This window comes from Equus quagga, chromosome 1 (genome assembly GCF_021613505.1).
Source record: "Equus quagga isolate Etosha38 chromosome 1, UCLA_HA_Equagga_1.0, whole genome shotgun sequence".
Taxonomy (NCBI): domain Eukaryota; kingdom Metazoa; phylum Chordata; class Mammalia; order Perissodactyla; family Equidae; genus Equus; species Equus quagga.
Window position 1 is genome coordinate 68644308 of NC_060267.1, and position 72089 is coordinate 68716396.

A 72089-nucleotide genomic window follows, 5' to 3' on the forward strand; every position below is an offset into this window, starting at 1 on the left:
TAGCACTAAGTTGTTTAATTACAATTTCTCTTCAGCTTTGTTCTTTACACCTTTATATATTGCCTGAGGATTAATGAGTAAGTGATGACAATCAAAAGCAGGGACATCAATGTGAACAATGTCGTGGCCACAAGCATGATGAGCTCATTACCTGAGATGTCAGCACAAGCCAATTTCATGACAGCCAGAATTTCACAGGAGAAATTATTGATGGCTTTATTCCTGCAGAAGGTCAACTGTACCACAAATGCAGTTTGTACTGCAGAGTTGACAACTCCTATGATCCAGAACCCAGCTGCCATAGGCACATAGGAATCCTTGCTCATGATGACAGGGTATCTCAGCGGGGTGCAGATAGCCACATATCGGTCAACGGCCATCATGCCCAGGAGCACACACTCTGTTGTCCCCATGGCCAAGCCGAGGAACATCTGCACTACACAGCCAGAGAATCAGATGGTCTTTCTTTCCAAGATATTAGCTCAGGGCCAATCTACCTCATGAAAAAAGAGAAAGATTGGCACCAGATGTTAGCTCAGGGCCAACTTCCCCACAAAAAAAAAAGAAAAGAAACAAATCCTAGAAAAGACTAGTATGATTTTTATCCCTATAGTTTTACTTTTTCCGGAACATTATATAAATGGAATCATATGAGCCATTTGTGTCTGGCTTCTTTCGCTTAGCATAAAGTCTCTGAGATTCATCCAAGTTGTTACTGCTGAGTAATATTCCATTGTATGGATATGCTACAGTTTGTTTGTCTATTCACCTCTTGAAAGACATTTGGGTTCTTTCCAGTTTTTGGCAATTATGAGTAGAGCTGTTATAAATATCTAGGCCCAGATTTTCGTGTGAATATAAGGTTTCATTTTTCTAGGGTAGATATCCAGGAGTGGCAGAATGGATGATATGAGACATGAATATTTAAGTTTAAAGAAACTGCCAAACAGTTATCCAGAGTGGCTGTACATTTCTGCATTTCAACCAGAAATGTATGAAAGTTCTAGCTGCTTCTTATCTTGATCAACACTTGGTATTATCAGTATATATTTTTTACCCATTCTAATAGGTATGTAGTGATATTTCACCATGATTTTAATTTGCATTTCCCCAATGACTATAGTTTGGGTGTTTTTTGTTTTATAGTCTTTTTGCTGAGGAAGATTCGCCCAGAGCTAACATCTGTGCCAATCTTCCTCTATTTTGTATGTGGGTCGCCACCACAGCATGGTCACTGACAAGGGGTAGAGATCCATGCTTGGGAACCAAACCCAGGCCACCAAAGCAGAGGGCACAGAACTTAACCACTAGACCACAGGGCTGGCCAGGTTTGGGGTTTTTTGACATCGTTCTACTCTCTTTAGTGAAGCATCATTCATGTCTTTTGTCCATTTTTAACTGGGTTGTTTGTTTTCTTATTGTTGAGTTTTGAGAGCCCTTTATATATTCTGGCTATGAATTACTTATAAGATGTATGATTTGCATATGTTGTTTATAAGTGTGTGACTTGTCTTCGCATTATCTTAATATAAACAGCTTTAATTGACATTTTAACTGGTTGCTGCTTAAGTCCAATTGAAGGGGACACACAGAAAGAGTAAGACCAAAAGACATCTTTCAACAGGGCAGTTCTTTGACACTTCTCAGCTTGGGTGATTCCTCAGGGAAATAGCCACTGTCATCACACAGGGAGCAGACAGAGTAGGTTTTGCATTCAAAGATGTTGCCACATAAAGTCTCAGGCCATTCCTTTTAACTTTTCCTCAGAAACAGCTCCTCTCTCTCAACACACACACATTTCCAGTAATATCCTTGTTCACAGACACAGAATCCATTGAAAGTGCTCTAAGTCATTCACAAAACAAACAGGCACTTAACATGTAGACCATTTCTCCTTATACATGAAACTTGGTGCAAATTTTACATCTGAATTGAATCCTTTGGACCTATCTCAGCCAGCTTCTAACTATCTATGTCTGCCTTTGGCCATTATTAGGGTACTTATTTTTGATTACTATCTTGCCTTTGCCTTTATTTTAATCCACACCACTTTTTATACTTTGGGATACTTTTATACACTAAAGAACCGGTAGCCTATCAGTTCCACCTCCTCAGATGTTTGATTGTGTCACTGCAGCTTTTATTTCTGGTAAATGAATAGCCCTGTGAAGTCTTTAGTCTGTCTTGACATATGTTTAAAAGAAATGAATCTAGTCTATTTTGATCCTGCTGGGAAAAGTGTCCTCATCTCAGTAATCCTCTGTGATTCTCACTTGCACACCCCCATGTATTTCTTTCTCTGTAATCCTTCCTTCCTGCATGTTTGCTACACAAGTTCCTCCGTCCTACTAATTCTGGACAGCTTCCTGACAGGAGGGAAAAGGGTCTCCTTCTCTGAGAGCATGGTGCAAATATTTCTTTCCTTTGCCATGGGGGCCACAGAGTGAGTGCTTCTGGGCACGATGGCACTTGACCGCTATGCTGCCATCTGCTGCCCACTGAGATACCCTGCCATAATGAGGAAAGGTGCCTACGTGCCCATGGCAGCTGCATCCTCGGTTGCTGGGCTTGTTGACTCAGTGATGCCAACATCTTTTGCAATACAATTATCATTCTGTGCTAACAATGTCATTAACCACTTTTTCTGTGAAATTCAGGCTATTCTAAAACTGGCCTGTGCTGAAATTGCAATCAATGTCAACAGTATGGCAGGGTGAAATATATTCTTATGGTTATTCCATTGCTATTAATTTCCATCTCTTACACTATTATTGTTGACACTATTCTGAAGATCCCTTCCACTGAAGGAAAACGTAAAGCCTTCTCCACCTGCTCAGCACACCTGACAGTGGTGATTATATTCTATGGAACCATCTTCTTCCTATAGGCAAAGCCCAAGTCTAAAAGCTCTGTTGGTCCAGATAACCAAGACATCATTGAGGCTCTCATCTCCCTCTTCTATGAAGTGATGATTCCCATGCTCAATCCTATCCTCTATAGTCTGAGGAACAAGGATGTGAAGACTGCTGTGAAGATCATGCTGGGTAGGAAAATCTCTGAGGGAACCCAAATACTGATTTTCACTACGTGACTCAGTATAACAAAGTTGCAGCAGACACAAACTCCAAATGGAGAAAATCACCATGTGAAAAAAAATTCACCACCTGTCACCCAAAACTATATACAGGAATATTTTGGTTGCAGTTATTACTATTAGTTTTTTTCTAACTGCAAAAATAAAGCATGCTTATGGTTTTAAAAAATACTATTATGGAAATGTAAAAAGTTGAAAATCTCTTAGGAAGTCCCAGCAAAAAATAATCACTCTTAAACCTTTAAGAAATAAAAAAGGCAAAAGTTGTTCTAAAAAGCACTTTGTAACCTAAAATAAGTACATTATTAATTAATTATTGCAAGCAATTATTAATCAGCACATGACATATTGTATATTCGTTATTAATTTGTTCATTTATTTACTGTGTATGTCCACCACACGTATAAGCTCTCTGAGAGTAGGAACTTCTCTGTAATTACCCTAAAACCTCCCAAAGATCTAGAATATAACATGACACATAGTAGATGCTCAATAACTATTTTTTGAATAAATAAGAGAACTATAGCATTATAAAAATAGAAATGTATATTTGACATATCTGAGGGGATAAAGGTTACTCAAAAAGAAATTTGATTCTGTATAATATTTTCTAAATAAACTAGATTGGCATTTTATCATATGAACTCCTTAATAAAGTATTACATTTTCTTTTTTATGTGATGTGTATTATATTGTTGAGGAAATGGTTTTATTCACCAGCTGCCATAACTTTTCTGGATTTGGTACATAATGAAACAAAGACAACTGAAAAATCCCCTAGTAATGCACCTGAAGTTTTAACCTAAATAAATAAATAAAGCTGACATAGTAGCAGAGAACTCCTTATGGACTTCAATATCTGGTAGGAATGAAGACTTCCTTCCTTCTCTTCATTGGACCATACATCTCCTAATCAGTAGGAGAACTAGAAAGAACTGGTAACTGACAAAAATTGCAATAAGAGGATAAGAAGTGGCAAAAGAGAGAGTCAAGTTGTTCAGTGAACCTGTTACCGAACCTGAAGTGAGTTCGCTCACCCGTTGCGCAGCAAGCCAATTTCTGACACCGGGTGTGGTGGAAGAAAGTAGGAACTTTATTTTTGCACAGCGCTGAGCAAGGAGAGAGGGCAGCTAACGCTCAAATCCCAAACTCCCCGAAAAGCTAAAAGGAAGGGTTTTTATTTGGGGTTTTAGGTAGGGGAGGGGGAGCGTACGGCCTTGCTGGTCGGAGCTTTCCCACCAGCCTCTCTTTGGCCTTGAGACACTTGAAGAGAGGAGGGAGCTCATGACCTTGCTGGTCAGCAGCTTTCCCACCAGCCCGTATCTCTTTGCGGGAGGAAATAGTCCAGGTGCTTGTCCTTGACGGTGTCTGTCTCCATGGAGGATAGTAGATTCTGGAGTAAGCAGGGAATGAGTGTTTTAGTTTTAACCTCATATACACTGGGTTTAATGTGGGGAAACTGATATCAGGGTCGATATCAAACCGAGGAGCTACAAGGTTTTGGCCATTGGGGGCTAAGACAAATATGGTGCAAAACTGACCTAATCTCCATTGTCTAAAGAGTGCAGCTTTGTCAATGTGAAGTATGGAGGCCCTATTTCCATCGAAGGAAGTGAGTTAGATACATCAATAGAGGAAAGTATTCTTTTTTTCTAGCCCTTTGAGGAGTCTAGGATATTTAAAACACAGAACACAAATCTAAAGAAAAAGACTATAGCTACTTCCAAATTGTAAAAGTAAGCCCATAATATCTTCCTTTCTTGTTAAGACGTAATTAGGGTTTATTCATAAGATTAAATAAGTTAATTCATGCATAGTGCTAAATAGCGCCTAGAAAATCCTAAATGTCTAGTAAACATTAGCTGGGTTTTTTAAACTAATAGCATTGGGTGCACTTTAATAGGTCATAATGCTTAGAGTAACCACAAGATTTTCATCCTTACTTTTTATGGAGAATTTTGATGCTATCAAAATATTGTCTCTCAGCTTCAAATCCACTTTCCTATGCTCTGATGTATGAGTCGGGATTGGGACACTGAAAACCATATTTCTGCTTTCCTAGCAGGCTTCTGTTAAACTCATCCAAAAGAGTTGGCAGAGAGAGAAAGGAAGGTTGGAGGAAGATAGGGGACTTGAGCCTCCCTATTTGCTTCTTGTTCCCGTCAGCATCACCCCAGCTATGATTCTTCACCATGACAAGGCCAGCTCCTTAGCTGCTTCCAGTATTGGTTTCAGTTTTTGCGTCTTCTTTTCTGTAACCCAGAACCAGTAGCCTACCAATGCCACCTCCTCAGAGGTTTGAATCTGTCACTCAGCTTTTACTTCTTGTAAATGAATAGCCATGTCAAATCTTTACTCTGTTTTGAGGTATCTTGAAAAGCAATGGAATATGCAATTCTCTGCTTGAGAAATTTGGCGACTCAGATGGAGCATGAGCACTAGCTTTGGTCAGACTATCATTTCCATACACAACTAAATAACAGGAGGTCCTGGGAAAGACATTTGTGTTTCTTCTGCAGCTGCTTTCTCGTGTCTAAAATGTAGATTATGAAAATCTCTTTGGTATACTCTAAAATAATAACCATATGATCCTATGAAAGGAAAACATTGAGTAGCTTACCAAACACTGAAATACATGTGAGAAGGGACAAACGTAGGACCTTGAGAGAAAGAAACATGAGTATACCTCTTTCCTTTCACCCATGTATATGTAGCACCCACCTAATTTCTCTACTGGCACATACTATGCTATTTCTATAAATTTGTTGAATTGATGTATAAGTAAGTAAATAATGAATGAAAACAATTTTCAGGAGGCTACAAATAGTTTACAAAATGATTTATCAAGATGAAATTATTGGAGCCTCATGGTAACTCTTCAAGGAGCTAATATTTCCCCAAATTTACAAACAGAAAATCTAGTTTCAGAAAACTAGAAATACCTGAAATCACAACCAGGTTGTGGGAACTCTTTGATTTGAATAAAACCATTAACAAATTTAACAACCCAACTATTATGGAGCACACATTCTTCTAAACCACACATGGAACATGTACAAACATTGATATTTTGTTAGACTAAAAGAAAAAATAAGCAAATCTCAAACAAATTATATTAAACAGTCCGTATTATCTCAGTTAAATTAAAAATAATTAATTTATTAAAAAGCCCCATAATCTATGATAACTAAATTGCACTTCTAAATGACTAATGAGTAGCAGTGATATTCAAAATATTTAACAGCTTCTATGGCAAGTGCTGCAATAAAAGTATGACTACCTGCCATATGCTATCAATGTGGCCATAGTAATACATGCCAGCTAAGTTTCAGTTTTACTTATAGATCAGAGGAAAAATTACAACCAAAAAATTAAAACTAGACCTGAGCTTGTACTCATTGGTATATCTGTACTTGTTGTTCACAGCTTAGTGTCCATTCTGATTGGGTGGTAGCTGTGTCATAGTCTTTGCAAAATATTTTCAATAGAAACCCTGATAAGAAATGAAATATAATTGAATACTGCAAGTTAAAATTTACTGGATACAGGAAAATCAGTTTTTTGAGGGAAATGCTCATACTTCAATTCTGTGGGAAACTTGGCTTCATAGGAAGAAAGAAGGAAAGAAACAAAAAGAAAAGGAAGATAAGAATAACGAACTATCTAGAGAATTTTAATGCAAAGTCAATACACAAAGCATTGTGCTATATATTCATATCTAATTATTTCTTACTAAATCTTACTAATAGTCTTAAAAGGTATATCTCTGTGCTCTCAATGTGTAGATGAAGAGACTAAGACACATAGAAGTTAAGATCATACAGGTTCTAAGTAAGAAATCTAGTTTTCAAACCGTAGTTTTTTCTATAAAGTTATTATTTTCTCTACTGCTTCCTAGTCAGGAGGGAAATATCCTGAAGTCCAGTTCCATCTGAATCAGGAAAATTAATCTACAAATATTAGAGGGAAAGAAAGTTAAGATGCCTCTTGGATTTAACCTCAGTATTTCTCCAGAGTTGTTAATTGGATACAAGGGGAATTCAGGGGACTATGATGATCAAATCCTTGGTGATTGTGGCAAAGGCCATGAATAAGAGTGGATAATACTTTGATTTTTGTCATGAGCCCAGTATTGCGTCATCCTCCCTAGAAATTCATTGATATCCCTATGCTTACAGATAACAGATAATCACTGGGAACCGAGTGTTTTAACCAACTGGAAAATTGCTGATTAAACCCAAGGTCATGGGTTTTCAATCTGATGTCCTTTAGCAAAGATGGATTTTTAGGTTGTGAGAATTTTTAGTTTATCGAGGGAAGTGGGGAAACATTACTGGTTAGGAGACTGAATGTGAGGTCAAACTATTTAGAATGGAATCACACCTCCACATCTAGTCTACTAATCTATAGCCTGTGCAAGGAATTCAACTTCTCTGAACCCCACTTTCTCATCTGTTGGGAGGACTAAACGTGCCAGTTCGTTCATCCACATTTTACAGCACTTCTCTCACTCTAGAGAAAGAGTCTGCATTTGAAAAACCAAGGTGCCTGAGGAATAGGGAGAATTCAACAATAACCAGGTTTGCTTGTGGTGATGGTGGATCACCAGGTTGATGGCATCTAGCCAGTATATGGACATGAAAATTTAAACACTAATTATGGACATTCCATTTGATGCTGTAGATGATATTATTTTTGATGCAAATACTATAGATAAGCTCTTTGCAGTATCTGAGAAAAACAGCGCAACCATCACTAACTGCATCCCAATTTTCAGGGAAGAAAGAAGTGGAACCACTAAAAGGAGAGACAAGTAGTTACCCAAAAGGTACAAAAAGAGGCATGACTATGTAGACTCATCAGGATCACAAAAGGGAGAACCTCAAGAAGCCTAAAAGGGAATAGCCCAACTTCAATAAAGGAAATTTGAGACATGGGCCTTGGCAATATGAGAGAGATTAATGTGAAGAAGAGGGAAGATGACCCAGTTGGTTCAGGAATGGCTCCTGTAGGACAGACTGGAGAGCCACCAGGGGTAAATCCAAAGTTGTCATAGGATCAGTAGGACCCTAAATAAAGAAAAAAGAGAAACAATTTTACTGAGCCCAGATAGTAAATTCTCATGGCTATCTCTGAACATTTACACTGAGCAGGGAACTACATCTCAGAGGACATCATTAAAAGTTGACTGACCTACTTCTCTCTGATATTAAGGTACAAATAGGTTACATAAGGATGGGATCCCATGTGCCACAGACCAAAGTCAAGCTTGTTAAAGTAAACTTGTAACTTTTTAGCAACAACATTCTTTCCTCCACAAGATTTCTAGGGGGGGGATCTGGAGCTCTTCTTGGGAGATTCATTTCTCTTCCTTGGTTACAACTAAAAGGAAATAAAAGAGTATATGAGATCACCATGTGGAAAATTCTAAGAGCAGAATCATTTGATTCTGTGGAGAGAAAGCTTTCCTCTATGCACTGCCATCACCCATCATTCATAAAATGCAATCAGACGGGGTAATGAAGACATATTCTAGTGAAAACATTGAGTAGAGAGTCAGAGGTGATAAACTGGTGGGAAAGGGAATATGATAGCACAGGCATTTTGTTTAATCTCATAGAATTAAAGAGATTTGACACAGTCCTCACCCATCTATTTTGCTTTAGACCCAGCTTGTTTTACTCAAATACGTTCACTGCATAGCACTGAAGATATTTCAGTTTGTGACTCCCAGAAGACATGAAATCATGCAGATAGTCCATTTTCATCCTGGGAAGTTAACTGAAAGCCCATGTAATTAATGTTTTGATTTTAAAACATTATTACAGTTGTTTGGAAATAGTTCTAACTTTAGAAGTGGAGAGTTCTTTTTCTCCAGTAGTCATATGAATCCAGGACAATCAGTCAGGGTGCTATAGAGGAGAATGCTGAACAAGACTCCTCCTGCCTAGAGTAGGATTCAATAAGTATTAAGATTTTTTTCTAACTCTGAATTTACATAACCTGCAATGATATTTAAATATGACACAAGTGCGCAACTCAGGGCCAATAGGATGATAAATGGAAGTAAGTAAAGAATGGTAAATAGATAATCATGCTAATTGGCACACTTTGTAACAGGACTGTTCATCACATCGACTCAGAATCACTGTGCTGTAGTCATGGCCATTCCCAAAGGGCAACCTGTTCTATTAGAGGTTTTTTTTGGCGAACAAATACTTTGTTCATCTGCATCTAGACATGTGAGCATTATTATAGAAAATGTAATATGTGGATGCCCAAGGTTTCTAACAATAGCAATATGATCGGAGATCCGTGAGATGATCCGTTGAGAGTATATTTGTACGGACTATAAGACAAATGTGAGTAAGGGCACTAGGGTTGATCAAACTACTTGATCTTTTGTTGGGGACTTTTCATGAGTGTTCAAATTTGCAAGGTAATTTAAGAGAGCTCATATTTGAAAGTCTCAAATAAATATGCCACTTTTTAACATTATTCTAGCACTCATCACAACTAAAAATTTATCAGCATCTGTCTCTTTGGTATCTGGTAGCATTGGACACAGGCATCTGCAGTGAGAAGGGAATCAGGCCATGCTGACCTGCCAACTCCTGTGTTCCTGTCATACTGTGCTCTTCACCCATCCCCACTCCACACAAAGCTCCCAAAAAGTAAAATGTGCTACCATAGCCCTGGTTGCAAATGAAACACCCAAAGATGAACACGGGGATGACAGCCCTGATCCTTGAAAGTATGAGCTCTGCTTCTTGCAAATATTTTCCGCTTTGTTTTGTAGGAACCTGTGTTCTAGGTGAAGGTAGAGAACGTGTAGTCGGATTGCAGCATCTTCTCTCATCTTGAGACAAATTTTCCTGTCTAGAAGATAGTCCTCACAAGATATCAAGTTGTATCCATTTCTCAGTTTAGTATGAATGTGAAACTGGGTTCTGAAAAGGGATGATTCAAAAAAATATTTAACAAATAAGGCACCGGCAAGAATGAATCGGAACAGAAACCCAGCTGGAATGACACATTAGGCTCTAAGCAGAGCAGTGGTTTGATCTGCATCACATTTTAAGTAGGTCCTCCATGCTGCTGTCTGGAGAACATACTGAAGGACGGCAAGAGAGACGCTAAGAGACCAGTTAGGAAGCTAATGCAGAAATGTGATCTCTCAGTACTTGTCATGGCTGTGCATTACTCATCTCTGTGTCTCCCATGGCTTTTTGGTCTGCCAATATGTAGTTGAGTTAAATTAACTTGAATACAGTTATCAAGAAAAAAGAGCATTCTCTAATTTAGAAGGAATTATCTCAAATGACTTAAGACTGTAATCAAATTCAATGTTATGTAATTTTGTCTTTCACAAACAATTCATTTTTCCCCCAACTCATCAAGGAATATATTCCATTCTTTGGTGACAATGATTCATTTTGATACTCTTTTTTTAAAGTCTTTTTTTTTTCTGCTTTATCTCCCCAAATCCCCCCTGGTACATAGTTGTATATCTTAGTTGCAGGTCCTTCTAGTTGTGGCATATGGGATGCCACCTCAACGTGGCCTGACGAGCGGTGCCATGTCCGCACCCAGATCCAAACCCTGGGCCGCCGCAGTAGAGTGTGTGAACTTAACCACTCAGCCAGGGGGCCAGCCCCTTGATACTCTTTGTATTGATTTTTATAGCTTCATATTGAAGCAGAATGATTACATGTCTGTTTTATTTACCAAAACCAAATGGAAATTATTATTTGCAGCATCAACAATAGGCAAACTAGACTCAGATTCACTGATTCATAGTCAAATATTATGCTGTCCTTTATCGAGTGCCTATTAAATACCAAGAACCATGGTAAATACCCTTTATCACATAACAGCCATACAAGGTAGTGATAATACTGATTTTACAGCTTAAATAGCTTACTCAACATCCCCAAGTTACAAGTCAGGAACCTGAGGTGCTAACACATGTGTCATTCTATTTCTATAACAGAAAGGAGCATATTTGAAATCATCAACATAACTAGAGTAGCAAGCACTTTTATTGAGTATCTACTATGCATCCATAACTATATTAAATTCTTCATACATATTGCTTCATTAATTCTCAGAATAACAATATCGGTAGAAATATTTAATTTCCTCATTTTACAGACATGGAACCTGAGATTTAGAGAGGTGCAGCGACTTCACGGAGGTAGTAGATGTACTGTTTGACAAAGCTTGGCTGCCTAATTCTAGAATCCAATGTTCTCAACCTTCTCACTCTTCTGCCTCCTAAAAGACAGAAAATGCTTTGCTCCTGTACAGTGAGGCAAAATCAGTAACCAGAAATATAAGGCAAAAGAGTGATCCTTATTTATCACAGAGAAACTCTCAATCCTAAAATAGTCTCTTCAGCAACACATGTTCTTAATTACTTTAGCAAAACACATAGGGAATGGCTGAAGGAACAAAGAATTGTAGCCTAGGACAGCACTCTGTAAATACTTAAAAAGTTGTTACCAAAAAAGGAGTATATATTTATTTTTTATTGTTCCACGTGGAAAGATGAGAGTTGCATACAGAAAGTTATATATACAGTCAAATACAAAGAACTTTATAACAATGAGAATTGTCCAAATGTAACCTATGTGGCCTCATAAAATGCTCTAACCATCACTGGGTTTGGGGACAGAAGCAAGATAAGCATCAACCATACTGTAGATACGTTTCTATCTCATAAGGGTTAAAACTAGATTAATTTTAAGATAATTTCTAGCTTGTAGATACAATAGTTTAGAATTTGACTATTTCACTGGTATGATTGTATGGAAGTATGCATTTAATTATCTTTACCTACGCTTTCAGAATTCATTATGAAAGTGATTGAGATTATTCCAAAAATAAATAAAATACAAGCATTCCCCTTAAAGAATATGTTATAATTATTATTGCAGCATTGTTTATAATAGTAAGAAAAAAATGAAAGCAAGGTAAATATCCATTACTTGAGAATAGATTAAATAAATCTTGAAGCATTCATATAACAGAATACTATGTAGCCATTATAAACGTGTCCCCTGAGTATTTGATAATACGTGAAAAACTGCTTATGACATAGTTTAAGCATGAGAAGTCACAAATTACAGATAAAGGTAGAAATTTTATCACCTATAATATAATGCCTCTCATGTATATCTTTTATTTTTCTGCCTTATCTCCCCAAACCCCCCCTGTACACAGTTGTATATCTTAGTTGTAGGTCTTTCTAGTTGTGGGATGTGGGACGCTGCCTCAACGTGGCCTGATGAGCGGTGCCATGTCCACGCCCAGGATCTGAACCCTGGGCCATCGCAGCAGAGCACACGAACTTAACCACCCAGCCACGGGGCCGGCCCCTCATGTATATCTTTAATATTTTTGAAACTTTACTTTCTATCAACTGTGTCCAAGTTGATCTCAATATTGACCATAATGCCTGACCCATAACAAATGCTCCAAAAAATACTTGGTGAATGAATAAGAGGTGAAAGAGTGTAACACATTTTTAATAAAATATTTTGGAAAAATTAGTTAATATTTTTAAAATATCAATCTGTTCCATGTCTTAGACATAAAAGAACACAGTTATCGTATGGATCAACCAAACAAAAGCAAGTCCTAGAGAAACCTTCATTCATATTTTTTCAAGAATCATATGAAAATCTTACCCCAAGGAAAATTAAAATAGTATGTCAAAATTTAGAAGGAAAACCAAAAGTTGGAAAAGTATTTCCAGAAAATTTGAAAAGCAAAGTGTTAATCCACTAAGAGTTCACACCAATTAAGAGGAAAACTATCAAAATACCAAGAGATGGCTAAGCAAAGGATGTAAATGCAGACAACAGAGAAAATAAAAGTAATAAATAAAGAGACAGGAAATAGTCAATCTAACTAGCAACTATAGAAAAGAAAAATGAAAACAAAGTAATGTTTTATGCAGATAGAAAAGAATAAATAGAAAATATATAAAATATACAAAATTTCTAATAATATACAAAAATATATAAAAAATATACAAAATATACAAAAGTTCTGGAAAATATACAAAGAATGGTCAGTGCAAATACTTCAGCAGCAGTGTAAAGTGCTAAGTTTTGGAAAAATAATTTTGTGTGTGCCCTAAGAATTCTCCATTCACATCCTTTCGTTCTATTGTCTTATCTCTAGAGATTTACCTTGTTTCCAGTAGAAGGAAAAGCAGATTAGATAGCCTGATACATAGATATCGATGATCATTATATCAAACTCTCAAAAAATTTAAAACAAATTAAAATATCCAATAATATTAAAATTGTAGGCTGGATTTTAATCATTGTAATTCCACTTAATGAAGCGGTCTTCAAATATTAAAGGGGAGTATTACAAAAACTATGAAAAATCACAGAAAATTATTGATATGCAGTGGCAAATACCAGTTAAAATTTACATAGACTACAATTATACTGATTTAAAGAAAAATCATGTGTGGCGTAGGATTAACAAAAATATGAAAGATAGAGTTTAAAGAGGTGGAACGACTTATTTTGGATTCTATTAGGACTGATGTAGTATTATGCATGTAATAAAAAGAAACACAAACTCCTGAGGAAAGTTCAACATTTCTTAGAACTTTTAGACATACTTTGATTCCAGTTCCAACATATGTTGAGGCCATCTAATACAGACATATTCAATGAATACTCCAAGAAATGTATGGTTGGATAAGGTTTCTTTAAGGCAGAATAATTGGGTATTTGGAATGTGTAGAAATCAAAGACTTTATCTCTAGAGAATCCTAAGTCTCTGATTCACAACCTTAGGGACTGAAGAAGTTTGTGAAAATAAGAGCTAACTTGATTTCAAAAAAAAACTAGTCTCTCTGGAGTAAACGTCAACTTTAGGATAAATCATGGAAACTAGAGTTGCATCATTGATCTATATTCTTAGTATGTAATATTTCCTTGAAACACTCTTAAGAAGATTCACATACAAACAAATTCTCTGTGTCTGTTCTTTCTCATGTTTCCTTTTAGGAAGGAGAAGCAATCATCTTTCAAATTGAGAATCTACTGGTCTCATCTGAAAAACAGAAATGAAATTCAAATTCCTGGGAATTTTTCTATTACTTGATAGAATGGAATGGTGTGGATGATTTTAAAACCCAGTCAGGAGGTATGAGAAATTTTTACTAAAATTATTTCAAAAGGAATACAATCTATCAATAAATATAAAGATTTTTGAGTTGAGGTGATCATTGCTGGTGGGACTTTAAAAATACGTATATATACATATACATATACATATATATTTATATGTATATATATATAAAGAAAAAATAGAAAACCCCAGTCATCATCTCCAAGACAATGATATTATATTGATATCATAATGATATATATATTTAATTCCAAAATAGTACACGGAAGAGACTAGTGAGGAAGAGAAAGTTATTTGGGGGCCAGCCTGGTATTGTAGTGGTTAAGTTCATGCTTTCCACTTAGGTGGCCTTGGGTTCATGGGTTCAGATCCTAGGCACAGACCTTGCACTGCTCCCAAGCCATGCTGTGGTGGCATCCCACACAAAATAGAGGAAGATTGGCACACATGTTAGCTCAGCAACAATCTTCCCTAAGCAAAATAGGAAGATCGGCAACAGATGTTAGCTCAGTGACAGTCTTTCTCACAAAAAAACAGAAAACAAAAAGAAAATTGTTTGTAATGCAACAAACCCTTGCTAATGACTACTGTATTTAAGTATCTGGTGCACTAAACTATTAAGTAAAAATTATCTGGAGAAAGAGCTCATGGTCATTTATTTACTACATACACATAAACTGTGCCCAATAAGGATTTGAAGAACCATATAAATAAAGATGCTTATGATAATAATAGGATTAGAAACAAAAAGTATGTAACAGTGGACAGAAGTAATTATCACTGAGTGTTAGTCTGAGCCCCAGGCAGCCTAAGCGAATGAAAAGATATTCTCATTTAAACAATAAATCAAATAATGCTACCTACACCTTAATTCTCCAGACTGCTCTTAAAAGGAATTTGGGGGATATTTTTTATTTGAATTCATTATTTTGGATAATGTCTTCATAAGTGGAAGACAATCAATATCTTCAATTTTTTTCGAGAGGTAAATATATTTTCATGTGTATATTTATCATATGGATCCTTGATGAAAGTTAAGTGCATTTGTTTCAAAAAATTTCACAAATAAGTAAAATTTGTAATATAGTGGTAAAATGGGGACTTGGGGATCATAAAGATAGGGATTTAAATCATAGTTCTGGGATTTACCAACTATAAGATAACAAAAATCGTACTGAATCTTTGAAAGCTCAAATTAATATCCTTATAGGTAAAAAACTCATAATAATATTTGGGGTATTTTGAAGACTAAATGATAAAAATTATCTGAAGTTCCTACTACCATACTAAAGCCACCCGTGTTGTCAATTACTCTTCTCTTTGTGAGCTAAAATAATACATCTTCCTCATGGTATATTAATTGAAGATTAGAATTATGAAATCTAAATTGAAAGTTGGCAAGTCCATTAATCTCTGCGCAATATCATTTGTCTTAACTAATCTTTTTATAAGAGCTGGAGAGGATAACAGGATTATTTCCTCTAGTGAGAATCTAGAGTAGAGATGATATATATCTTTCATTGAAAAATCTTCAAAATATTAGATCTTCAAGTAGCTAAGTTAATAAAACAAAACAAAGCAGAAAACTTATAGAAGGTTAGAAAGCTTGACTTCTGGCCTGGATAAAAACGTCACAGATTTTCCTTGGGTCTCTTACAACATGGAAACAGTGCCTGGATGAAGTCTCAGAGCACTGAACCACAGAGTGGTTATTTCTTACAAAAGACAAGGGGTTGGAAGAAAAGAATTAGAGGATGGCCAGGATCCAGGCAAGTTCAGAGCCTTTACAAATAAAAACATCATCTTCTAGTGACAATTTTGTTCTAGGCATCAGAGCTCTGGGATCTCTCTTGAGATCATATGATTAAGTCAAGGACTCAAGTTCTTTATCTTGGTGTACCTTCTAAAAACAATAAACACTACTGCCTGGAAGATTTTGAGAAGCCGGATTATGAATGTTCTAGGTCCACCAGCAACAGTGTGTTCCTATGGATAACTAGACAGGCACACCAGTACAACTCAGCCTCAGTGTGTAGTTCTAGACACCTAAGACAATCACTCTACTATTTAAATTGTTTTGACATTTTTTACACTGAGTTAATCTTCCCAAAATAATTGGACATCTGCTTCAGTGTCTTTTGCCTTTGTTATTATGTTTTTCCTTTATGTATATTAATTTTCAAAGTTTGGATAAATTCAGAAAAGTAGAAAAAAGGTCTCTAAGATAATCATTAGTATTTTGGATATTTCTTTCCATTCTTTCTACTCTGGGTAGGTTTTCTTGTTTTGGTTTTGCAAAGAATGCTGTAAATGTTGCTATGTTTCTGTTTTCACTTAAACATTTTAACATAGTTTAAACATAATTTTTGTTTTAATACAAATTTCTCACAAATGCCATATTAATAAGTGCATAATGGCCCATCTGAAGAGTGTGCTGTGATTATTTAACCATTTCCCTAGCACTAGCTAAGAATGAAAAACTGTTTTAAAAGATCCAATAATGGCAAAGATCTAGTAAAAACAGAATCGTGCAACATACAGATCCCAAAGAAAGTGATTTATTAGAAACTGTCAAGAATCTTAAAAATCTTCATTCCTTGTTCCCAGATTCTTGGAATCCATTTTAGAGAAATAAACTTAAGTGGAGAAAAATTCCAGGCACAATATTATTTAACAGTGCTTGTTAATTGCTTCTTAAAAGTTACAACAGCATTGCAAGAGTAATGAAAATAATTTCCTCTATACTGTCCATTTTTCTTTTTTCCCCTCACTTGAAAGCGAGTGGATCAGTGGTTTCTGTTACAAACGTTTATAAGTGAAAGTTCTTTTTGCAGCAACTATCTGAAAATTAGGATACAAAATGCACATCATAATTGTTTACTGGAAGAAATTTCCAAATAGAAATCAACTTTTAGGTTATGTTCCAAGAAAAGAAAAGAAAGAGTATTTGACATGATTTACATCATCCCTGCAAAAATTCCAGTACAGACCCTAGACAACTGACGCTCCTTCAAAGACTCTATCAGAATTTTATTCCCAGATTATTGAATAGGGTGATATGTGACCCTACAGTCAATCAAATTCCAATCTTAATACCAAACAGAAGTATGCCCTGGCCTATCCAACCCTTCCTACCCTCTTTGGAATGTACGCTTACAAAGTAGAGTGAAGCTTAAGCTGGAAGAGAGGCCTCCTTTCCATAGATATGTAAACATTCTATTATGCTGATTAATTGTCTCACCATGGTAAAGTGGAGTTTTCACAGAAAGCAGCATAACCTATTGGCTAATGACTATGAAAGAGAGAAATGGCAAATCCTACACCAGGAGCACAGTCATTGTTTGAAAACACTAAGTAGAAACTCATCCATTGGATCAATTATTTTTTCCTCTAGGAATATTTTTAAAGCTACATAGAATACTTTGAGGATAAAAAGGAGTTTTCAAAATTATGTTCTTCAATTTATTTACTATAAAGAAGATCATCTACTCATATTTGCTCTTTAAAGTTTTTCAAATTAAAGTCATTTTCTCTATGCTCTTTGGTGCACGACTCAGATACTTGAACTGACTCAAATGCCTTTTTTTGGAAAGCGTTAATCCTAATTGCAAATTCAACAATTGGAAGAGGATTGACTTCCTTGTGGACAGAAGTAAAACCAGCCTTTTCTGTATGCAAATTCATTTCTTGCTTATCTAAAATCTGAAGAATACAATACTGACTGCAATACACGTAGACAGAAGTCTCACCTCCAAATACCACCAGAGTTGTTCAAGAACATTTAGTTTTGCATTGTCTACTATTCAATTACAATCCTACACACAATTGAAGCACCAGTGGCACTCTTCAATGGTATTGGAGAGGGATGGTCTAAAGGCCTTGCTACTCATGTGTGTTCTCTACACAAACAGCATCTGGGAACACAGTAAGAAATGCAGATCTTATAAACCACTTCAGACACATTGGTTCAGAATCTCTTACAAAAATTCCCCACGTGATTCATATGTATCCTAAAATTTGGAAACACTCCATGAGACAAGAGGTTCTCTTCCTCAGTTACACATTAGAATAGCCTGGAGTGCATTATTAAAAAAAATTCCTGATTCGCATTCCTTAGACAACAAGTATAATTTGGGTAGAGCAATAATTGTGTAGTTAAAAAGAAGGGATTTAAAGTCAGAAAAAGCACATTTGAATAGTAGGTCCCTCACAAAATATGTTTTTACATATATTTTACATTTAAGAAGTTCATTTTCTTCAGAGGATTATAGAGAATATGAAATGAGTGATATGTGTGAACATATTTGTAAGTTATAAAGCCCTAAATTAATGATATTGCTAATAATTAGCATTGTATAAAAACAAACAGATTTTTTTAAACAGATTAAGCACTCTGTCTCCAAAATAATGAGATTCAAAGTGGGCTCTGTGGGTCAACTGAATTGGAAATAACAGATGCTTATTAAAAATGCAAATAACTCTTCCCAGCCTCAGAGCTTGTGCATCATAATCTCAGGAAATGGAATACAGAAGCCTGTATTTCAATAAACTGCCAATATAATTATACTTGTCTTCAATGCCCTGCCTCATGAGCAAGAAGAGGAATTCAAAAAGCTAAACTCATAGCTGTGACCACCACTCCAGCTAGTCCTGACATACTTGTTGTACCTCCTACTCCAGTGATCACTTTCTTCATGTGATAATACTGAACAGAATCCTTTAACTAACACAGAGTTTTCTGTTTAGAATCACTCCAGGTATAAAAAAGTAAATGGAAAGGACCAACTGGACAGACATTGAGTTCATTCTGCAGGGACTTTCTGAGTACCCTAGTGCTGAAAAGCTCCTTTTTGTGATGTGTTCGGTGACGTATCTTGTCATCCTCCTGGGGAACAGCACCTTGATCACCCTAACTCTCCTGGATTCCCGCCTCCACACACCCATGTACTTCTTCCTTGGTAATCTTTCCTTCCTAGACATTTGCTACACATCCTCTTATATCCCCACGTTGCTGATACACTTGCTATCTGAGAAAAAAACCATCTCCTTCACTAGATGTGTTGTTCAGATGTCTGTCTCCTTCACAATGGCATCCACAGAGTGTGTGCTCCTAGCAGTGATGGCACATGACCGTTACGTGGCCATCTGCAACCCTCTGAGATACCCCATCATCATGAGCAGGGCCCTTTGCATTCAAATGGCATCTCTCTCATGGGGATTGGGATTTCTCAACTCATTGACACAAACTATTCTTGCAGTACGGTTGCCTTTCTGTGGAAAAAATGTCATTAATCATTTTGTTTGTGAGATATTGGCCTTTATCAAGCTGGCATGTGCAGATATTTCCTTGAATGAGATTACTCTAACGTTGGGAAATGTAATATTTTTGTTTTCTCCATTACTGTTGATTTGTATCTCCTACATTTTCATCCTTTCTACTGTGCTAAGAATCAATTCAGCAGAAGGAAGAAAAAAGGCCTTTTCAACCTGCTCAGCCCACATAACAGTGGTGACTGTGTTTTATGGGACAATCCTCTTCATGTATATGAAGCCAAAGTCCAAAGACTCCTCTTTTGACAAATTGATTGCCCTGTTCTATGGAGTAGTCACGCCCATGCTCAATCCTATCATCTATAGCCTGAGGAATACGGAGGTGCACAGAGCTATGAGAAAATTGATGACTAGATACTGGTTCTGGAGGAAAGGATGAGAAACTTACATCTGTGAGTTCATGCACAGAATAAGCTCATATATCAGAGGCAAAGATTTTTAATATAAAGAGAACCAAAGAAATAAAAGCTATATGTAGAATTGCAGAATTTAAGAGTTTGAAAGAAATTTCAAGATGATAATCTAACTTTATATTTTTATGAAAATGACTGTTATAAAAATGTAGGGACAGTTGGTCTAGGAGGTGAGAGTAAATTTTTAGAAACAAGAAAAAAATTGAAATTAAGCTTTTCCAAGAAAATCCTGTGCATATTTCTACTTAACAAGGAAAACACATATTTGTCAGTTCCTTTTTTGAGAGACCTATTTGAATTCATTTTTCTGTTTATTATTGATTTTTTTACACCCGGGATTTGATCTGTCTCCAACCTAATTTGCAGGTAAATATTTCCCCTACTTCTTCCCATCTCCATCTTCCCCCGCCTCTGTGCACATGCTGTGCTCCGTTCACTATATAGTTGTCCAATCATATCATGTTCCTTCACACCTTAGGACAATAGGATATGCCTCTTCACTCCCATCATCACATTTCTCCTTCTCCGGTGACATCCTGAACCTCATTAAAAACAATTCAAGTGTTATTTCTTCTGCAAATCATTCCAAAATCTACCCAGAATTAGTTACTCCCTCCTCTATGCTGCCTTCAAATTTATCTCCATTATACCACTTTTCCTTTTATATTATAATCATTTGTTAGCTTCTGATATCCCCCCAATGGCAGAACTCTGCATGAAGTAATGTCAAATTAATTAAAACAGTAGGCAGTAATAACAGTAATAAAATGCTGAATTAATTACTTAAAATTTTTAAAGGATAGTAAAATATATTCTGAGTACTTGAAGTAATAAAGTGATATAGGAGAACTTGGACTTATATATTATTTCATATACTAAATGACAAATCTAAAAGCATTTGTAAAGCATCAGCTAATTTTAAATGTATGGAAAAATAAGGGCAGATTAAAGATTGAATAAAGTACACTGAAGAGCTCATTTGAGCTAGATAAGACAGAAATCATATCAATGTATATTATTCTCTAATAAGCACTTGCTGAGAAAAATGTATGAATTGTGTAAATCGTTCTTAAAGAACACTGACAATTTCATTCTTTCAGAAGCAATAGTCTCATTTTAAGTATTTTCCTTTTAGAAAAATCCCCTTGAAATTGCTAGTGAGTAATTATATATAGTTGCATTTTTTACATAATATCATATCGTATATAATTGTATGATATATAGTTGAGCATCCTTTACGTTATCATAGCCTGAACTGGATAGGAGAGCATCCACATTCAAGGGCCATCCAGCAAAGGTTTTAGTAACCCTATAGTTTTCAGGAAGGCATCCTTGCTTGTTCTGGCCAGCATGATGTTTTGGAGCCTGATCAGAGTAAATGAAATGTTAATGTGGAAGGGGGGCCCAGTTCATGTTGCCAGAACCCAAGCAGAATGAAAAAGACATCTACACAGGGAATGGCTCAGCTCAGGTTGTCAGAGGCCAAGTGGGATGAATAAAGCATACATACAAGAGAGGGGTGTGGATGCCAGCACCTGGTTGAGGATTGCATGCAAAGGAAGGCACCCAGCAAGACATATTAGAACACAATAGGGTAAGGAAGTGTCAACTTGCCAGGGTAAGGAGTGGGGCAGGTGGCCAGGCATGAATTGTCAGAGACTGAATAGGTGAGGAAGGCTTCCACAGGGGAGTGATTCAGATCATGGATGTCGAAACCTGAGAGGGGTGTAGAGGGAGTCCATGAAGAAAGACCTAAATGGAGTGAGAAGGGCACACCTGAGGAGGGGAAAATGGTCAAGTCTGTCAGCACCAGATCAGGCTGAAGCATGCATCCTTGAAGTGGGATGGCTTTGACTGAAGTGTCAGATCTTAAGTAACTTAAAAAGGATGTTAGTGTATGGACAGTGGGGTGATAGAGGATAATGTGAAGCAAAAGAAATATTTACATACAGGAGATAAAACAAATAACAGGTTAAAATCTTGGGTATAATGAGAGCCAGGTTTCACACTGTCAGAGAAGGAGTTACAAATATGGAAAGGGTGAAAAGTAGAACAAAACCTATGGTGTTGGATTAGAATTGGAGATAGTGTGAACTCATGGTTGTCAATATATAAAGATACATGGAGCGATATACATATATAAAGATAAACAGAGAGATGATGGCTAGATGTAGGTATATGTATAGAAATTAATATGGACATAAATGTTTGTAAATGCGTGTGTATACATACACATCCACATGTACATATAAAATCATACATTTATATGTATGCCCATATATGCACTTAGAGGGCCTGGGAGCAGTGATATGCTAATAGTAATTGTACATCTAGTACCCAATCTTGATTTCTAAATGCAGTTTTCCACTAAAAAGGGACCAGGGCTGATTCTAGAAATGGTGAAGGGAAAAATGTTGATTTTGAAAGCTGTGTACATTGAGTATAGAATTCTAGATTGACAGTTTTTTCTTTCAGTACTTTAATGATGCTGCTCCACTGTCTCTGGCTTGCAGAGTCCAAGGGGAAGTCCTGTCATTTTAGAGAAGAACAAAGCTCTCTCTCAGGGACATATCTTTTTTTTCCTGGTTTTAAACAACTTCATGTGATGTGCCTTGGTGTGGTTTTGTTCCTGTTTGTTATTCTTTCGGTTATTGAACTTTTTGTGTCGTATATTTATTTTTTTCTCAAATTTAGAAAATTTCTATCCACTATTTCTTTAAATATTATCCTGCCTATGCTTTCTCCTTTTTCGACTCCGATTACATGTATGTCACACAACTTAAAGTTGTCTCACAGCAATTAATGGTCAGTTCACTTTTTTTCAGTCTTTTTTTCTCTCTGTGCTTCATTTTGAAGAGTTACTATTGCTCTGGTTCCAAGTTCAGCAATCTTTTCTTCTGCAGTGGCCAATTATTTTAATTCTATCCAAAATACAGTGGGTACATTCATATTAAATTTCTCCTTCATTTCTAGATCTTAGATTTTGTCTTTTTAAAATATTACCTTTATTTCTAAATATACTTTTCTATATCTCAAATGACATGCTTGAGTTTTTCTCAACCTTCTTGACTATATAAAATATAGTTAGAATAATTTTAATGCCTTGTCTAGCAATTCTATCAGTGTCATATCTGTGTCTGTTTTTTTAATACGCTTTCTTTTTTCAGTTTTATTGAAGTATGATTAACAAAAAATGTATCTATTTAGGTTGTACAATGTGAATTTTTAAGTTGTACATTTGCTAACTTTATTCCAAGCCTTGGGTGAGTTCTGAAAATCGTTCCCTCTAGTCCTCTTGAGTGATTCTTTCCCAGGCCCAGTTAGTTTCCTCACACACCTGCACTGATCAATACTCAGTTGAAGACTCAAGGGGCATCCCCTTAGATCTCTAGAGCTCTTTTTCACCGCAACTTCTTCCTCTTTGATATTCTGTTCTCAAAAACTAGTTTCCTTTTTTTCCTGGCCTTTCAACTACATCCTCTAAAGTCATGGAGACTCCACATTGTTCCCTCTCTCTATCTTCTTACCTGGAAGTAAGCTTGGAAAATTATAGGACTCACTTAATTTCTTTCTCTTCTCTCAGGGATCATTGTTCTATGTTGCTTAATGTCAGTATATAAAAATGTGTTTTTCAGATATTTCTTCTGTTTTATTTTTATTGTTTCAGGTAGAAAGGCAAATCTGATCCCCATTACCCCATCTTGGTCATAAGAAGAAATTTAAATCCTCCCCACCTATCTTTTTCCATCAAAAGGAATTATTTTAGCATATTCCAGTGTGGGTGGCTATGGAGTAAAGCTGTAAGCACGAAAGAAAGAGAGGGAGAGAGAGAGAGAGACCTTGGGATATCTTAAGCTTGTATCCCTAAGTACTGCCAGGTCATAGCCCTAGCCTTGCAATACCCTAATAAATGTTTGTCAATATTTTTGAAATAACAAGTAAATTAAAACTAACTGAAGTGAGAGTCTAGCCAGAAAAAAAGATCAAAAACTAAGTGTATCAACCTCTGGTGGGAATGTAAACTGGTACAGCTACTATGGAAAACAGTATGGAGATTTCTCAAAAAATTAAAAAGAAAAGTATCATATGATCCAGCTATCTCATTAATGAATATTTATCCAAATAACATGAAATCAACAATTCAAAGAGATATATGTACCCCTATGTTCATTGCAGCATTATTCACAATAGCCAAAAAGTGGAAGCAACCCAAGTGTCCATCAACTGCTGAATGGATAAAGAAGATGTGGCATACATAAACAATGGAATACTATTCAGTCATAAAAAAGACAAAATTGTGTCATTTGCAACAACACTGATGGACCTAGAGAGTATTATGTTAAGTGAAATAAGCCAGACAGAGAAAGTCAAACACCATATGATTTCAGTCATACATGGAACATTAATAAACACATGGATAAGGAGAACAGATTAGTAATTATGGGAAAGGAAGGGGTGGTCAGGAGAGTGAAAGGAGTAAAGGGGGACATATGTATGGTGACAGATAGAAGCTAGAGTATTGGGGTGAGCACGATGCAGTCTATACAGAAACTGATATATAATAATGTATACCTGAAATTATACAATGTTATAAACCACTATGACCTCAATAAAATAATTAAATTTAAAAAACTGAGTGTATCAAAGTGATAAGCCCATCACTCTAGTTGATTGACAGGTGGTCTTTTGGAATTTGCAAGCAAGAACTTTAAAATAATTACTAGAAATATATTAAATAAATTATTCTATAAACATAGAAGAGGAAATTAGGCCAGGATGTTTAAGAAATTGCCTAAGATCATTCAGCTTATATAGAAAAACCAAATTAGAATTCTTTACTCCAGATTCCAAGTGCTATATTCTTTCCCCTACACCACAGCTTGGACCAATTATAGGAAAACATATCCAACCATTATATAGACATTTGTCTTAAATTTCTCCCTAGACAATATCATCCACACCTAGGGCTCAATTTTCACCTCTGTACAAAGGACTTTCCAATGCATAGCTGTAGTTTTGATTTCTCTCTTGGACTTCACTGGTCTGTCTTCACGTGGAAGTCTGACCCTCCACACTTAGTAAATCAGTCAACCAACTTACACCCTTATCTTTGTGAAGTCATCATCCTTAAGCTTCTCCTCTCATCCAATCAATGACTGTCTTGTAAGTTCTTTACTTAGACTAATGGAATCATCTTTGATAACTGTCTGTCTATATCTGAGAGATCCTCAAATCCAATCCTGTAACCCTCTAATTCCCATATTCATCCTACCTTCTTGATCCTATTGCTTTCTGTTGAAGTCTTCGTTGCCTCTGTGGGCACTGTTGCAATGGACCTCTAAGTCATCTCCCATTCTCGATCAATCCTTCATACTATCACAAGAACATTCTTTCTAGCCTAATGGCTTAACCTGATCACATCATAAGAGTGTGAGAAAATCTTCACTGACTTTCCATTTTCTACAGAATAAAGCCCAGTATTACAAGATTCTTGACAATCTGGCCTCCTCGAACCTTTTCAATTTTCTCTTCTAAATGAATGATAATCAATAGTCCTGAAAGGATCTCTCCCTTCTCTTGCTTTTTATAACAAAAGTTAGTAGCAATTGATTGCTGGTTTTGAATTTATTTTCTCATGTGATTGTCACAACAATCTCATGATGTAGATATTGCTGTATCCGTCTTCCAAAGGAAGTAACCAAAGCACAAAGAGGTCAACTTTGGTTTTCCAGGTCACACAGCTAGGAAGCGGAGGAGTAAGAATTCAATCCTGAGTTCTTTGGTTGTAAAGCCCAGGATTTTCCACAACACCACATTACTACTCTTGCTGCACCAATATCTAAATTGACAAGTATTAACACTGTTAATTTTTCCACAAATTTTTTTCCTCAAATTTCCACAAATTTTTCTTTCTTCAAAAGAAGTATGTAGAACATTAGATAGAATAATATGCTTTGTGATTTTAATTCAGAAGGAGGCTGTTATATATTTTATTTTATTGTGCTAATGAGGGTTCAGTGGAAAGGATAACGAACAGGATGTTTTGAATTAATATCCATTACCATCTGAACATTGCTCCTCACTTTGTTCACAAACCTTTTTATTTGTCATGATATGTCTCTATTGCTTCTTCAATACAGAGGCATTCTAAGTGTAGAATTTAAAAGATATTGATTATTTCTTATATGGAATATACCATTAACCTTGACTTCCAATATCTCCTTTTTATTGTATTTAGAAAGTAATAAGTATGCCAAACCCATCCTGTTATTAAATTTACTAAAATAACTAATTATGAAATATAAAAAAGACTAGTTGTAGGCCATAAAAGAATGAGAGATCCATGCTGATCTAGTGTCTGTGCTACTGAAGTTGACTAAAATCAGGCAGAGCAAACCACAACACTAATGCCCATGATCCTGTCAAAGCCCTACTAGGTCTTCATGAAGTGAAGGCACCATCATGAGCTTTTAGATATTTGTTGAAATCAGTTGCAGAAAAGTACCCACTTGGAGATAATAAGCCCAAGGCAAGATAACAGAAAATTTTAAAAGGAATACAAACTTAGGAAGACTCTATAAAAATAAAGGCTTGTGACTCTTGAATACTTTCTCCCTCCTCATCCATGGATCAGTTTCACCCTGCCCTTATGCAGGCAGTGAAAGTCAAATCTTTGAATGAGGGTAGAATAAGTGAACACGACTAGTTGGAACTCATAATTGCCTTAAGTCCTATCACTGTGTTAGCTGTTACCTATATATATTCTTCTTCTTCTTTCTATTATCTCCATTCTATCACACTTTTATTACTCTTCCAGTGGCCATAGATCATTGATTTCAAGGATTATCATTGGATAATGATTGGTCAATCCATTGACCCCAATCTAACTATTTCTTGATGAGGTTTTCACCGTTTGGACAGACTAAATAAATCTTTGGTATGATTTTCTCATATTGCCCTAAAGTTAATCCCAGAACTACCTCTGTCTCTCTCTTCTACACCAATGGATAACCCTCAACCAGGATTCAAGCTATCACAACAATTCTATTGACTCTGGTGACAACTCCATGACAAAGAGAAAATAAGCTTTGCACATCGACTTCATGTTTAGTCATCTGGTCAAGAGGGGATATACAGACACTATGAAAGCTGCTGGGTGTACATTTTTAAACTTCTTGTATATTTTGGTTTATTTAATAAGGTTGATAAAATATATTTCAATATTTTATACCAATTTAGTGGGTTTAAAGTATTATAAATTCTGTAATATAGATATCACGTCTTATCTTTCTAAGTGCAACAGGTTCATTTCTACCCTTGAATTTAAGGAACCAGGTGTCAGAGAAAAGCATAGTAACAAAGGGCACTAGCGGTTTCACTGAAACACACTGTAGCTTCCTCAGGTTTACAAGATAATGTCAGCATCCTAAGATCAACAACATGTTACTAAACCCTGATTTTTTTTCCTGACTGACTCTCCTCCACCCCACTTCTATTCAGGATATATTTGTGCTGATCTTTTGCATTTGTACATAGACATTCACATCACACACATCTATCTGCATGCACAAATATGTCCACACATGTAAAACACAGTCACACATTTAAAGAATATATTATTATTCCTATTAAATAGAGCTATGCAGAAAAAGAGATGGTATTAGTTTGCAAAGGCTGCCATAACAAAATACCACAGATTGAGTGGGTCAAACAACAAAAATTTATTTGCTTGCAGTTCCAGAGGCTAGAAGTCCAAGATTACAGTGTTTTCAGTTTGGATTTCTTCTGAGGTCTCTCCTTGAATTTCAAACAGCCGCTTTCTGCCTCTGTAATTTCCTCCCTGTGTGAGCATCCCTATTGTACCTAGTGTGTCCAAATTTCCTCTTCTTATCATGACACAACTCAGATTGTATGATGGCCCACACTAACAGCATCATTTTAACTTGTTCACCTCCTTAAAGGCCATATCTCCAAATACTGACATATTCTGAGGTACTAGGGGGTTAGAGCTTCAACACGAGAGTTTTGGAGTGACACAATTCACCTTGAAACAGAGTGTAATCATAAATTAGCTAAAAAGTCTACCGGAGTTATCTTCATATACTACATGTACGCAATTGTAAATACTTAAAAATACACTAAAAATGCTTAAGGTTATATTGACACAGTATAACCCAAAAGAAAAATGAAAATTTTCGTCACGAGACTTATTTGCATAAGGTTTCAGATATGATTATGTAAGACATATCTATATTATTTGAGAGTTTCAGCGGTCATTCAAGGAAGAGAAGTAAGAAATCACACATTTCATTTAGAATGAGTGTCTTCCTCCGTGATCCCAAAGTTCTAGTGAATACTCACCACTAAACATCCCTTAGATAAATGTTTATTGATGTTATTTGCTACTAGGGATTAAGAGAGCACGAAGAGGGTGCCTAATCAGTAATTTTTTCACAGCCGCTTTCACCTCTTTGTTACGTAGACTATAAATGATAGGATTCAACATGGGGGTTAATCCGGCATATACAAAAGCCATAAATTTGTCTATTTCCTGTGAATCTACAGCTGAGGGCTTCAGGTACATGGAGAGAGCTGTCCCATAGAACAAAATCACCACAGTCAGGTGGGCTGCACACGTTGAAAAGGCTTTGCTTCGACCATCCACTGAACCAATTCTTAGGATGTTGGACAGAATGAATGCATAAGAGAGACAAATGAAGAGCATCGGCATAGGAAGAAGAAGTATGCTGATCACCAGCATGATTAACTGCACCTTGGAAGTGTCTGAACAAACTAGTTTCAAGACAGCCAGAATTTCACAGGTGAAATGATTGATGATGCTGTTTCCACAGAGAGACTGATGCAGCACAGACATAGTTCCCACAAGGGCAGTGAGGCAGCCTGTCACCCAGGTGCCAGCTGCAATCTGCACACAAACCCTCTTGTTCATGATGATGGGGTATCTCAGGGGGTTGCAGATGGCAACATACCTGTCATACGCCATCACGGACAGGAGCACACACTCAGTGGAGCCCATGGCCAGAGAGAAGTACATCTGAGTGGCACATCCTGAGAATGAGATGGTATTTTTCCCTGAAACAAAGTTTACCAGCATTGGAGTGAGAGCAGAAGGGGTGTACCAGATGTCCAGAATGGAGAGGTTGCTGAGGAAGAAGTACATGGGTGTGTGTAGGTGGGAATCCAGGATGGTGATGGAGATCAGAATCATATTACCCAGCAAGGTGATCAAGTACATCAGCAAGCACAACACAAATATGGCTATGTCCACTTTGGGGTAGTAGGAAAATCCCAGAAAAATAAAATTTGAAATGACTGTAACATTTGTCTTGACCATTTTGTTCCTTCTTGTTCTTCTGTAGTAGTGAATAAAAGCATACATTATAGATATTTAAAAGTTTAAACCCTACCAACTCTCAAGAGATTTTCATTAGGAATACTCAAAAGGATTATTATCCTGGCAATACCATATTAATTATTCATTCATACATCCAACATTTATTGAATACACTATAAGTCACTGAAGATCTAGAGCTGAATCACATAAAAGCAGCTCCCAGGCAACTCGCAATAAAATACTAGACCCAGTCAAGTAATAAACAATTATAATAATGTGATATAAGTATGCCCCAGGGTGTTAGACAAACACAAAGTAAGAATCCAACTCTGTGTTGCTGGCACTGCTCAGTGAGACATTTTAAGACAGCTCAATAAAAAAAATGCATCAGATCTACTCTACTTGAGGGCCAGAGAAGATTTGCTGGGCAAAGAAAAGGTTTTTGTAAAAGTTGCAACAAGAAAGGATGTCGTTGCAATTCATAAAGCTGAAAATTATGTAATATAACAGATGAATATTCTGCACAGTAAGGATCATAAATAGAAGATAGACAAGAGTCCAATTACTACAACACTACCTGCTTTCTGTCTCCAAGAAGGCATTTTTGAATATGGAAAATTCTTGAAATTTCAAGATGCTTTCTCAGGAAGAAATACTTCCTTAGCAAGGAAATCATTTTCAAAGGTAAGTATTTTATGATGTAAATCAAATTACTTGCAATATAACTGACAATCGATCACATATGGAGACGTTTAAAACCACTGTCCTATCAGACAAAGTTCAAATGAAATCAATTACAAATACACACACCTCACATTTTCGTTGTTGCCTGCCTCTCTAGCCTCCTCTCCCAACCTTCTGGTCTGAAACAACCACCAGCTTGTGGTTGCTCATACTTACCATGCCATTTTATATTTTTATGTCTTTAGTCTACAGTTTATCCACCTGGAGTGCCCTTCCTTCCCAATTCTAATCTTGTCTTTAGTGAATATTTTATCCAGTCATCAGAACTGTATGCCAAAGTCTTAACTGCAACTTCATTCTTTGTACATACTTATGTTATTCAAGTATATCACACTGAGCTACAGCCATTTGTGCACATGTCTATTGCTCCCTCCACTGGACTGTGAACTTCTCAAGAGCTTGTTTGTTCCCCACAATACTAGCAAAGTAATAACTCACATTTCGGATTTTTAATAATACATTACTGCCTTGAACATGGTAAGTTTTTGATACACGTTAAAAATAAGTACATCTTCACTATAGTTCTCTGTGTCAACTTATGTCTCAGCTTTAAATATTTGATGTAGAGTGAGAGTGGGAAAAAGAAATTGGCCACTCATACTCTTAGGAAGGTAGAAATGCTTCCCAAGCAATCATCCTCTGTAGGGAATTACAGCACTGTTCTCAGAGTGTGAGACTTGGACTCCAAATCCAACCATGCTACTTACTGCTGTGCAAAATTAGGCAAATCACTTGGCCTCTTCCAAACTTGGTTGTCCAGTCTACTCAAGGAGGATGATAATTCATATCTTGTGCTGATCTCAAAGATCTAGATTCACTTGTTTTAAATTCTCCCTCCACCATCCCCATTCCATGGCTCTCTAATATTTCAGAGAATCTCAAAGCATTTGTGATTTCCTGGTCTCCCTGCTTTCCAGAACCATAATTGCCTGTATGCTGCTCCTGTGCTGGCCCACATTGACTCAGATAACAATCTTCGCACCTTCTTCATAATCTATTAAAATTTCAACCTCCAATCCGTGGGTGAGTGTGAAACACTTTACTGATTATTCCAGAAAGGTAAAAGTTGGATGTTTCTGATCACCAAAGTCTGTTTTGGTCAGCACACACCACCACTTCCACTGAAGGTTTCTCTAGTGGCCTTTCCCACCCAGCACCCAGTGTCCTTGCTCCAGCTCTCGCTCCCCTCATGCCCTCCCCTTTCTCTTCTCTCTTCGCCACTCTCTTGTCCTCCCTTTCAGAAACAAAACTCTGAAGTCTTCTCCTTTTCTCAGGCAGATTGAATCCCCACCTTTCCCTTACCTTTTGTCAGAGTCTCACCTATCCCAAGTCATTTTATGTAGATAGTTTCTCTTTTTCTAAGAAAATTACTGATTCTGTTGCTAAGATAATTAAATGTTTTCCAACACATTCCACTCCTTCTTTTCCAGAATATCAGGGCCAGTATGAACTCAGAGAACTTCTGATCCAACCTTCTCATTTTAAATTGAGAGATGCTTAGAGGGATTTATGACTTGTCTGAGGTAAACAAGAAAACTCATAGCCAAAAGTTGTATCCCATACTCAGGACTCATTTCTTCAACTCAATATTTTTCCTACCAATTAGTACTTCTTTTTAAGGTAAATATCTCTATTCTTGTTTCCTAAGCTAGCTGAGACTCATCAATAAATTTTGTAAATCTGAGGATACGGAAAGTGATGAATAATGTCTGCTACCATTTACCTCAGCACATGCCATGAGAATCTTCCTCTCTTCTTTCAACCCACTGTTCAAGATAAGAGCCCTCTTTTCCTGGTGCTACAACTTGAGAATTCTTGCCATGGTGCTATTGGGCAACACATTGTGCATGGATGATATTTTTCATTCTTACTGAACACAGGCCTCTAGGATAATACCAAACCATGTATAGTAATCAGCAGTTCTAAATAGGGCTGAACACTACACTTCAAGAATCCAGTTCTACTAAAACTAGGTTCTGTGTTTGTCTCTTAATTTTGCACATATCAATGATTCATCACGGACATGCAGCAGCTTCTGGTGAGGATCTAAAATTTTGCTAGCATAAAATAGCTATGATATGATGTCACTGTGGTTGTGCAAAAACCTATCAATTAGCCAACATCTCTAGAAATGTGAAGGCTCTTTCCTTCTAGGTTCTTAAATAGGACAATGGGGTGGTGGTGTGGGAAAACCTCTTTACATTTTACTCCTAGTCTCATGGTCCACAACATGGACCTTGTGAAAGTCCCTTCTCTATTCTAGTTTACCACTTTCCCATGAGTACAACAAGGAGTTTAGAAATCATGTGTCCTGACAATCTGGGATTCTGTGACAGTCACTCAGCTAAGTTTTTCAGACACACAGCAGCCTTCACATCTTTGTTTTTGAGGCTGTAGATGATTATGGGGTCGAGCTTGGAGGTCACCTCTCCAAAGAAGAGGGAAATCAGCTTGTCTGAAAGGCCCTGTTTTTCTGTCTCCAGTGGGTCCTTATTCTTAGGCTTCCCATACATGAAGAGGATGGTCCCATAGAAGATAACCATGACTGTGAGGTGGGCAGAGCACCAGGAGAAGGCCTTTTGCTTCCCCTCTGCTGATGGAATTCTCAGGAAGGTAGCAACGATAAACATGTAGGGGACAAAGATGAACAGAACTGGGACCCCCAGGAAGATCACATTGGTCACCCCCATGCTGATCACATTGATGGAGATGCCAGCACAGGCCAACTTCAGAACTACCAGTATCTCACAGATGAAGTGGTTGACCCCCACAGAAGGGCAATTGTACTGCTAGAGAGATCTGCACCAAGGAGTTGACTCCACCAGCCATGCAGGAGCTGGCAGCCATGGGCGCATAGGCAGCCTTGCTCACGACCATGAGGTGTCTAAGGGGATTGCAGATGGCCAAGTAGCAATCAAATGCCATCATGCTCAGGAGCACACACTCTGGCTCCAATGGCAAAGGAGAGAAATACCTGTCTAAAACAGACTGAGAAGGAGATGGCTTTCCTGTGGGTCAGGGAGCTGTCAAGAATGAGGGGTCTGCAGAGGTTGTGTAGCAGATGTCCAGGAAGGAGAGGTTCCCCAGGAAGAAGTACATGGGCATGTGCAGGTGGGAGTCAAGGGTTGTCACTAGGATGAGGACCCTGTTGCCCAGTAGGATCATCAGGAACATTGACAGAATGAGCACAAAGAACATTTTCTCTAGTTTTGGATAGGCTGAGAGGCACAGGAGAATGAACCCCACCACCAGGGAGGTCTGATTGGATCTGTCCGTGGTGAATCTGCTCTCTCACCTGCAGGAATTCAGAAGGTCAGTCTCAACATTCTCGAATTCTAAAGTGCTGGCTTGCCAGTAAGAAATGCACTTTCTGCTGAAAGGAAAACAGCTTTAATAATGGATGGTCTCTCCATGGTTCTAAGAAAAGTTCAAGGGACTAGAAAAGAATCTACTTTACGAACTTAAGCCACCTTGTGTATGTGACACATTTGAAACGTCCCAGTGGTGATTTAATTTACCTGATCAGACACACTCATTTCTACTGATAGGTACCCTGGATGGTGGACTTATCTTGGTACACCTTGGTCACAAGAGTGAGACTAAGTTCACCTCATGTTTTCCTCTCTTGGTGCAATGATCAGCCCTCAATCTTCAGCTGTTAGCAGACTTTCCTCTCTTCATGTCACCCTCCTAGAAACATCTTCTAACCTTCCTGTTATCCTCCTGCAATAAACAACCCAAGCCCCAGGGCCATCCTCTTATCCATACCTTTATCCCATCCTGTGTTCCTCTCTCCATTCATCAGCCATCATGACTCACTCACACATGGCTCTGAAAATCCACAGTCTTTCAGGGAAGGATGCATTGGCTCCACTGTAGGTCACAGTTCCAAGAAGTGGGCACTGATGGGTCATGTTTAGAAAACATGTTTCCCAAAATGTTTTTCTTTCAGTGGCTGTGCAAAAATAGTCATGGAAATAGTCACAGGGTGGATGCCACCTGCTTATTCAGGGCTTCCTAAAACATAATATTGGCCAGTCTTCAATTCTGGTTATCATTATGCTGACAGACAACTATAGACCCAGGCTTGGAAAGGGGCTTAGAGTCCAACCAAGCCAACCACCTTGCAAAGCACATAGACCCACTACTTCCTGGATCGTAGTCCTCCAGCCTTAGCTGGAATACTTGAGCAAACCAGGCTCTCTACTCACTGAGGAGGTTTGTTTCAGTTTAAAGTAGTTGCTATTGTTAGGGAATTCTGCCTCCTTGAACCTTCTAATAGGATCTGCCATCTGTAGCCCCCAAATGAAGTTAGTGCCTCTTCCCCAAGTCCTCCAAGTATTCCGTCCTCCAAATATTCAGAAATATCTTGATTTTGGCATTAATATGGTAGAGAATCAACGTTGTTACTCTTATAGCATCAAAAAAATAAAATGTCATATAGTGAGAGGAATTGTCCACAATTCCTCAATAATCTTAGGATGTCAGGGTATTATGACCCACTCAGTGGGGCTATGATGTATTCAATATTTACTATGCCACTGAAGTCACCTCCCTCTGCCCGTTTTGAGCCCTATCCCCCTGAATGATCAAATCTGTTCTTAGAAATGAGTTTGGGCTAATGAGAATTTCAGAGTCCTTTTATCAAAACCTTCACTTACCTTTATCAGAAACATGAGATGAAAGAGTGATCACTCTCCTAAAGGGTGGAAAATACAGACACTGAATATGGACCCCCCCTTCAGGGTAGGGAGGGAGGCTTGTCATTCCCTACCATACCTGAAGGTCCAGGCCTCCCCACCCCCACTTGCCTTGGTGCTCCAGGAAACAATCTCCAAAGAACTGACCGTTGCCTATAGAAGGTAATTTAAGGTTCAATTTCCTTTTGGGGACCATTTTAGTCCCTGAAGTCATTTAAAGTTTTGAAAATGAGTTGTAAGCAGTTTAGACACTGTATTCTTCTGGGATAACATCCCCAAGATACAATTATGCTGAAGGCACTGGAAGAGGTTTGCTGCCTGCTACCTCGCTCCTTTTCGTGTTCTCTTTCCTTCTCTTTGGTCAACATATTTCTGTGAACACATTACCCAGAACCCATAAATCTATTACTGGTCAGTCATCCTCAGCTCATTCAGCACCCAAGTCCTTTTCTATCAGCTGCTGATGAGCTCCATCCCAGCCCGCACTTTGTAGTGGTTTTGGGGGAAAGTTTGGTTTTAGGATGTATCATCCCCATAGTGATTAGGTTCCTTGAAGCAATGTACAGAGTTCTTTCTGGATCCTCATTCTGCCTCCAGCAAGTCACTGTCCTTTTAGCTTCCTTTCCTCTGTGCATGCTCAGTTCCTCATCTGAGTCACTGACTGGAGTGTAACACAGGACAGGAATGGACACAGAGCCCTGAGGCACTCTACGAGAGACCAGCTTTGGTGAACATTACTTTATTCAGGGCAGAGTGGGAGGCAGACATACGTAGAGAGGAGTAACACACTGGCTCGCTCTTCAGGGCACTCACCCTCTGTATCAAGAAAGGTAAATTAAAAGTTAATTACTGCTCTTCTTGAGCTGGGATATCCATCTTCTCTTGCCCTCAGACAACAGAGCTCCTGGTTCTTGGGCCTTCAGACTCAGACTGAATTTTACTACAGACTTTCCTAGTTCTCTAGCATGCAAACAGCTTCTTGGTTCCCATAACTTGTATCCAATACAGAACATTCCACCCCAAAGCAGCAGAATATACATTCTCTTCAAGCACACATGGAACTTTCCCCAGGATAGATCACATGTTAGGTCACAAAACAAGTCTTAAAAATTTAAGTATGAATAAAACTATACCAAGTATCCTTTCTGACCACCAGGAATGAAACTAGAAATCAATAGCAGGAAGAAAATTGGAAAATTCACAAATATATGGAAATTAAATAACAGGCTTGTGAACAACCATTGGGTCAAAGAAGAAATCAAAAAGAAAAGTAGGAACTACTTTAGACAAAAAAAACAAAACACAGTATATCAAAACTGATGGCATGCAGCAAAAGCAGCACTGAGCGATGTGCGGGAGGATATTGGTTGTCTTGGGCAACAACTGATCTCCAATGACACTAGAAACTGAGTGTTTTAGTTAACTAAAGAAATATAGGGAAATTGGATGTTCTTTCAAGTGCATGTTTCTAAACTTTCATGGTGTATGTGACAAATTCAGACAAAGTATAAGAGGAGAACTTTCTGAGTGTGAAAGACCAACAGAAAAGATGGAAGAACCTATGACTGTGATGTGAACTATGTGGATTCTGCCTTAAGTGTGGACCACGGGAACAGGGAATCACACTTCCCAACTATGAGGTAGTGTCAAAGAAAAGGGGTATCTGGGATTGTGAGTAACAAACAAGACTGGTAACAAGTCCAGAATGAAGGATGGAGGATGATTGTGGGCCTTTCTATGACAATGTTTATGTAAATGGAAAAAAGAGGCTGGAGTTGGCTGGATGAAGAAAAACGGATGAAGACAACAGCCTCTCAGCAGAGACATCTTATTCTGACAGCTAAAACTGACAGGCTGATAATAATTGTCTTGCTGTAACTTTGACTAATAAGAGCTAGATTAAAACTTCCTCAGATTATTTAGCCAAGGGTTACACAAATGCACTGGAGTAAAAAAAAAAAAACAGTCAATTTAAAATCTTTTTCTCAGTTATAGTAGTGGCTAATATGCAGTGTGATGCCAGTGGACTGTTTTTGTAGAAAGAAAAAGCATTTCAGATACTATTTTATCAGGTATGGTTGCTAGAGATTCTGCTTTGCTCATATATTCTCTTCATGGCAGGAAGTCAAAACACATTGGAAATGACCGATTGGAATAAAGGTCTGTGTGTAGCAAATAACTGAGTTATGTTAGTAAACTGAGAGACAGCTTAAATCCATCCATGCTATTAATCTTTTCCCATTCCAATTATAAAACCACACATAGACACACATATGTGCACACACGTATACACCATTCTCAAAAGAGATGCCATTTTCGGTAGGAAGATTTCTTTCTGATATTGTAGATAATACAATTACCTTATTAGGTAACATGGATTCCAAACTTCTATTTATTTTTCAATTTGAATAGGTTCTAAATATAGAGACTTTATATAGTTTTCACATCTATGAACCCTCTTTTGAAAATTAGTTTTTATGGGAAAGCAAAGTTGATTTTTCACAGAATTAGGAACAGCTGGATTACAAAGTCTTGACAATAAAAGATTTAAAACACGTATACAAACATTTTCTGTCAACTTCTACAACTTTTCGTCCTTATTTCATCTTAGAGTCATATACTTATTTCTCTTAGGACATAAAAACAATGCTAACTATATCTATTTAGCCTATGATTGGAGTATATTTTGATTTGTATTGAAATAACAATAATATTAGCATTAAGAACAATAAAATATGATATTTTTGTTAGGCTCCACTTTATTCAACGTACTTAAAAAAAAGCACTTGTGTATTATTCAGAAAACTAAAACTGAGTTTTTCTATTTTCTTGCTTTTCATTAACATTATATAATACACTCCATGCGATTTACTGTTTCATAGTCTATCAGTTAAGATATTGTGTTTTGAGTGTCTGGGATATTACGTGTGATATAGAGGGCAGTAAAATAAAATAGGCACCACACAGACACGGATGGTGCATGGGAGAGGTTTATCCTTTGACCTGATGGATCAGGCTTGGGGATCTCACTATTCTAGACTTACACAAGTGGAATGGAACAAGGTGCAGTTGGAGTCTAAAGAAACAGTTAATTTACCAAACAATGTGGTAAGTGCAGGCACAGGGATAATATACATGTTCTTATGAAAACACAGACAGATGGCACCTAATCCAGGCTGGGAACATGTAAGCCTATTGTATGGCCAGGCTGGTTGTAGTCTATGTATGGTGCTTCCTAGAAGTGAGCAGCGGTTCTGTATGGGGAGTGGGAGTAGGCTTACTGGAGGAGGTGACTCCCAAGTTGAGTCTTAATGGATGAGTGGGGATTTTCCAGATGAAGGGGAGTGGGGAGTCATCCTGGGCAGAAGGGGCTACCTAAACAAAGACACAGAACTGAGAAGAGCCCCCAGGTAGTGGGGAGTGGCCCACCAAGCAGTATTACTGGAGCATAAAAGGGTAGGTCCTACTGCTGGAGAGGAAAGCAGGGCTAGATCGGGTTGGTCTTTAGGGCATCCTGAGCAGTTAGGACTTCCTCCTCTAAGGGACAAGCAGTAACTTAGGGGTTTAAGTAAAGAACTCACTTGATTATATTTTCATCTCAGGTTGATCCTTCTGGGAACAGTGTAGGGGGGAGATAGAGGGTAGAGGACAAGAACTGAAAGCATTAGAGAGACCAGCTAGGAGAAGGTCACAGTAATTCAGGAAAGTGAAGAGGGAGACATTAACTGGGGAAGTAATAGAAGGATTGACAACACAGGAAGATTCAAGAAATATTTCATAGATAAAAAACACAAGATTAGAGATTGAGTTAATGAGGTAGCCAGAGAGACTGAAGGAATCAAAATTTCTAGGTCAGGTGATGGGCGGATAATGGCAGTGCTATCACCAAAGAGAGAATATTGGCTGAGGAAGAGGTTTTAGGAGAGAAAGTGAGTTCTGTATGGGACATGGTTAGTTTGAGATTCCCATAAAACCTCTAAACCCTGGAGGAATACTGGAGCTAGAGATAAAGATTCGGGGCTCACCAGCTTCTACTCAGGGGTTGAAAGTCTTAGCGCAGATGAGGTAACACAGGGAGAGTAGATGGAGCCCTGCTGGATGTGGTCATTTGCTGTATGCCCTCTGAGTACAACTCTGACTGTATGACTATGCAGACCTGGTTCTTCATCTGGTCCACAAAGACAACCACGGAAGACTATTGGATGCCTCCTGAAGGCAGATGTAAGATGTTTTTAGCATTTTTAGCATTGACACGTTGTGCCAGAAGACAATGAGGATGACATGACTTGATCTTGGTGACCTGTTCTGGTTCCTAGTACTCACTGCTTCCTTTCCTAAAAGCTCCAATACTGTCACAAACATCATAAAGCAGAAGTGAATGAAGAAACTACGCCTCCAAATCCTAAGTCTAGAGTTGCTTCCCCCTAACCCATTTGCTCGGTCCTCCCTCGATAGGGGACTGAAAGAATACAGAACAACTATCCTGAAATAGGCACCATACAGACACAGATCGTGTATAGGAGTGGCCCATCCTTTGACCTGATAGATCAGCTTGGGGTTCTCACCATTCTAGGCTTACACAACTAGACATAGAACAAGGCACTTACTGACCAATCACTTGCTCTTAGCCAGTGATTCAATTTAAGGCCTTCTGATAGCCCCAAGCTGATGAAGAACTAGATATTGATCACCCAGAGTGAGGTGGATGTTTATGAAGCACTTGTTATGGTCCTTCCCAGCCTTCAACAGCTCACATACTCTCTCTTCCATGAAGCCTTCCTGAGGGTCAGTGTTGAGTTGTATTTTTCTCTGATTGTACTCATACATGTCTAAGAGAAGTTTACTTCTTTTTCACTGTATTCTTTTTTCAATGTGCCCTGTTACAAGGACATCCCACAGTCTGCCATGTGCCAGTTATTTGTAAGTGTCCTTATGTGTCTGTCCCTCTCCCCAGCCCTTGGAAGGCAGGAGCTGTGATGGATTCTTCCCAGCTTTCTTTCAGCACTCTGCACTAATAGGAGTTCTACATAAGTGCAATAAATTTGCTTAGAATTTATGATGGAGCCACCCAAACCATTAATTCTCCAGAAGTAAATATCGTGGGGTGAGGAGAGCTTTAGACCCTCCATTTTTCGCTTTACATATCCCCCAGTTCTAATCTTGATCCATGTCACTTGTTCCCAAGGTTGTTCCCTCCATTTGCATTAACATCAGCTGCCTTTGTTCCCTTCTGCACTCAGACATGCCCAGGCCTTTCCAATTTAGAATGGTTGTGTACAAGGTACCCATTTGGTTTTGCACAAACAGCATTGGACATTTTTTCCTTCTGAATATGCCTGAAACTAGAGTTTATACTTTCTAGTATCAGCCACAGAAATGTCTCATACCTTGTAAAAACGAGGCCTCTCTACGAGTTGGGCCTAAATTCAAATCAGACCTATGCTTTTTATAAGGAGAGGAGAGGGGGGGTATATGCTGGGAACATGGATGCAGTGTTAAAAGCATTAATTTTCACCAGTGTTAGTCAATGAGATATTTGTTTTAGTGTTCTACCTTTAATTTGAGTCAGAGTTGCTACCCATGTCTGCTTCTTTCTGTTAACTGACTTCTTTAACTTTTTCTCATCTCATATGTTTTAATTAAGTTATAGTTTCTACTGACTTATAGTTTCTGCTGCCACATGATTCTAGTGAGCACATGGATATGGTCTGTGTATGATGTCCTCTCAGTTTCAGCTCATATTTCTGCATGGTCAATTCTTTCCACGTTTCTTGCTTCAGATTTCTACGAGGCAGTAGTATTACTCTGACACATATTTGAGCCCCATCACATCAGAGGATTGGGGAATGACAGTTTGAAGGGTAGTGGGTCTTAAATTCTTTTCATTTTCACAGTGTAACCCTTTATCAAGAAGCTTCCAAACAGATCTTCTTGCTAGAAGGACAAGGACATTTACTCCCAGTTTACAGATGAAGCAACTGAGACCCCGCTAGGTGAAGGAACTCACCAAGGTCATAGCACTAGTATATAATGCTAGAGCAAGAAATGAAAGGCAAGTGTCTTGGTTGTGTAGTCTAGGATAGGACTTCCTCTCCTGGAACAAAGAAGGGCAAATGAGTCAGCCTAGTCTATGGTGGCCTTGGTGGTCTGATGGAGGCCAAACCTATCTCAAGTCTACCTTCTTTCAACAGCTACTCTGCCATATTGTGAGAGGGATAGAAGCAGCTGTTGTAGTAATTTAGTTTGGGATGTACCCCCATTCTCTTTTCCTCCTCCTTATAATACTTAGGTTCCCCTCCTTATAATACTCAGGGTCCCCTGAGTTAACCGTCAAGGGAATACTGCTCCTGCCTTCATTGGGACCAAACAGGTTCAGCTCTAGTCTCCCCACTGGGATCCACCAAGAAGCCTGATAGTTTCTGAACCTAGGGCCAAGACTGGTCATGAACAACTCCCTCTCGATGAAGTCTTGCCCTGACCTAGTCTAGTTTTTTCTTTTGGTTATAAGAAACCAAGACCCACTTAAGCTGGGTTAAGGAAAGTTTTATTGCTGTGGTGGTTCTAGATAAAGATGCAATTGGAGCAATTAGCTGAATCATATAAATCAAAGAGAAGGATTCTTAGCAGAGTAAGGCTAAAGGACTGTAGACATGGAGAGTGTTCTTGATAGCAGGAAGCTCCAGGAAACTCAAGCAGAGTTCATGGGTTCACCTTCTGAATCTCCTCAGTTAATGAGACAGACACTTTCTACATCTGTTTATTTTCTCTCTTCTAATGGGCTTCATCTGCTAACTCATAGCTTTGCTTCCCACTCCATGCCCATAACTTCAATCCTATCTCATGGATTCTTTAATGGATCCTTTCTGATTTGGGTCTCACTAAACTGATTTAGTCTCCCTGTTTGCCAATTCCGAATTCCCCAAAGACAAGTCTAATTAGCCTAGCTCATCCATTTGCTTCAGTCAGATACATTACCTTCAGATCTATGGATTAACCAGTCAAGGATCAGTTGCTCTGGTCCAATGAACCATGGCCTGCAGGATTACTGAATGTGGCTAAAGGCAAGACAGTTTGCTTTAGAAGAGAATGTGGACAGGGAAAGCTTTATGGCATTTTTAAGATGTGACATGAGCTTGGCTCTATGGATCTACCCATAATTAGAAAATGTTATGGTATCTTACTTCATAATCTCTCAGTCCATCTCTGATTTCAGTCACAGTTATGTGGACAGTTTATGCAAGGTAGACTCACCTTGAGCTAACAGTGTCCCACCTCAAAAGTATACCATGTATCTTTCTACCTCTCTGCCTCAGGTCTTATTTCATGTCATGGAGGCCTACTTACAAGGATAGCCCAGACATGCAGGGGTTACAGCTGTGGTAGGAAGGATTCTAAGATGTCCCCAAGATTTCTCTCCCTCTGGTATACACACCTTGCATAATCCCCAGGACTGTAAAAATGGTGGATTCTACTCCTGTGATTGGGTCATGTTATATGACATAGTTGGCCTTAAGAGAAGGAGGTTATCCAGGCAGGCCTAACATAATCAGGAATCCTCTAAAAGCAAAGAATTTTTCTCTAGCTAGTCACACAAGGGGACGTCAGAGATTCAAAGCACTAAAAGGATTTGATTCACCATTACTGGCTTGAAGATGGAGGGGGTCATGTAGCAAGGAAATGGAGACCTCAGTCCCATAGCTGTAAGGAAGTGAACTTTGCCGGGATGAATGAGTTTGAAAGTGGGTTTTTCCTCAGAGCCTCCAGACGAGCACTCACTCCTGCTGACATCTTGATTTTGGCTGATTGACATCCTGAGGAAAGAGTCAAGGCACGCCGTGCTGAGTTTCTGAGCTAGAGAATTGTGGGCTAATAAATGGGCATTGTTTTAAGTGGCTGAATTGTGGTGATTTGTTAGGTAGCAATAGAAAACGAATACAACTTCAGAGGCAACTATCAACCAGTCAGGGAGGGAGCTGATCTAATGTGGGAGTGAGGAAGGGAGAGGGAGGAGAGAAAACACTCTGCACAGACTAACCCTGTTAAAGGACCAAAGTCTGATAACAATTGACTTTTATAAATACAAAGTGGATTAAAAGTCATCGCTGTAATACAGTAAGTCTCACTCCTGTTTCAAAACATCCCCTGAGTGTAGGAGAAAGTCACAGACTTAGAGCTCTGGGAGCTACCCCGGCCCTGTGTCCAATCTTGCCTGAGCCACAGGTGGGAGAGAGTATCTGTTACCTCTGTCTCTTGTTAGTTCTGGGCTTGAGAATAACTTTTGCATTTGCTTACTCACAATCTTTTTGGGGTTTCACCACCATGTGGCATATTCCTGGAGTGTGTGCTGGGTGTAACTGATATCCATCTGCCAGGTAGGTTGCATGGACAAAAGCTTGAGAGCTGCAGGCACCCAGCCATGCAGCACTCTATGACTACTGTAGTGGCCTGGGATGTTTGCCTCTGTGCTTCCCTGCAGTGACAATAAAGAGGAGAATGCGATAAATGATGAGAGATTCTTAGTGTCCGTTAGATCGAAAGAGAGAAGCTGCTCAAGATAAGTCCCACTATTTCTAGTGCTAAGATTTGAGCGGAAGTCCTGCCACGGTGCTAACGGTCACTATTGTGTGTTGAAGCAGATGACATTTTCCAATTTATCCCTACATCAGGTAGAGCAAACATCTCTGGGATGAGACCAAAGCATAACAGAGCAAGCAGCAATTCTACACAGGCAAAAACAAGATACTCTAAGGCCTCAGGGCCACTAACATTTTTGTTGGTTTGTTTGTCTCTTTTGACAACATCTATAACTCTTTATGGATAGCCATCAAATTCCGGAATCAGAGGATTCTGGATTTTGGCAGCAAAATACAGCTATGATATGATACAGTGTAGTTCTGTTTGAAGCCAACAAACTAATCAACAGTGCTGGAATAAATAGGCTCTTCCCCCTGACAGCCCGAGGACTTCCCTGGGTTACTATTTCCCCATGGATACAACAAGGCGTTCAGAGGTCTTGCATTCTGGCAGTCTTGGAATCTGTGATAGTTGCTCAGTTAGGTGTTTCTGACTTACCAGCTTCTTCACAGCAGCTTTCACATCCTTGCTCCTCAGGCTGTAGATGATGGAGTTGAGCATAGGGGTCACCACTCCAGAGAACAGGGAAATGAGCTTGTCTAAAATGTCCTGTTTGTCTGCCCCCAGTGGGGCCTTGGGCTTAAGCTTCCCATACATGAAGAGGATGATCCCATAGAAGATGACCACACTTTGAGGTGGGCAGAGCAGGTGGAGAAGGCCTTTTTCTTCCCCTCAGCTGAGGGGATCCTCAGGATGGTAGCAATGATGAACACATAGGAGACAAAATGAAAAGGACTGGGATTGCAAGGAAGATCATGTTGTCCATAACCATGCTCATCACATTGATGGAGACGACAGCACAGGCCAATTTCAGGACAGCCAGGATCTCACAGATGAAGTGGTTGATGATGTTGTCCCCACAGAAGGGCAGCCTCATGGCCTGGGATGTCTGAACTATAGAGTTGGTGATACCAGCTGCCAAGGATCTGGAAGCCATGGCATGTAGGCAGCCTTGCTCACAACCACAGTATCTAAGGGGGTTGCAAATGGCCAGGCAGCAGCCAAATGCCATCACGCTCAGGAATACACACTCTGTGGCTCCCATGGCAAAGAAGAGAAACATCTGCACAGCACAGCCTAAGGAGATGGTTTTTCTGGGGGATCAGGAAGTTTTTGAGTATGAGGGGGACAGAGGAGGTTATGTAGCAGATGTCTAGGAAAGAGAGGTTCCCCAGAAAGAAGTACGTGGGTGTGTGCAGGCGGGAGTCAAGGGTGGTCACCAGGATGAAGACCTTGCTGCCCAGCAGGATCACCAGATACATCAGCAAGATGAGCACAAAGAAAATTTTCTCCAGCTTTGCGTGGGCTGGGAGGCCCAGGAGAATGAACCCCACCATAGGGGAGGTCTGATTGGATCTGTCCATGGTGCATCTGCTCTGTCACCTGCAGGAACTATCTGAGGTCAACCTCGGCACTCTCTGATTCCAAAAGTGCCCGGGCAGCCCGGCAAAAATCCCCACTCTTCTGAGTAGCTGAAGAACAGCTCTGACAATTTGGTTCCCTCTATGGGATTCTAGGGAAAGTGTAGTAGAGATCAATATTTAACTTCTGCTTCCAGGAAGAATGAATGAAGTAATTTGGACTAACTCTTCTGCAGATGACAATTAGAAAAACTGGAAAAACTATATAAAGCATCTTTGTAAAGGGACCAGCCCATGACGGAGTGGTTAAGTTTGTGGCCTCCACTTTGGTGGTCCAGGGTTTCGATGGTTCAAATCCTGGGCATGGACATGGCACAGCTCATCAAGCCATGCTGAGGTGGCATCCCACATGCCACAACTGGAAGGACCCACAACTAAAAATACACAACTATGTACCAGGGGGCTTTGGGGAGAAAAAGGAAAAAATAAAATCTTTTAAAAAAAAGAATTATTTTTTAAACATTGGTGAGATGATAAGACAATGAGGATTCAGAGGGTCCTAATTCTGAGAAAAAATAGAAACTCAGAGAAGTAAGACCAGCATTTGAAGCTATGTTTCAACTGGGGCATTTGCAGCTTCTGGAAGTGGCACTGAGAGTCCAAGAAGCACTACAGACACCCTGGAGGTGGCGAACAAGGCCCACTGAGAAGATGCCCCTAACTAAAACTCCTCCCTTTTGGAGGGGACCCCAAAGGGCAGCACCATAGGAATAAGAGTGAATCAGAAGGAAACACACATTTCCAGGTGCTGGAGCTCATCTTTAAGCCTTCTCAAGTCCTGAGATGGGATTGAGGTGGTCCCAGATTTTTGGTGCTCCCCAATATCTAAAAGAAGCAAACATAAATCCGCTCTGAAGGAAGGTAATAGAAATGGGAGTTGGGGGTTGGGGAGAATAGTCATGCAAACAAGTAGTTATATCATCACCATCATCATCTTCAGCATCCCTAATAATGTAAGGCTGCTGGCAATAGGTCTTAGGGTCTATTCGGCAATCCACTCCCTTTCCACTATAGAAAGCCCCTTCCTGCCCTCCTCATGGTGCCCTGGCCTGGACCTGACTCCCTGAGGGACGTGCGGTGCTGTAATGAACCTCCCTGCCAGGTTCATTTCACTTAAAGGTAGTTCCCCTTAGATATTGAGCTGAAATCTGCTCCTTTGCAACTTTAACCCTTCTTCCCCATACCCCCTTCCAAATATCCAGAAATAGCCTGGCTTCAGCATGAAGATAAACAAGAATCAGTCTCCTCTTTTCTCCCAGGGACTTAAAAAAATTGATTCATCTCTTAGGGGCAAACGTACCAGCCAGGAATTGACTACAAAGGCTGGTCAGTACTGAGAACTGGCCCCCAGCTTAAGAATGGCTGAGGTGCCCAGGACACAGGGCTACCTGTGGTGTGTGTCCTAGAGCAGTAAAGCAGCCCTGGTGGGATTTTCACTCTGTGTCGGCCAGACCTCCAGCCTCTCCCAAGAACCTGGACCATGTGAAGAAAATATTCCCTCCATGTCATCATCACCAGATCCAGAAACATGGCTCATTATTATTGCTGGACTTTGGATTCTTAACTATGGAAGGAGAAAAAGCCCCTAGTTTTAATCAAGGAAGGAAAACTGCATGGGAAGACTATGAGCTGTGTGGTCCTGGGCAAGCCCTTTCCCCTCTGCACAAAGTGGGTGAGGCCAGATATCTTAGAGATTCTTGCAGTTTGATGGATCTACTTGACTCCATGAGAAGAACATCATAGCAACGGAAGGGCTTCCTAACTCTCCTTCTCAAGCCTCCATTCTATTACAATCAAGTCTGATGGCAGAAATCTAACTGTCATAATGAAAATTTTGGTTTGACCAAAACCTGCACCTACCTTTATCAGAAACATGGTGAGCAAGAATGATCTGTTTCCTAAGGACTGGAAAGAGGACACACGTCAGAAATAGTGACCCTGGGTCTTAAGTGCCAGGGTGAGAGTTCAGAATGTGCGACAGGTGAAGGATCCAGCTGTCCTCCCCCCTCCACCTGCCTTGTGCACTTGGGCACAACCTCCAAGGGACTGGCCATCACCCTTAGAAGATAATTTAAATTCCAACTTGTTCTTCGGGACCATTTTAGTCCCTGAAGTCATTTAAAGCTTGGAAAGTGAGTTGTACTCAGTTTAGACACTTTGTATTCTTCTCGGATAACATCCCCAAGATCCAGTTATGCTGAAGGCACTGGGGGAGATTTGCTGCCTGCTACCTCTCTCCCTCCCTCCTTTTCTCTCTTCCTTCCTTCCTTCTTGACTTCCTTCCTCCTTCTTTTCCTTCCTTCTCTCTAAACATCATAATCACATTAACAGTCCAACAGCCTGCTGGTCAGTGATTACATGACCCATTCAGATAGCTAAGTCTTTTCTCCTGTGTTGTGCCAAGCCCTACACCCCAAGTCTATGTTTATACAGTGGTTTTGGGGGGGTCAGAGTGAAAGACATACTCTCCCTCTAAATTTTCAACTCGTTGGGTTGGCCCCTTGAGGCAGCCTTCTGTGGTCTTCCACTGCCCTCACCCACTGTGTTCTTTCTCAGCCCTCATCTGCTGTGATCTTCCTCAGCCCTCACTTGGCATCCAAGTCACATCCTTTCAGCATCCTGTCATCTTTGCACATGCTCCCGGACCTCAGGGGAGTCGTGAGAGAATATGACCCAGAACAGGGATGGGTCCAGAGAATGGGTACATTCATTTATCCAGAAAACAATTATTGAGTGTGTACTGCAGAGGTGGCAGAAACGTTCAGCATAACCATGGTCTCTGCCTTCTGGAATGCCCCCTCTAAAGGTAAGGGAGAGGCACGTGAAAAGTTAACTCCCTAACAAGGCAGGAAGTGCAGGACAGGGGCAGGCCCACTCAGTTGTGAAAGCCCAGAGGGAGGCAGGGGTCAGACTTCTGAAGGAGGTGATCCGAGGGCCATGGAGTGCTGGAGCTGGCTTACTGATTGTGCACATCTCCTCCCACCTCCCATTCAGTGACTTCATTGGTAGCTTGAAAATGGCCAACGTGGGAGTGTTTATACCACAGAAATCAGCAAATGCTCTAGATCTGGGCTTTTTTTGACCTGGAGATCCTGCTGTTAAACATGTACTAGCACACTATTGGAATGGATGAGTGGCAATTTGCCTGATGCAGGGGAGTGAGGAACATCCCAGAGAGAAGGGGCTGCATGAACAAAGGGGTGGAGAGTGACCAGCAGAGCAATGTTCATGCCCTGGAGCACAAAGGGGCAGGTGCTACTGATGGGGTTTGAAGACAGGGGCCAGCTTGTCTTTTGGGGCATCCTAAGTAGTTAGAATTTTGTCCTCTAGGGGATGAGGAGTCACTTACGGGTTTTAAGGAAAGATCTGACATGATCAGATTTGCGTCTTAGGTTGATCCTTCTGGGCACACTGTGGAGGGAAGATTGAGGGCAGGAGGACAAGAATTGAAGAGATAGGGAAACACTTCTGGCAAGCGAAGATAAGGACTTAACTGAGGAAGTGATTGAGGGCTGGTGAAGATGGGGCAATTCAAGAAACATTCGGTAGATACGAAATACATTAGAGTTTGGTTGGATATAGCAGGCAGGAAAGAGGGTAGAGTCAATATTTCTAGCTCAGATGATGGGTGGATGATGGTGATACCATCAAAGTAGAGAATATTGACCAAGTTGTTGGTTTTAGAGGAGAAGATGAATTCAGTTTGGGACATAGTGTGTTTGAGGAACATCAAAGTAGAGATGGGAGTATGTCTGAAGAGGAGATTCATCAATTTGAGAGGGTGGCAGGACCACTGGAGATGCTGGCACTGCTTTGCTGTCTCCAGACACAGCTTTAACTGCACTACCATGGGAGACTGTTGGAGGCCCCCTGAAATGCAAATTCATAACATCGACAGGGTTTCCTTGACCTCTGATCACTGTTGTGAGAACTCCCTAAGAAAGTGGATACCGAGGATGAGAAAGAGGTTTCCTGCTGATGGGAAATAGAGAAAAGCCCCAGAGACCAGTGACCTAGAGGTTAGCAGAGGTGTAGTCAAAGGTCAATGATCAGGGGTTAGGGGCAAGTGGGAACTGAAAGATCTGCTGACTCCGGAGCAGAAGAATTATAGGCAGCATCTCAGATCACTCATAAAAAAACACCCTCCCTCCTCTTAGATTCCTTAAAAGGAATAACTGTGATCCTAATCCTAGGAAAAGTCTGGATAGACCAATCTTTCTCAGACATTAGCACCTCAGAATCATCTTGAGGACTTGTTAAAACACACATTGAAAACACACACAGACACGGACACACACATGTGTGCAGATGGCTGGGCCCCTCCCGAGATTCCAATTCTGCAGGTCCCTCTGCAGGTACAGGGAGGGGCCCAGGAATCTGCATCACTAACCATTTCCCAGAGGATGCCTGTGCTGCTCATCTGTCAGTCACACATGAGGAGCACTGGGCTGGACTTCTCAATAATGCAGTATGGGAGTCTCAGGGCATTAAGAATTGAGGTTTGCTGAAAACGTTTCTCCTCATTTCTCCTCACTGCCTGGAGAAGACTCAGGCAGACCAGCCTGGAGTTATTTGGGTTTTAATTGGCCAAGACAAAGCCTTGTGTGTCATAAATCTCCTTATTCTGTGTGTGTGAGTGTTTGTGTGTGTGTGAATGTGAGTCTGCCAAAGATAAGTGGAGTGACTGAGGAGGTGGTCTGAATCCCAGCAACCCCAGCGCTCCCTGGGGGGTGTCTGTTTACTGTAGCGCCCTGAGGACAATGTGGACAGGGCATCCAGCAGAATCCACAACATCTATGACCAGATCCGTTGTCAAGAGATTTTGACCCTGCTCAAAACACTTTGAGATTCTGTCAGGAATCATGAGTAAGTAGCACGTTCTCTTGTGAAGGCAGAAAAGAACCACCACCATTTTGAGAGAAAATCAGGACTGGAATCAGGTGCGACAAGGTGAGAGAAACAGCACTTCCCTAAAGAGGGAAAAGGGAAGAGGCAGGAGGGGAAGTTGCCTCCATAGAAGGTGAGGGGCCAAAGCTTTACCTCTTTATGGAGGGGAGACCACTGTTGCAACAAGCACTTAGTGGAAAAGTGAGTGTGTAATTTCTGATGTGTGGATGCTGGATCACATAAACAGTGTTTTCCTGATTCTCTGCTTCATTCCAGCAGCCTCTCTTACTGGATATACCCACATTCTCCTTTTGGAGAGGTTCCTTACATTGTTTCCATGCTCCAAACCACAAGGCATCCTGGCCACAGGACTCACCTGACTAGACCAGGTGGACACCTGTCCCAGGGGCAGTCAGCATATGAGCTGTCTGGTGGCCTACACTGGGTGAGACCCAACCAAACCCCTTAGGTCTCTCTCTCAGGAGCTTGAACTTAAAACACCAGGACAGTGAGCAGCTGGTGTAAGGAAGGAGAGAAAGGAGAAGCAAGAGTGACACAAGGAGAGAAGGCAGTGAGAAGAAGCCTGACCTGTGGTAGCTGAAGTTGAGTCACAGGGAGTGGGTAATCAGTCCCAGTTGGAGCAAGAGAAGCAAGGCCAGGGTGATTGAGTCTACAACATGGCAGAACCCCATAGCTGGGGGACATCAAGCTCTGCCACAGAGGGGCCAGCAAGAGCCACTCAAACCATTCCAGTGCCTGTCAGCCTTGAGTTCCCCTATGAACCCTACAACATCACTTAACCCTTGAGTAAATCCAAGCATGAAGGAGGGGGAGGCTCCTGGCATTTAGAGGACAGAGGTCAAAGATGCTAGACATCACGAATACAAGGCCCTATGGCCCAACGAAGTGGGGTCCCTCCACATGCTTACAACCAAGTATCCCTCATACCTACCTCATGGAATTTTTGAGTGCACCACATAAGGCAAGATTTCTAAAACAGTTGTAAATTAACGGCAACCTTTATTAATAGTAACGTCTCACCATTATCTCAAATACAACAAATCTAAATGGCCATAAACTCCTCAATCACAGAAATTATTTCTTAGTCACATCTTTATTTTCAGTAACCAGCCTGGAGCTTGGCACAAAAGATGTATAGAAACTGTACACTGAAATGTCAGAAACAATCCTGCAGCCACCCTATGCCCACCAGCCCAGACAGGCTCTCCTCTTTCCTTCCTCCATGTCTTTATTCCAGTTCTCAAGATGTGGTATTTTAGCCATTGTTGATTCTTCTCTCTCCTGTATTTCCACTCTGGATCTATCTCTACATCCTATCACTTCTTCCTCCTGAATATCTCCCAGGGCCACTTTCTCTTCCATCCCTATTATTTTCATCCTAGGCTAGTTCTGGATACTCCTTCTGTGCCCAGCTTTGTGCTCAGTCATGCCTCAGTCTCCAGATAGTGTCACTCTGCTGGGCATTCTCAGGAGACAAAGACCCTTTTCTGGTCATCAAGAACCCCACCCTACTCTTTGGTACTTGGCACAAGGCCTAGCACATATGACATGTTTGTGGCATAGAGTTTGTTAGGAGTGGTGGCAGGGTGGTAGCAGAGAGGGAGAGAAAGAGAAAGAGAACAAGCAAGTGCTAGTTCACCAAGTGGAGGGAGGAGATGCCTGGGTGGCCGGGAATCTGTCTGGTCCAAAGTTCCAAGGAATATTTGAATCACTGAGGCCCAGTTCATCTTCCCTTCTAGGCTCTTTGAGGGTCATTGACAGAGCCACTTTGAACCAACTGTTGTGATCAAAGCCCAGGAGAACTCTGATTACCTGGCCAGAGAACGTTCTAAGATGAGATTTCCTTGGTGTGAGAGGGGAGCTTTGGGTAGACTGCTCAACATTGCCTAATCGGGTCTATGCGGTGAAGTCTAAACTCTGGGATAGGGCCTGGCCCCAAAGCAACCCAGTCCTAAATTCCTGAGAGAGTCATCATGGGACCCTCTGGAGAGCAGTGCAGAGCACAGAGAAGAGGGTGTTGGGCCCAGTAGCTGGGAATGGCTTGCTGGTCCACCCTGGAGTGCAGCCTCCCCCAGGCTGGGGCTCCTGATTGAGCCTCAGCCTTGCAAGTGAGTGTTTGTCTCCTTGTCTCACCGAGCCCCAAGGTCAGGCAAGGGCACTGTGAGCAGCTCTAGCTTCTGTGAGTTGTGAGCTCTGGCTGTACTTTGGACTCCTCTACACCACGGTCACTTAGGGGTATTAAGAAGTCAAACACAGCTAAAGAGCATGTCTTAAGACTGTGTACCCACATGTTGCTGGAGCAGCTCTGAGAGGTATGGTCTTTATGGCCTGCTTGTTTAGCACCCAGATTTGCAGGTGACACGAGAGACTGTCACCTCTTCTGGCCCCTGTAAACCAGCCGCCTCCCCGTTCCACTGGCCTGCCTTCCTGCAAGCAAGAGACCCAGCCTGGATGGGGCTCCATGCTGGGTAAGTGCCAGGCAACCTCTATGGCCAGCTCTTCACCAGATGGGAGAGAAGGAAAGAAGCTGATGCAAAGAGGGCTGTGCAGGGGGAGGATTGGGCTGGGGAACAAAGCAACTATTTCTGAAGGCTGCTGCTGTGGCAAAGGAGTAGGTCTGTTTTGCCTTAAACCCAGAGGCAGACTTGAGACAAGAGGAGAAAGGGAAAAGTTAGAAAAAGGCAGATACCAGGTCCCTGAAGACCTCTAACAGCCCAGCCTGCCAGATAACAGCACTGGAAGCCATGGGCCCCTATGTTATTCAAAATGTTCAAGCAGAGGCAGAGAAATCACTGCCTGAAGAGAGGATCCTGTAACAGACGGGGTAGAGGAGGGGACTGGGTTGGTTTATATCTGAAGATTCTGCTAAACCTCAAATTCTGCACTCTCTGATACTAAAGGAGCCTTTCTCTAAAAATGATCCCCATCCCTTAATTCCTGATATCCCTAGATAACCTCTTTTGGACGTTGTAACATTATCAATCGGAAAAAGCACCCCTCTTCAGGGCCACGTGCCATTCACAAACCTCTTTTTTGACCTCAGTTTCTCCACCTCTAAACGGAGAGGTAAGTGATTCCCAAGACTGGTGTGCATCAGAAGTACATGGGGACCATTTATTTAAAAAACAAAAAATTGATCTCCAAGGCCATCTGCGAAGCTAAGACCCAGAAACTGGCATTTTAACCAGCCCTTGGGCAGCTATTAGACAGCCAGCTGGATGCTGTTGTGGGCCCCCTGCGGCAGGGCCTGATGACATCTGGCATTCCTAATCTGTTTAGCAGTAAAATTGTGATCTATAGTGGGGCTTTGGATGCTCTGGGAGGCTGAGTAGGTTTACATGTGATGATGTCTGCAAAGCATCTAAATGGCACTGGATGGAGTGTGACTCAAGGCCCCACTCAACCCAAGCTGGGTATGTCAATTACGAGTGGGCTCCAACCATCATGTAAGATTCTACTTCTTGGGCCAAGTCCCAGAGCAGCAGAGGTACAGGCAGGTCAGATGTGGTTACAGAAGGCAACACACAAGGCTGCTTTGCAGATCAGATTTCTGGTAACTCTGGGGGGCACTCCACCTTAAAAACTCCAGAAATTCAATCTGGTCAGAAGATTCAGAGAAGAGGGTCAAGATCAGGTGAGCTTATTCACACTAACTAAACTCACAAAACACAGGGGTATGAAGCAGATACTATGTAAGAAGCAACATTGTTAGAAAAGATACTTTATGTTTTCAAGCCAGCACATTCTTTCCCTATAAGATCGTGTGGGAGGTCGAACTATGATAGACACTTGCTGGGCAAGGAGGAGCTAGATCCACAGTAATGGGTCACATGACCTCAATGGTCAGGGTCACTGAGCTGTGATAGCCTGAGATCCCCAATTAGATGACAGAGACAGAGTTACTCAGAGGCCCCTGCTTCCTTGGAAAGTGCTGGAGACACACAGCTTATGAAGACATACAATTTTGCCTCAGGTATATTAATATCAGTGCTTAGAAATATCTCTCGTTTTATTACTTCATTAGATTTCCCATGTCTGCTCTTCATGCTTTAGATTGATACACAGCCTCGCTTTAGATAACTTGGCTTTATAATTGAATTCCATAGGATGAGTTTATTTACAACTTTAGGGACATCATACTGTGATCCCCGCATACTGACCCAAGCAAGCCATTAAAAAATAAATATGTAATACCAGCCTCCAATATTCTAGGGATGGAAGAGAAAGTTTGAGATGGAAGTGTCCAACCAATCTCCTGTGACAGAAATTTGTCTTGCTGGGCCTCTCGGCCCATCCAAAATTAGAGAAAATATTCTTTGTGCTCATTCTGTCAATGTACCTGGTGACCCTGCTGGGCAACAGACTCCTCATCCTGGTGACTATCCTTGACTTCCACCTGCACACTCCTATATACTTATTCCTGGGGAACCTCTCCTTCCTAGACATCTGTTACACAACCTCCTTGGTCCCCCTTATTCTCGACAGCCTCCTGACCCCCAGGAAAACTATCTCCTTCTCAGCCTGTGCTGTGAAGATGTTTCCCTCCTTTGCCACAGGATCTACAAAGTGTGTGCTCCTGAGCATGATGGCATTTGATCACTATGTGGCCATCGGCAACCCCCTTGGATAACCTGTGGTCATGAGCAAGGCTGCCTATGTGCCCACAGCTGCCAGCTCCTGGGTAGCTGGGGGAGCCAACTCCCTGGTGCAGATCTCTCTTGCAGTGCAATTGCCCTTCTCTGGGGACAATGTCATCAACCACTTCATCTGTGAGATCCTAGCAGTTCTGAAGTTGGCCTGCGCTGACATCTCCATCAATGTGATTAGCATGGGGGTGGCCAATGTGATCTTCCTGGGGGTCCCAGTCCTGTTCATCTTTGTTTCCTACATCTTCATCCTCACCACCATCCTGAGGATTCTCTCAGCTGAGGGACAGCGAAAGGCCAACTCCACCTGCTCTGCCTACCTCACCATGGAGCTCATTTTCTATGGAACCATACTATTCATGTATGAGAAGCCCAAATCAAAGGACCTCCTGGGGGCAGACAAACAGGACCTTTCAGACAAACTCATCTCCCTCATCTATGGAGTGCTGACCCCCAACTCAGCCCCATCATCTATTATAGTCTGAGGAACAAGGATGTTAATACTGCTATGAGGAACCTGGTGGCTCAGAAATGCTTCACCCAGTGATGGTGGGATATGTCCCATGACCCACACACTCTGATTAACTTGAGAATTTCAATTCAAAGTACTGGTTTATGAGGAGCAAATTGAGTTAGAGCCATGCTACTCACAGATTAGTCCATAGATCAGCAGTGTCAGCATCACCTAGGAGCTTATTAGATATGCAGAATCTTGGGGCCCATTCAAGACCTACCAAATTGGAACATTCATTTGAACAAGATTCCTCAGATGATTTATATGCATGTTAAACTTTAAGAAGTATTGGCTAAGAGTGTGTGGTGGAGGCTGTGTTGAATGTACTGTCCAGACCACCCCACCCCACCTAGGGTTGAAGGTCTTGTTACCCCAGCTCCTGGGAGTATTGGTAGCTGACAGCATTCAGCTGAATCCCTCTGCTGGCTTACCCTTGGCCCAAGAGAGTTACATCACTCAAAGTCATACACCCTTCTCAGAGGTAGCCTACTTCCAATGATTAGTCAGTGTCAATATAAAGACTTGATCCTCCTTGCTTCAAATGGGGAGATTTCTAAAGGGCCATCCCAGCTTGAGAGCTTCCTTTGCCTCCACCCAACAACTGTTGATCTTAAGAGCACTCCCCGTGAAAAGTAGTATGGATTATCCTCAGAAAATTAAGAATAGATCTACCATATGATCCAGCTATCCCACTGCTGGGTATTTATCCAAAAAACTTGAAAACATAAATGCATAAAGATCCATGCATCCCTATGTTCATTGCAGGATTATTCACAATATCCAAGATTTGGAAGCAACCTAGGTGCCCATCAGGGGACGAACGGATAAAGAAGATGTGGTGTATATACACAATGGAATACTACTCAGCCATAAGAAATGACGAAATCCAGCCATTTGTGACAACATGGATGGACCTTGAGGGTATTATGCTAAGCAAAATAAATCTGGGAGAAAGTCAAATACCATATGATCTCATTCATAAGTAGAAGATAAAAACAACAACAAACAAACACACAGCAACAGAGATTGGATTGGTGGTTACCATAGGGAAGGGGGGAGGGGGGAGGGCAAAAGGGGTGATTAGGTTCACGTGTGGCGATGGACTATAATTAGTTTTTGGGTGATGAACATGATGTAATCTACACAGAATTCGACATATATTACGATGTACATCTGAAAGCTATATAATGTTATAGTCCAATGTTACTGAAATAAAAAAAAAAGAAAAGAAAAAAGAGCACTCCCCAGTAAACATCCTGAGTGAAAATCTCCCCATCAGGGTCAACTTCCTGGGAAACACAACCTACGAAAGAGAACAGCCATCAATCTTGGCATGGATGTGTGAACTCTGTGTGTGTTACTGATGTGTCCTTCTCAGATGTGTCCTGCACATTGACTCCCAAGGAAAGTAAATCAAAGAATTTCTTTTGTCTATACAAAGAAAAATTATCCCCTAAACAATTTGCTAAGTTAAATTTCTTTACTTTTCATTTCTATAAATGGATCTTAATTTGCATTTCCCCTACAAGTGTCTTTACTCCTAAGCAGAGTCAGCAGGGCTGTTTTACTCCTAGGCATGAGGGTGCAGTAGTCAGGTCTATGGAGTTTTCTCCAAGAACAGAGGTGTTTCAGATCTGAAAAATCTGTTGGCTCTTAGCTGCAAAACAAAACAAAAAACCCTTAAAAAATCTTAATACAGGTTTCCCCTGCTATCCAAAAGTAGAGCATTCCTACGAAACTTTTTGAAATGGTATAAAGCAAAGAAGCAATTATCATTAATTTATATGAGAAAAATTTTTGAGCATTCCAAGACCCAAAAGATAACCTACCACATAAAACCTAAAATAACCCTATATAGTAAAGTAACTCATATAGTAAAAGCAGGTATGATATGATAAATATACAGTCTCCAGAAAGTAGAAATAATGTATGCACAGTGTAGCTTCACTTACCAGAATCAGGAAGATGGTGAGCACACTGGAAGGCTGAGAGGTGGTGGTGGTGGTGATAGGGTGTTAGGCTGAGTCCTCAGAGTTTTGGGTGGTGGGAGCTACAGGAGACAAGGGTGTGGGAAAGAGAGGAAAAGGGTCATCTAATAACATCCCATCATCATCTGAATCCATCAGGGCAGGCTGGTCACTAATGTCCACAAGTTCCTCTATGTCTGCCTGCCTCCATGTCAAAGGTCGAGGTTCGTCATATGCTGTGGCTGATGTGGCTGATGTGGAAGGTTTGAAATATGACAGTATGCTTGACTGCTTAGCCTCTATAACGGCTCACTGCAAAACAAACGCTGAACACTATTTTCGCTTTTCAACTTTTTTGTAAAAGTGAAAATCCTCTTTGGATTTCTTTCAGTTACTGAAAACAGGTACTAATGTGGGTCTTTTGTAAAAGTGAAGTGATGTAAAGTGAACTTTCCATTAGTGGGGAAAACCTACAACTGTTTATTTACATGCCTACAAAACGGAACATTATGTCAATCTCAGTAATGGATAAATTTTTGTATTCATGCCTCATATATAAAAACAATCTGTAGTTAGGTACTTTCACTTTGTGAGAACTCCTGAGTTTTCTTGCCAATTGTTAAGAAATCATAGAATTATAAATTGAGTGAGTCACTTCTAAGCCAAGTAATTTTAATAACAGAAGAAGAAAAATCATTTCAAATTTACCACAAAATTATACTTAAAGTGGGATGTAGGTGCATTTTGACAAGATGTGTGGTGGGACTTCCAAAAGTAAGAGTTCCCCAGCCTGGGACAGTCTAGAGATGGAATTGTTAGTTCTAGATATATTTGTCTGCAGCACCAAAATAAGTAATGAGCACACAGGTACTTAGTAAGACACGCAAGTGTCTTTCCCCAGTTACCTTTCAACTTTCTCGTGCCCCCACACCCCTTCTGCTCAGAGAGATGTGGCCTGTGTGGCTGGTGGACTTCTACAAAGGGTCTAAGTGAGGGCTCAGATGGGTGAGACTTCCCTAAGAGAAAATCCAAAGCATGCCAGTTTAGCCTGAAGCCTGAGGTAGTCTGTAGGCTGTAGAGGTCCCAACCAGGGGGCTCCAGGGCTTCTTTTCCTCCATCTTTATGAAAATGACAAAAGAAGTGGTGGAGAGGGGCTGAACCCACACTTTACAACCGACAAGAAGTCTGTGCATTTCCCCTGTGGTCACATGGACCATGATTCCTGTACAGACGAGAAGGACATACATAGAACTCTGGCACCATCTTCCATCTTCTTCTTACCAAGTAGGAATTAATACCCAGAGTCTTATTAGTAAATTATCCAAATTCTCTTTATGACCAGTCTTTACCAGTGGCTTTTGATAGAGGTTGGGCTCAATAGAAGGCACCTCACTCCTCCCTGCCTCCCACTCATCACTTCGAAGAGGACATTCCCATCCTCAGGCCCGCTGAGCTCACATGGCCATGTTTCATACTGACTTTCATGTCCCTGACCCCAGCCAAGGTTACCTGAAAGGCTCCCTGTTCCTTGCCACCAAAGATCTCTAATGAAACAGAAGCTCCTAGCAAAATGCTAGTTGCCTGCCTGGCCTGTATCTCCACAGCTGCTTTTCTCTAGGGCTTGACCTTGTCACTCTCCCACCAACCCCAGTGCTCTCTTCTGTCCTCATGTTCTCTGCTTCGATCAGTAATCCTTGTTCCATACTGTACTATAGCAAAGGAGAGGGCAGTATCCAAAATCTCTGGCAGATAAAGTCACTTCCTAGTTGGTCCAAAGTGCTCTTACCTCCCTCCTTTGACTCTTTGCCCCTTCTGGGCTCCCATACAACTTAGGGGCACTTGGCAATCAACTACAGACTGTAGCTGTCACCAGGACCCTTCTGGAGATTGGAGGCCCCACCTTTGTCATTTCTGCTCTCTTTCTAGTGCCTGGTACTGGCCCGTGGTGCATGTCTCTTGTTTCCTGTTTTTAAGGGCAAAGGCCAGACCTGGTCAGCTCTACACAGTGCAGAGGGACTGCAGTGAGAGCCAGCTACTCCAGAGCATGTGGACCACCAGGGTGTTGGTTGGGGCCAGGGCAAACCTTCCACTTCTTGTTCTGACACTTAGCTTTGCAAAGATGAGTGCAGAGCTCCCTTTAACAGATACCACTGTGGTCAAAGCACAGGCAGCCCTCAGTTATCTCCTCTCTTTCCAGGAGGGTCAGCAAGGACAGGATGGTAACTTTCTACCATAAGGAGCATTTCTTTGTAGTGAGAGTTAGGATTTATGTGGAACTGCCTGCGACTTATCTAATTGGGTTTATGGGACATAGGCCCTAAACTCCTGTGAGGCCTCTACCAAACTTTAAATTGCTTCTGGGATTAAAACTGGCCCCAAACAACCAGAGCTCTAAATTGCTCCATGGCTCCTTTATGGAACCTCTGAAGAGAGAGCAAGGGGCAGAGAGCAGAGGATGTCTACCCTGAGCATGCAGGCTGGGCATGGCTGCCAGGACCATTGGGACGCAGCTCCTTGAGTTGTCCTTCCTCTTGTTATCTCACTGGGCAGGGAGAAGGCCAGGAAGGGAAGCAGCTAGAGCCCCTTCAGCTGTGACCAACCTTAAATTTTCTTTACCTTGCTGTGAAATTTGAAGATAGAAGAAATTTGAAGAAATTCCAAGATAGCTAAACAGAATTTGCTGCATGCTTCTAGGCACAGTCTCCACAGATAGGGGATGGTCAAGGTGGGCAGTTGAAGCAATCACCTCCCAGACCTGGAGGTCTTCCAGAATCCTCCCTGCCATGAGACAATCTGTCCGGGTGAGCTGATTTCCCTACCATGGCCTCTTCCCCACACTGGACATAGACTGACTTCTCTCTGTGGCCAAGCCTTCTTCAGGTAGGTGGGTAGAAGAAAAAAAGGGGTTGCAAGTGGGGACCTGGCCACAGCTTCCATGTCTCTGAAGGGATTTTATAAGGGGAGGGAGCAGGCTGCCCTGAGAGTTTAGACCAGTGTGGGGATGGGACAGAGGGTGAAGAATGGGGACAACATTGGAAGAAGGTTTCTGGTTAATGTAAGGGAAAACCTCCCAAAAATCAAGGCTATCTGACAAAGGAATTGGAGTTGTGCACTCACATAACTCAAGGTATTCAAAGCAGAAGTGGGAAAATTGTGTTTCATAGAAGGTATTCACACAAAGGAGGGGAAAGAGGCAAGACCAGTTACTTTACAACATTCCTGCTAAGTCTGAGATTCTCCAGGAAATGGTATTATCTCTAAAAATAGACCTCTTCCCCCCAAATATTCCCAATGCCCACAGTTAATCTCCTCTGATAATTGCATGGGGATAGCTTCTGACTCTGCCTGGTTTCTCCAACCACTGTTTCAACCAGCAACAGTATAAGAGTCACAGATGCAATGCATGAAGCCCAGGGACACTCCCACCCACCCATGCCCTGCTACGAGGCAGATCTCTTGGAGAAAGGTGTGACACCTCGATTTTTCATGTGTCCTAAGGAAAGCAAGGATGACCAAGACTTCATAATCCATCCTTTGCTCCTCAGTAGACCTGCTATGACACAAATGCAGGAGCAGGAATACAGAGTGGTAAAGGAAGGAGCCCTAGGGAGAATGTGAGGAACCAGCCTCCAGTCCTGGCCCTGTCCTTGCCACCTGTGAAATTCTCCGAGCTTCAGTTTCCTCATCTTTAACATGAGAGGTCAAGGCTTGAGGTTTTCTCTAATGTACTGGACCTAAACTTCTGCGGTGACTGAGGTGCATCCTGTGTGCAGTGCCTCCTTTAAGCGAGCCCTCTGCAAGGCTGGGTAGAATTGTCAGCTCTTCTGTGAGGGAAAAAGCATCACCATGGCATTGAAGTGGCTTTAATGGTCAGCTCAGATATGAAAGGATCTAAGTTAAGAGTTGTGACTTACAAAACAGCTCCAAAACCACAGAGGCTGGTCACAAATTCACAGATGCTCACATTGAGGGGCATGAGGGACACCTGTCCTTGGATTCTATCCCTCCTCCCCAGCCTCGAGGACTGGAGTAAACTGAGGGAACTGCAGTGCTGTGGACAAAGGCCATGGGTAGAGAGAAGGGCTGTGGAAGTCCTTCTGTCAGGATCTCCACAGTCTTTTGGCCAGAAATTCCTTACTGATGGTGCAATGAAGGGGGATCACCAACCAAACTCACAAGAAACAAAGTGGGAATCAGTCATCCAGTAACAAATGTAAATGCTGGGCTGATTCTCATCTTCTTGGCCTCTGCTCTTCGCATTCCCACCGTAAAGGACTCGATGCAGACAAATTATCAGAAAATTATTATACAAGCCCAGAATTAGAGCCGGGGGAGTGAGTGAGGTGATGCCAGTGGCCAGCATCACTGAGTAGGGCAGCCTGAAGCCCCCAAGGACACCGCAGGAACAATTCAGGGACAGGCAGTGCTGGCCAGGAGATCCCACTTCCCTGTTTAGTGCTGGACCCATGCAGCACAACTCAGGCTCCCTTTTCATGGTCCCATGTACTCCCATCTTTACATACTGCTCTAGGTTACTTCAACTTACACATCCCTTCTTTTAAGTGTGTTAGCTATTGCTCTGGCTAAAACTATTTCATATATCATGGTTTGATTAGATTTCCAGGGTCTGCTTTTCCTGATTTTTATTTAATATATCCTGACTTTTAATATAACTCCAGTAGACAGTGAACTTTATCCCTTAGACAGGGATATTACAAGTTGGCACATCAAAGGATAAATTTAATGACAAGTTATGGAAGTATGTCATTGTAATTCCCAGGTATTGATCCCTATAATCATGTGTTTGCTGTCCTCAGTTTTCCTGAGGGTAGAGGAGAGAATTCAAAATGGAAGTGGCCAACCAGTCCATTGTGGCAGAATTTGTCTTGTTGGGTCTGTCAGATCAGCCAAAGCTGGAGAAAACGTTCTTCGTGCTCCTCCTGTCAATGTACCTGGTGATCCTGCTGGGCAATGGGATCCTCATTCTGGTGACCATCCTTGACTCCCAGCTGCATATGCCCATGTACTTCTTCCTGGGGAATCTCTCCTTCCTGGACATCTGCTATACAACATCTTCCATCCCTCTAATCCTGGATGGCTTCCTCACTCCCAGGAAAACCATCTCCTTCTCAGGCTGTGCTGTACAGATGTTTCTCTCCTTTGCCATGGGAGCCACAGAGTGTGTGCTTCTGGGTATGATGGCATTTGATCGCTACGTGGCCATCTGCAACCCCCTTAGATACCCCGTGGTCATGAGCAAGGCTGCCTATGTGCCCATGGCTGCCAGCTCCTGGGTGGCTGGGGGAGCCAACTCCCTGGTGCAGATCTCTCTTGCAGTACAATTACCATTCTGTGGGGACAATGTCATTAACCACTTCACCTGTGAGATCCTGGCTGTCCTGAAGTTGGCCTGCGCTGACATCTCCATCAATGTGATTAGCATGGGGGTGGCCAATGTGATCTTCCTGGGGGTCCCAGTTCTGTTCATCTTTGTCTCCTACATCTTCATCCTCACCACCATCCTGAGGATTCCCTCAGCTGAGGGCCAGCAAAAGGCCTTCTCCACCTGCTCTGCCCACCTTACTGTGGTGGTCATCTTCTATGGAACTATCCTATTCATGTATGCAAAGCCCAAATCAAAGGACCCCCTGGGAGCGGACAAGCAGGATGTTTCAGACAAGCTCATTTCTCTCTTCTATGGAGTGCTGACCCCCATGCTCAACCCCATCATCTACAGCCTCAGAAACAAGGACGTGAAGGTTGCTGTGAAGAAACTGGTGACTCATAAATGCTTTGCCCAGTGATAGTGGGATGAAGCAGTGTATCTTGTGGTTCTGTGTACACAGGGGTACCCTAGGAAATGACCATGTGGTAAGCACAGACTTGCTTAATCTTCCACACGTTAGTTTCATCACAAAACTGACCACCAAACAATGCATTTAAGAATGTGTCCTTCCTGAGTGATTGACAATGGAACAGCAAGTCTTTAGAATGAAGAGGGGGTTGTGCTAAATCACCTGGAAGCAAGAATAAGTGACTATTAAAATTTATTTTCATTTTTATTCTGAAAAAATAAACAATAAAAATTAAAACTTTGTTTAAAAATATACTTTCTTTGTTCTTGTGCAGACCAGCTGCAATTTGTATGAGCCAGTTACGTTGTTTTCTGCTCTACTGTGCATTGGGGAGCATAGCAGTGAGGAAAAGTTACTTCTTAGTTGGTGTCCAAGCTCAAAACCAATCTCTCATTTTGGAAAATTATTGACACCAAGACATCCCAAATGACACCATTTAACCCCTTTGACTGTAGGAGCTCAGAGTGTTTCCTGTTTAATTATTATTGCCTGCTTAATATCCTTGAGCCTATTTGGGAAACTCCTTCTTCTCTTACTGTACATAGAGCACATCTATTCCTACCCAAATTTGTGGAGCAGGAGTTTGTGTCAACTCTAATCAAACTCCAATATTGTAGGCCAAGATAAAAATTGTAGCAGTCTCCATTTAACCACTACTAAAATGTAAAGTTTATACTCTGAGTTCCTTCCTTTTCCTGGTAATCAATGTTTGCAATCATCCAGACCCCGATGGTCAAATTCAGTTTGCTCTCTCTCTCTCTGAGATTTGGATTGGACACTGGCACCACTGCTAAAAATCTACTTGTAATTACTGTGTGGTTAAGAGCATAGACTTTGGAACCAGACTGACTTGGAGGTGCCTCTGCCCGATTAACTTCAGGCACATTAGAAAAATTACTTAATCTTGAAGACTCTTGGTATCTTAATTTGTAAAATGGAGATATTTAAACCAATCCCATGGAGTGGCAGTGGGGATGAAATTAAAGTAAGGTATGCATATGTATAAAAAATGCACAGGAGCTAGCAAAGAATAGCCTCCCAATTAACAAATGAATATTTTTATTATTAGTGAAACATGTTACATAACTCCCCTGAGGAAGCCTATGATGCTTGCAGGTAGAGCTCAATACCACACTTAACTGAATCAATTCCGATTTTTTAGTGCAGTTCCTTTTTGGTTAGCTTTCTAGCTTATGAGGCAACAATCCCATTTCTCTGGGCCTTTTCCCCAGTCATTCCTCTCCTTTATCCACAGAGATGAAGGACTCATATTTGTGCTGTGTGACACTGACCCTACCCAGGCCAAACAGATTCTTTCTGCCAGGTTTTGGGGATTGTCACTAATATCCAGGGAGTGAGTCACTGGATTCATAACTTGGAATCAAACTTGGGAGCTATGGGGTAATCATGTTTGACCCTGTGAACTGGGGAGATAAGGAGAAACCAAGTCTGTAGAGAGGAACATAAAAACATCCAAAGATCAAAGATGAGAGATGATGAGGACGTCTTCATACGTTCCAGTTCTTGGTTTCCATTTTTGCCTAGACCTGCCCATATTCCTGCCCTTTTGCTTCTAAAGGACATCTCTATATCCTTATACTAGATTCTATTTTTCACAAATCTACATTGTTACTTTCTTTGAGGGGGCAACAAAAATCACATCTAATATGACTACTAACTTGTACAAAATAGATATTCTCTTTCATGTGCCATGTGCAAACAGAGTGCCTGGCTATCATGCATGGCAGATGTCTTACAGAAATCAGTTTCGAAACAATTTCTCTGAACTCAACGTGTAGCTCTTCCTGTATTTAATTACTCCCTTCCTGCTACAGCGGCTTTGCCTTTGGTGGATTCTATCACCTGCAAATTTGGAACATGTCCAGTAGTTGATGTGATACAGGAGGTCTAGTTTCAGATCCCTGCCTTCCCACATACAGTTGCTTCCACAAGTATGTCCCCTGCTCTTGAAGAATCTCAGGTATATTCATCCACACAACAAAGTGGGAATACTAAATATCTTAGGTGACCTCCACCTGTGAATTGCCCTGGATCCATGGTTCCTTTCTCCAGTTGGAGAGTTCCTTGAAGAGAACAGATCAATGCTCTTACGGCAGTGTTTTAGTATTTGAAGCTGTGTCTGGTTTCTCTCAGCTCCTTAGCTGTCAATGTGCCAGGAGCATCTTCAGAGCCTCCATCTTCTCCACTAGGCTCAACAACCAAATAGAATGACTCAGGTTGTTGATGTCATCCAATCTCTATCATTGGTACAATGAACAGAGTAGCCCTGATTGCAGGAGGCTATCTATGGGCTAAAGAGTAGGGGCTCTCACTCACAAAAGCTGATATAGCTACTTAAGCAGCTGATTGTTCAAACTGCCAGCAACAGAGACCAACCTTCATTGGAAGAGACTTATCAGTCACTTGTTGGTAAGTTGATTGCATTAGACATTTCCATTCTGCAAGGGACAGTGATTCTCCTCGACTAAAATCAACACCTCTTCTCAGTTTGAGTTGCCTGTCCTTTCTGCAGGGCATTATCCAACATCAGCATCTGAAAGCTGAGGGAGAGTTTGACTTAATGACATGGAACCCTGCATAGAATCTCATTGGAAAAAGTGATTTATTTATCAAAGTAGGTGTAGCTGTGGGATCATGATTTGCGGATCCACTGGTCCTTCCATATACTGCACCATCCAGAAGTAGCTGGCCCAAAAGAGTGATGGCTGACCTTTTGAAAGCACAGCTAATGTCCCAGCCTAGAGATAATACTATGCAAGAATGGGGCACCATACTCCAGTATGCAGTATGTACCCTAAATCAATGAATGTTTTATGGGACTGTGTCTACTTGTCCCCAATAGACAAAATATGTGGTCCAGGACTCAAGGGAGATAGCAAGAGTAGCCCTGCTGACCATCCCTTCCAGTGAGCTACAGGGCAATTTGTGCTTTCCATCACTGCAACTCTCGGCTTTGCAAGTCTAAGGGTCCTAGTGCCCAGAGGAGAGTTTCTTCTAGCAGGGGACACAGAAAGAGTCTCATTAAACATTTTTAGCATTTTACTGAGTTAAAACTTACATACCATAAAATTTACCTACTGCAAGGTACAAGTCAATGATTTTTGATAAATCTATATAGTCATGCAATTGTCACTACAAACCAATTTTAGAACATCTACATCATTTCAAAAAGTTCTCTCATGCCCATTTGCAATCAGTCCCCAATTCCAGCCCCAGGTAACTACTAATGTACTTATTTCTAGAAAGATTTGTCTTTTTGACAAATTTTATGTTAATAGAAGCATACAATATGTAGTCTTCTGTGTCTGGCATCTTTCACCTAGCATGTTTTTGAGGCTCATCCAGTTGTAACATACATCAGTAATTTGTTCCTTTTATTATGGAATAGTATTCAATTATAAGTATGCACCACTTTGGGTTTATCTGTTCACCCATTGATGGACATGTGGCTTGTTCCCAGCTTTGGGCTATTATGAATAATGCTGCTGTGAACATTTACATACACGACTTTGGGTGGAATTGGCAGATCATATAGTATGAATGTATTTAACGCTTAAGAAACTGCTAAACTATTTTACAAAATGGCTGTATCATTTTATATTCCCACAAGCAATATGACAGTTCCAGTTTCTTCACATCTTTTCTTTGTAGCTCTTCCAGTGGATGTGGACTAGTATCTCACTCTAGTTTTAATTTGCATTATCCTGATAGCAACTAATGTTGAGCATCTTTTCATGTGCTTTTTAGCCATTCACATGCCTTTTTGGTGAAGATATTTTAGTTGGGTTGTTTGTCTTTTTGTTGTTGATTCATATGTAAAAATACTTTGTGTAACCTGGACACAAGTTCTTTATCATATAGTCATGCGGCGCATAACAATGTTTCAGTCAATGATGAACTGCATGCGCAATGATGGTCCCATAAGATTAGTACCATATAGGCTAGATGTGTAGTAAGCTATACCATCTACGTTTATATAAGTACACTTTATAATGTTCACACAACAACAGAATTGCCTAATTACACATTTCTCAGAATGTATCCCTGTCATTTAGCAATGCACGACTGTATATATAATTTGCAAATATTTTCAGTCTTTTTTATTTGTCTTTATTTTTTTATGGTGTCATTTGAAAAATGAAAGTTTTTAATTTTGTAGTACAATTTATCAATTTTTCAAAATGAATTTCAGTGTTTCATTTAAGAAATCTTTACGTAGAGAGAGGACATCAGCGAAATGGCGGTGTGAGCTGACCCGGGACTCTCTCCCCTCCAAACTACAACCAAAACCCGGAACAAGTGAATTTCAACCAATAACTGTAATAATACAGAGATCGTCAGAGACCCACAGCAGCAAAACGATGGAGGGCGGAGAGGCTGGAGCCCCCCTCAGAGGAGCTGGAACAGGGTAAGAGAGAACTTCCCTCCCTCCCCTAGAGACTGGGATCGCTGCGTGGGTGAGGGAAGGAGCAGAGGAGGAGCCATGCATCCAGGGGATCATCCAGGACTCCCACCGCCAGTGCAGCAGAAACCTGCTAACAGGGGAAAGCTTCCATGTGTGAGGACCCCATCAAGCCAGGGCCCCAAGAAACCAGAGAGCGAGAGCTGATTGGAATCCAGATCGACGGGCAAGAGAAAGTGCCACTCCTCCCCCAACCCACGCTGCCCACTGTCCCCGCAGCTGAAGGTGGAGGGCTCAGAACATGAGCCTCTCAACCCCCATCTAGTGGCGACAGGCTGTAACTGCAACCAAATAATACCATCATGTGCAAAAACCGCTCATCTACCATTCAGCAATTTATAAAAGCTCCAGACCAGAAGGAAAACAATAAAAACACAGAATTAAGTCATGAGGACTTGGAAATAGGTAAACTAAGTGAAAATGAGTTCAGAGTAGCTATCATCAAAAAACTCAATGAGGTAAAGGGAAATATAGAGAAACAAGTCAACGAGTTCTGGAGTTACTTCACAAAAGAGATAGAAACTATAAAGAAGAATCAATCAGAAATATTAGAGATGAAAAATACAATGGATCAGATAAAACAGAATATGGATTCCCTGAATGCACGTGTAGACACCATGGAGGAGCAAATTAGCATAATTGAAGATAGACAGGCTGAATGGCTCCAGACAGAGGAAGAAAGAGAACTAAGAATTTAAAAAAATGAAAATAGTCTCCGAGAAACAGCAGATTCAATGAGGAAATCCAGTTTAAGAATTACCGGAATCCCAGAGCACGGGGAAAAGGAAAATGAAGCAGAAAGTGTGCTTAACAAAATTATAGAAGAGAACTTCCCAAATCTAGGGACTGAGGGAGAAATGTGTGTGGAGGACGATTTCAGATCTCGTAGATTTGTCAATATAAAATGACCTACTGCAAGGCATATAGTAGTAAAAATGACAATAATGAATGACAAAGAAAGAATACTCAGGGCAGCAAGACAGAAGAAAATAAACTACAAAGGAACTCCTATCAAACTTTCAGTGGATTTCTCTACAGAAACCTTACAAGCTAGGAGAGAATGGAATGACATATTCAAAACTTTAAAAGATAAAAATCTTCAGCCAAGAATACTCTATCCAGCAAGAATATCCTTCAGATGTGAGGGAGAAATTAAATATTTTCCAGACAAACAAAAGTTAAGGGAATTTGTAATCAAAAGTCCTCCACTACAAGAAATCCTCAAGAAGGCTCTCATACCTGAAAAAAGAAAAAAGGGGAGAAAGGGGTCACAAACCACAGAGTAGGGAGACAAATAGATAGAACCAGAATAGGATAGCAAATATTCAACTATAGCATTAGGATAAAGGGAAGGAAACCACCAAAGAAAGATGATCTTATCACTCTAACCACAGACTCATAACACAAGTTGGAATAAGAGATGAAAATAATAATTTAGGAGGGGAAGAGGAAAGGGACTAAACCAGTCAAAGCCAAGGAAGTAACAAACCATCAGAAAATGAACTATATTATACACAAGATTCTAAATACAAACTTCAGGGTAGCCACTAAACTAAAAAACAGAACAGAGGCACAAAACATAAATAAGGAAAATCTAAGAAACCCAGCATAAGAAATTGCAGAAGTCAATGGGTAGGCTAAAACATACAGGGCGAGAAACAAAGGTAACGCAGGAAAACCAGATAATGAGCAACAGAATGACAGAATTAAGCCCTCATGCATCAATAATCACCCTCAATGTAAACGTATTGAACTCTCCAATAAAAAGACACAGAGTGGCAAAATGGATTAAAGAACAAGATCCAACAATCTGTTGCCTCCAAGAAACGCATCTCAGCCCCAAGGACAAACACAGGCTCAGAGTGAAGGGGTGGAAGACAATACTTCAAGCTAACAGCAAACAAAAGAAAGCAGGTGTCCCAATACTTACATCAGACAAAACGGATTCCAAAATAAGGCAGGTAAAGAGAGACACAGAGGGACAATATATAATGATCAAAGGGACACTTCATCAAGAAGAAATAATGATTATAAATATCTATGCACCCCACACAGGAGCACCAAAGTTCATAAAGCAACTATTAACAGACCTAAAGGAAGATGTTAAAAACAACACAATAATAGTAGGGGACCTCAACACCCCACTCACATCAATGGACAGATCATCCAGACAGAAAATCAACAAGGAAATAGTGGAGCTAAACAAAAAGCTAAAACAATTGAACTTAATAGACATATATAGAACACTTCATCCAAAAACAGCAGAATACACATTCTTCTCAAGTGCACATGGAACATTCTCAAGGATAGACTATATGTTTGGAAACAAGGCAAGCCTCTACAAACTTTTAAAAAATTAAAATAATAACAAGCATCTTTTCCGATCATAATGCTATAAGGTTAGAAATTAATTATGAGAGAAAAGCTGAGAAAGGCACATGATGTGGAGACTAAACAATACACTACTGAACAAGCAATGGATCATTGAAGAAATTAAAGAAGAAATCAAAAAATACCTGGAGACAAATGAAAATTATAACAGACCATACCAACACATATGGGGTACAGCAAAAGCTGTATTAAGAGGAAAATTCATCACAATACAGGCACATCTTAACAAACAAGAAAAATCCCAAATAAGCAATCTTAAACTACACCTAACTGATTTAGAGAAAGAAGAACAAACAAAGCCCAAAGTCAGCAGAAGGAGAGAAATAATAAAAATCACAGCAGAAATAAATGCTATTGAAATGAAAACGGCAGTAGAAAGGATCAATGAAACAAAGAGCTGGTTCTTTGAGAAGATAAATAAAATTGACAAACCCCTAGCCAGACTTACAAAGAAAAAAAGGGATAAAGCTCAAATAAACATAATCAGAAATGAAAGAGGAGAAATAACAACAGACTCCACAGAAGTACAACGGATTATAAGAGAATACTATGAAAAACTATATGCCAACAAAATGGATAACCTAGAGGAAATGGATAAATTCTTGGACTCCTACAATCTCCCAAAGCTCACTCAAGAAGAAGCAGACAATTTGACAGATCAATCACAAGGAAAGAGATTGAAAAAGCCATAAAAAAATATCCCAAAGAATAAAACCCCAGGACCAGATGGCTTCCCTGGGGAATTCTACCAAACTTTCAGAAAGGATTTAATACCTATCCTTTTCAAGCTAGCCCAAAAAATTAGGGGGGATGGAACACTTCCTAACACATTCTACGAGGCCAACATCACACTGTTACCAAGGCCTGACAAGGACATCACGAAAAAAGAGAACTACAGGCCAATATCACTGATGAACATAGATGCAAAAATTCTAAACAAAATTTTGGCAACGAGAATTCAGGAATTCATCAAAAGGACCATATCATGATTAAGTGGGATTCATACCAGGGACATAGGGATGGATCAACATCCACAAATCAATCAACGTGATACACCACATCAACAAACTGAGGAATAAAAACCACATGATCATCTCAATAGATGCAGAGAGAGCATTTGACAAGATCCAACAGCCATTTATGATAAAAACTCTGAATAAAATGGGCATAGAAGGGAACTACCTCAACATAATAAAGGCCATATATGACAAACCCAAAGCCAACATCATACTCAATGGGCAAAAACTGAGCTCCATCTCCCAGAAAACAGGAATGAGACAAGGATGCCCTCTATCACCACTCTTATTTAACATAGTACTGGAGGTCCTGGCCAGAGCAATCAGGCAAGAAAAAGGAATAAAAGGAATCCAAATAGGGAGGGAAGAAGTGAAACTCTCGCTGTCTGCAGACGACATGATGTTATATATAGAAAACCCCAAAGAATCCATTGGAAAACTTTTAGAAGTAATCAACAACTACAACAAAGTTGCAGGGTATAAAATCAATTTGCATAAATCAGTAGCATTTCTATATTCTAATAATGAACTAACAGAAAAAGAACTCAAGAACACAATACCATTCACAATCACTACAAAAAGAATAAAATACCTTGGGGTGAATTTAACTAAGGAAGTGAAAGACCTATACAATGAAAATTACAAGGCCTTTCTGAAAGAAATGGATGATGACATAAAGAGATGGAAAGACATTCCATGTACATGGATTGGAAGAATAAACATAGTTAAAATGTCCATTCTACCTAAAGCAATCTACAGATTCAATGCTATCCCAATCAGAATCCCAATGACATTCTTTACAGAATTAGAACAAAGAATCCTAAAATTCATATGGGGCAACAAACGACCCCGAATTGCTAAAGCAATCCTGAGAAAAAAGGACAAAACTGGAGGCATCACAATCCCTGACTTCAAAACATACTACAAAGCTACAGTAATCAAAACAGCATGGTACTGGTACAAAAACAGGTGCACAGATCAATGGAACAGAATTGAAAGCCCAGAAATAAAACCACACATCTACGGACAGCTTATCTTCAACAAAGGAGCTGAGGGCATACAATGGAGAAAAGAAAGTCTTTTCAACAAATGGTGCTGGGAAAACTGGAAAGCCACATGTAAAAGAATGAAAATTGACCATTCTTTCTCACAATTCACCAAAATAAACTCAAAATGGATCAAAGACCTAAAGGTGAGACCTGAAACCATAAGGCTTCTAGAAGAAAATGTAGGCAGTACACTCTTTGACATCAGTATTAAAAGGATCTTTTCAGACACCATGTCTTCTCAGAGAAGGGAAACAATAGAAAGAATAAACAAATGGGACTTCATCAGACTAAAGAGCTTCTTCAAGGCAAATGAAAACAGGATTCAAACAAAAAAACAATCCACTAACTGGGAAAAAATATTTGCAAGTCATACACCTGACAAAGGCTTAATATCCATAATATATAAAG

At 40.4% G+C, this 72089-nt stretch overlaps 3 protein-coding genes and 4 pseudogenes across 3 annotated transcripts; 4 read left to right on the forward strand and 3 right to left on the reverse strand.

Annotated features, from left to right (window-relative positions):
• The first annotated feature begins 2204 nt into the window (after nucleotides 1-2204).
• On the forward strand, nucleotides 2205-3091 carry LOC124246428 (olfactory receptor 13C8-like; annotated as a pseudogene).
• Nucleotides 3092-19025: 15934 nt separating this feature from the next.
• On the forward strand, nucleotides 19026-19964 carry LOC124249346 (olfactory receptor 13D1-like). Its single transcript, XM_046680249.1, has one exon. The coding sequence runs from the start codon at nucleotides 19026-19028 to the stop codon at nucleotides 19962-19964; it is 939 nt and encodes a 312-aa protein (XP_046536205.1).
• An 8429-nt stretch (nucleotides 19965-28393) lies between these two features.
• LOC124246489 (olfactory receptor 13F1-like) lies at nucleotides 28394-29353 on the reverse strand. Its single transcript, XM_046674696.1, has one exon. The coding sequence runs from the start codon at nucleotides 29351-29353 to the stop codon at nucleotides 28394-28396; it is 960 nt and encodes a 319-aa protein (XP_046530652.1).
• Nucleotides 29354-32433: 3080 nt separating this feature from the next.
• LOC124246554 (olfactory receptor 13C7-like) lies at nucleotides 32434-33364 on the reverse strand (annotated as a pseudogene).
• Nucleotides 33365-43773: 10409 nt separating this feature from the next.
• Nucleotides 43774-44795, reverse strand: LOC124246602 (olfactory receptor 13C7-like; annotated as a pseudogene).
• A 9198-nt stretch (nucleotides 44796-53993) lies between these two features.
• LOC124250028 (olfactory receptor 13C7-like) lies at nucleotides 53994-54953 on the forward strand (annotated as a pseudogene).
• A 6781-nt stretch (nucleotides 54954-61734) lies between these two features.
• Nucleotides 61735-62691, forward strand: LOC124248561 (olfactory receptor 13C7-like). The gene has a single exon (XM_046678756.1). The coding sequence runs from the start codon at nucleotides 61735-61737 to the stop codon at nucleotides 62689-62691; it is 957 nt and encodes a 318-aa protein (XP_046534712.1).
• Nucleotides 62692-72089: the final 9398 nt, after the last annotated feature.

Coding starts and splice junctions, on each gene's coding strand:
- LOC124249346 (XM_046680249.1), top strand. CDS start 19,026: ATGGAAAGGACCAACTGGACAGACATTGAGTTCATTCTGCAGGGACTT.
- LOC124246489 (XM_046674696.1), bottom strand. CDS start 29,353: ATGGTCAAGACAAATGTTACAGTCATTTCAAATTTTATTTTTCTGGGA.
- LOC124248561 (XM_046678756.1), top strand. CDS start 61,735: ATGGAAGTGGCCAACCAGTCCATTGTGGCAGAATTTGTCTTGTTGGGT.